The sequence below is a fragment of the Apus apus genome, chromosome 1 (assembly GCF_020740795.1).
Source record: "Apus apus isolate bApuApu2 chromosome 1, bApuApu2.pri.cur, whole genome shotgun sequence".
Taxonomy (NCBI): Eukaryota; Metazoa; Chordata; class Aves; order Apodiformes; family Apodidae; genus Apus; species Apus apus.
The window spans coordinates 166861018-166921965 of record NC_067282.1 but is presented as its reverse complement, the minus strand read 5'-3'; the positions used below and the strand labels follow the sequence as shown (position 1 = coordinate 166921965).

Below are 60948 nucleotides of genomic sequence, written 5' to 3'. Positions count from 1 at the left end.
GAAGTTTTTCCCTCCTAATTTTTTTCATGCTACTTTGTAGACAAGATTGCCCAAATCTGAACAGAGCTGTCTACTGCCATGGAAACAGAAAAGTATTCTCAAGAGATAAACACTGCATCTCCCCTGCTTGTGCTTCAGTTTTGCTCACTGAAGTCAGAGGTGCTGGCACAGATTTCTGCAACAATGTAAAGTGGCCCATTACCCTACCTGGTAGGGGAGAACCGACTGGGAAACCAGATCCCTTGCAGGTAGCATGGTCATCACATCGTACGTGGAGGCAAGGTGCTGGTCAGGTAGAGAAGTCTTGGCAGAATCAGCCTGACTAACTCTTAGTTAGTAGCCCATCTCAGTATAAGGAGAATAAAATTAGGATGTAAACTTGCAAGCTGATTTCTTAAGTTTCCACATGTCCTTAAACAAGTCAGTTTATATACTTAAGTGCAGAGTAAAACCATATTGGTCACACAGACCATGCCATGTCCATGCTAATTTTTTAAACATTTCAGCAATGTTTGATACCCCTGAGAGCTTTTCCCAGTACCCTCCTAACTTTTGCTTGTCAGTTTAGCTATGCTTATTTCCCTAAGCTTTTACATATTCAACAAGAGGAACACACATGCCTCTAAAGGTCTGGAAGACCCTGCTTTTTCTACAGAATAAGCAGACAGCCTAAAGACTGTAGCAGCACAACAGAGATGCCTAAGCAGCTGCCTAAACTTAAGCAGCACACTCATGCCAGTGACTAATCAAGACCTTGTCACATCCAACCATGGCTCTGCTTCTGGAGACTGGCTTGCTTTAACACCTGCTTCATCCCCCTACACCTTGAAAGCACACAGGGTAGAATGAGCTGAGAGTTTAATAAATCTTAAGATATTTTCACTTCAAAATCATAGCACACGAGTCGCATCGTGGGTACAAGCTTACTGCCAGCCTCTGGTGGGAATTGAGGGTGTCAGTTTTGTAACCTTCACCCTTCTACTTCATTTGCAATTCAGCAGTTGGCAGGACTGGCAGAGAGACAGAAGTCAATCTGCCATTGCTGAAGCAGGGAAAACTGTTTCAGTATGCAAGACAGCTACCAGCAAGGCATGCACGAGGAAGTCCCTTACTGCCACTTTGTTCCACTTGGCTTCTCATCTGCTTTTTCCCCAAGATGAAGGTTAACAACAACAATACACACAAAAGCAACAGCAAAATCTTTCCTATTATGTTTTTAGTAAATGTTGACCATTAAAATGGAAGAAGCACTGCCATATTGTGTAATAGCTATTTTTTAAAAACCTTTTGTAGTCAAGAAGTATCACATGGGAGATTCAAAGGACCCTTCTTAAAATAAATAAATAAACATATATATATATATTCGAAAGATCTTTTATTTGGGAGTTTCCTAAACATAGAAAATCCTCATAATAGTTTATACCTCTACCTATCTAGAGCTCTGCCTTCATATTTATGCTAACCAATGCAGAGACAAAGATTTGCTCTGACTTTTCAATAATCTTTTCATTCTAAAATGTTATTATTGTTATTTGTTAAGCAAGAAGCAACCTGAGATGTTCGTAGATACATGAAATATTAGCTGCTTGTATCATTAACAGAATATTCCCTCCCTTCCCTCCTCATCTCTTCTCTCTTTTATACCTTTTCCGACTCAGATTTTACATTTTCTAAGGCAAGGATTGTATCTCAAAGTAATCATGTGCACGGGGCCCAGCTCAGCCTGTGGCTCAGTTAGTTTTTAGGAGCTTCAAAGCTAGAAAACACATTAATGAAACAGTAACTGATGTATGTCCTAGCTCAAATATTTTCAGCATCAAAAGGAGAAGCACAGTGGAAATAAAAAAGGATGCTCTGAGAATGGAGCTGCCATCTTAAGTGTACCTTTAGGCTTCTTCCAATGCTGTGACTGAAGGATTGCTACCTTTCCTCTAGAAGAGGAAGCTCCAGCTTAAAATCAGGCAGTATAAAAATTCATGTGAATATTACACTAATCTTGGAAAAAAATGCCACTGCTTATCAGGTTCATTTACATTTTTTTAATAACTCCTTCGATTGGGCTTTTACTATTAATTTTGAAAATTGCTTAAGAGGTTCCATGCATGAGCTCACATCCTACAGACATGCAGCCTTTCCATGGGGCAAAACAGTTTCAAGAACACAGATGGACAAAAAGGCCTCTGGCCAGTCACCTCTCCCAGTGGAAAAGCATCACTGTGACCTGTTTTGGCAACAGGGCTGTCAGCTTCACAGTACAGAACTGACATAATGCTCTGCCAGTAGCACAAAGACTTGCCACCAGCCTCCATTTACTTTTTATTAAATTACTAAATTGCCATTTACCATGCCACTTTTTTGTTTGATGCATCTGAACATTTTCTATCAGGATAGATATTAGGAACGGGCAATTAAAAATCAGTCTAAACTGAGTATTACTATGTGGTTATTACTCTAGGTTACTTTCTTCAATGTCAGAACCATCTTTTCCCCCTGTAAGCTGCTCATATATGAGAGATATGAACACACCGTCTATATTAACTACAGCCCAGGAGCACAAGTCAATCTAACAAGTTATCCAAAAGTCTGTCTTTGAAGTAACAGTGCAAAGGAACAGTTTGAAGTCCATGATTATTCAGAACTAATATGGCTACTTTTTTTACCACTCCTTTCATTTTATTGAGAGAAAAATGCAATGAAGCCAAAAAGAAAAGAAGTTAGCAATCTTGATGCATTGCTCGCTAGTGTCTAAAGCAAACTTGTGGTCTGCTCCTTCAGGGTGAAAGGAAGTTCATAATTCTATGTATTATTCATTGTAGCTAATTCACTGGAAAGGAGGGAGAGGCACAGCCAAAATAATGCAGTAGTTACTTCGTGATGGGGCTGAAGAAAAATCTCACCTGGTAACAATGCTCTTTCACTATATTTACTAAACAAACCCTTCCAGTTCACTAGGGTGGAGGCCTAATATAAGTAAAAGGAAAAAAAAGAGAAAAAAAAAGAAAAAAAGAAAAAATGAAAAAAAAAAAGAAGACCAGGAAATAATAAAATTCCTGCATCTTGAACATTGTTCAAGAGAAGGGAGGTTTGGCTTGGGAATTGCAGTAGAGTATCTGTAGACTGCAGGTAGTCTTCCTGCAGTTCTGTGCGTGAGACAGGAGCAGTCATTAGCACACACATCTACATGTATTAAAGATACGTTTCAGTAAAGACAAAAGACTTTCCATCAAAAATAAACAATGATAAAATCTATTCTAATAAATATTTGCATACATTATTACATTACATGCCATTTATTAGTTGCATAATAAGACTGCCTGAAATGAGCTGCTGTTAAACATCTTACATTCCAGTTCAGTTTCTTGTGCCTAATGTAGGGCATCACAGTCAGCACAAGAAAAGCACCAACTGGCTCTTAAAGGAGAATAATGAGAATGAACTAAACACGTCCAGTTAATGTAATTTTCCTAAGCAGTCATATGTACCAGGCTTCAGATCAAAGAGGATGTAGTAATAAGATTCAAAGCTGTTGCACAAGGAAAGGATGGGATAGCAGAAACAGTAATCAGCTTAAACTGAAGCAAGAACGATTCAGGTTAATCAGTAGGGAACTTTTTCTAACATGAAGTGCAATGAAGCAATAGAACAGATTACCTAGGAATATGGAGGGGTCTCCATCCCAGGTGAGAAGAAGGCAGAAACACTACTTTTTTTTCCAGATAATACAGGATAACAGAGCAGATAACCTCATAAAACATCTTCCAGACTGTTTTCTTCTGACTGTACGTGAAGAGAGATAATTTCCTCTGACCTGTACTACTGGGTAGGTTTTTCTTCATGGCTGGTGTTCCAGAGGGAAAAGTCAAAATATACAAATAAACAAAACATACTAATAAGTAGTGATGTTATCATAGCTTCTGTTTGCTTTTATCTGCCCTGTCTCCTCTCCCCCAGGGATTTTTGTTGCTGGATGTTACTTCATCACAGAATCACATTTTTATTTATTTCAGAAAAGTCTTTAGGTTTATGGCTCTTACTGGAGAAGAAAGATGTTCCTGAAAGAAAAGAGTCTGCAGGCATTTCAAGATAAAATTAGAAAATAGAATTTAGAAATCATATAGTCTGAAAAAAAGGGCTAAGAATCGGAAAAGAAACACATGGACTGCATCAAAACAAGTGTGGCCAGCAGATCTGAAGTGACTCTGCCCTTCTACTCTGTCCTGGTGAGACCTCACCTGGAGCACTGCATCCATCTCTGGAGTCCCCAACAAAAGAAGGATGTGGACCTGTTGGAGTGTGTCTACAGGAGGGCAACAAAGATGATCAGAGGGCTGGAGCACCTCTCCTATGAAGACAGGCTGAGGGAGTTGGGGTTGTTCAGCCTAAAGAAGAGAAGACTCTGGAGGGACCTTATAGTGACCTTCCAATACCTGAAAAGGGTCTACAAGAAGACTGGGGAAGACCTGTTCACTGGGGCATGTAACAATAGGGCAAGGGGTAATGGTTTTAAGCTAGAAAAAGGTAGATTTAGGTTGGACATTAGGAAAGAGTTCTTTAATATGAGGTTGGTGGATCACTGGAAGAGGCTGCCTAGAGAGGTGGCGAAGACATTCAAGGGGCTCTGTGCAATCTCTTCTAGTTGGAGATGTCCCTGTTTATTGTACGGAGGTTGGTCTAGATGACCTTTAGAGGTCCCTTCCAACACAAGGCATTCTGTGATTCTACGATATGGAAAGATCATTATCCAGCACTGATAACTGATTTCCTTCTCACTGACTTGGTTTTAATAAATTAACAACACACTTTTCTGGGTGCTTATTTCCCTACAGTTATTTGAATCTATGCAACAATTATATTTAAAACAGATATTTCCCAAAAGCGTATTCAACCTATAGAAAGCAGACTACTGTAACCTAGTTACAAATGTGTTGCTGTGTCAGATACTTCCATAATGTTGGTTCTAAAGGGGAAAAAAAAAAAAAAGTTACACTGTAGCGTTGGTTCGACCTCTGTTATTGTTCCTTTTGCTCATGAAACACTGAGAAAGGAGAAGTCAAGAATGTCTAGTGGATGAAAACAACTTCAGTATTCACAGCTGAAACCTGTGGTTAATCACTAGCATCTACAAGGCAAATACTATTGTCAAAGGAAATTACTTCAGGGGAATAATTTACCAATGTGAGTGCAGTATTTAATTCATGCCAAGACAAATCGCAGGATCCCAGAATTAGTCATAGGAGTCATTAAGTATTCACTTACCTGACAGATGTTGTAAGGAAAGGGAATACAGCTTTAAGATAAATCTCCACAGTTGCTATTTTAGTTTCCACTAATTTTAACCTGTACTTCCCTATAACGGCCTGGAGTTTCCCACATAAAGTGTAAAACACTGTAAAACAAGTATCACCTGTGGCATGCTCTTCCCAGAGTGACTTTTGTGAGGGCCTTGGCCCGAACTCTTAAATAAGAACATGTATGGAATTACCAACAACCTCCTCAGAAATGGGATAGATAAAAAAGGACTCCAGAACAGCAGACTCTCTTCCAACAACCTTGGAAGAGAAATTTTGAACCTGAGTTAATCAGTTCCTGCTGGGTTTCATTCCCAGCTCACAACCAAACATGAAATGCAGCATAAAATAGAAGTACAGGGGAAAGGTGGGGAAGAGTCCCTAATTCCTTTTGCTTTCCTACTGGAAAGGAGCTCTTTGCCATTCCCTGCTTTTTGATCTCCCCCACTGCCCTGAGGTGTTTTAAGTCTTCCACCTAATCTGTCTTCATATCTTCTCCCTAGCTTGTCTCTGTCCAGCCTCTGCCCTCTCCATTCCACTTGCCTGCAGCAAGGCAGAACTAAGTAGCTGACATTTTAAAAAGTTAGTATGAAGAGCAGCTTTGCCATGAAAGGCATGATCTTGTCTTCTAGCTTGGCACGTTGGTAGGTAGCTACATGTCTGCAAGAAGTCTTCCCACAAGCCCGTTCCAACACGGGTTATGAAAGGAGGCCACCACTGCAGCAGTTATCAAAGAGTTATCCCAGCAGATGTCAGCACTGGGACCAAAGTGGGCACCTCCACCTCTCCCAGCCACAAAGTCCGTCCTTCTCACCAACGCTTGTGAGGGGCTGCCTGCTCACCTCAGCTGTCTAAAGGAGAACCTCTTAGGTCTCCGTATCCTTATTCCTGGTACTAGGAATGAGTTGGCCAAAGAGGTTCTTTCATACTACTCAAAAGGGCAGTTCAAAAGCAGCACCAAGTTTCTACAGGGAGAATCCTTATTAGCAAAGCATCTAAAGCAGCACAACTTCTAAACACCATTTTTTTCTGTATTTTTCAGAGTCTCTCAGGTTCCTCTTTTTGCTTCTTAAACTGAGAATGGGTATGACAGCAAAAGGTCAGAAGACATGAGATAAAAAAATACATAAGCCAGCAAAGGTCCTAAAATATTAAACATTTCATTAGAGTGCGGCCTGAAAAAATCAAACCACAAAAAGATGCCTATTACTTTCCTTATTTTGAAGATGCTTCTCTGTGGATACTGGACACACAAAATTCTGCTCGTAGCAAAAATTAATTCCATCCAAACTATAACACATGAACGAGGAGGAAACAAGCCAGAAAACAGGTACCCGGATACTATAAATTCCAGGCAAAACCAACAAATACTATAAATAAACATTAAGAAACACATAATAAGTTGTTTTGTTGTTTTTTTTTTTCCCCTGCAGGGTACTTCGCTATGATCAAAAAGGGGTACAACAAAAGTATAGAAGCCAAAAACCAAAATATTTCATAGGGTCCTCATGTAGATACTGTCTTGCCACATTTATTTCCTAAGTATCTTCCATTTCAGCTAAAATTTTGACAATTTCTCCATGGAAAAAATAGCCTAAATACATCTAGAAGGAAATTCCTGTTGCCTCTTTCATCACTGGAGATGTCTAATGATTACAAGAGTCCTTCTGACTCAGCTTCTCAAAGTGGTTAAGAACATGGAAAGCAAATACAAAATTATCTCCGTCTCTATATTGCTGAGTATGAAGGAGTGGAAGGATAAATTATGAAAGTAGTGTCCAGAAAAAATGCATGCAATTTACTATGTTCTCTTTTTCTGCCATAGAAACTTACCTGCTTTTTTTTTTTTTTTTTTTTCTATGGCCTTAAACAGACCAACATATAATCAATCAGTTTTAGGCTTTCTCTTTTACTACCTAGACATAGCATGCTTTAAAAAAAAACAAACACAAAAAAACAAGCAAAAAAAAAAAAAAAAAAGCCAAAAAAACCACCAAACCAACCAACCCCAACAAACCAAATAACCAAACCCCAAAACCCCCTCAAAACTAACATCCCCCAAGCCCCAAAATGGAAGAGCACCTTAATACAAACACACAGTGGAACATAAATTTTTTTTTTTTTTTGGTTTTATGGCTTCAAATTCCCACAACACTTGATGAGTTGGCAGTGACTCTCATGGAAGAGAAATGAGTTTGTGAGTGTGAATCAGTAAGGACACCTCCTCTCAGCAACAAATCGACCCCAGCTGAAGATGCCACATTTCCATTAGCTGACAAAGTGAAGCTACTGAAGTTTTGCCCACGTGCCTGTGTTTTGCTTTTTTAAAATGCTCTTAAACATTCCAACTAACATTGCCAGTGCATATTCATTTGATGAAGTGGTCATGGAGCTTGAGAATGAGGAGTTACATCACTTCATTCATTTGCACTTGTCTCCTGGGAGCGTGCGCATCTAATAGGACAAAATATGTTTGAAGCATAATGCACTTCTGAGATTCTCAATTACAGCAGGTTGTGAAGCCTTTTTAGTGGAAGTGTAAATCAGATTGGCATGAAGACAACTGGTTTTATTAAGCTGTGAGTTTCAGGAAATCAGCCAGCCCACTTCTCTGAGAAAAGCACTTTTAACTAAGAACATATCATAATTCAGAACACATGGGCAATTCTGAGAAAGGCAACCAAGTTTTGTCTGAAACACACTTAAAGGCAGCAAACCCCAGCGGACACCTCCAGAAAGTTTCAAACTACAAAGCATTGCTCAAAGAAAAGGATTCAGGTTCATGGAAAAGAGAAGAGCAAATTGGAATGCAAATAATCCGGGCATTGAGACCACTGTTAATGAAAAGAAGCTAGACATGACAGACTCTGGTTTGAATACAGTTTCTGTGTTTTTCTACTAACTGTAAGCATGGTAGGCCAGCCTGGGGTAGAAGTTGCTTTTAATTCTTTGTTACCGTCTTAAGCTTGGACAATGAAAAACAGAGCAGATGGAAAAATACTTTTGTGAACTCCATTAAAAACTCACCTGACATCATACCTGACATTTTGAGGCATCCACCGATGCATATTTGACCTCATAATTAATAGAAATTATATACCTACCATGTTTTACATAATTATCAGAGTACCTACTTGTCTCTTCAGAAAATTTCTGACCTTTAGAATTTATTGTAGATTACCCTGTTGAGAATCTGACTTCATATTAAGAAAAAAAAAACCAAAACATGACTATCAAAGCTATGGAAATAATGTTTTTATAACAGCACCTCATTTTAGTGGTAAGAGCAAAATAAAGAATGCTTACTTTCAGCAGACCTCTGCTGATAGCAGGTCCATTAAGGATACATCCACTTGTCATCTATTTTTCTCTTCTGTAGAATAATGTGAAATAATCTTCCTAAAAGCACTGCAAAAACATTGAAGACTTGCAAAAATAATTACGTCAATACCCCATTTCACATTCACATTTATGAAACTGAGCTACCATTTTTTCCACTCGTACAACTCTCCTAACTGAACAAGTCTAAACAGAATAAGTGACCCTTTGAAAAACTAATAAAAATGCCACTTGATATTTTTCACTTATTTGATCAGACACATTAACAAGCAGTTTCCTGTAAAACCAGCTGAAGTCGCCCTTCTCAGAATCACTAGTTCCAAGACCAGTAATTACAGAATCTTTCCAGCAAGAGAAATTCCAGCAGGAGCTGGGAGTAAGAAAATCGTAATGAGACACCTCAGAATTCCTGCTTAGAACAAGCATTGACAGTATTGCCTTTTCTCTGTAAATCAAGACATACAAACTTTTGCAGCCTCAAAAGAACCCCCCAAAATCCCACACCTGAGGATATAAAGTAGAAACTACGATTCTTGTTACACTTGAGGACAGGGTACAGACAATGACACCACAGTAACACAAAGTGCTATATCCAGAATAAACCAGTCTGCCACACAGGGATCAAAGACCCTCATGTCAGCACTGCCCTTAATTTCTTATGAAACACAAATTCTGTCTCAGAGGAAGGTTCTTATATATTAGACTTATATACAAAGTCAAAACCAGGCAGATAAGCACAGAGGAAAGAAGTATGTTTTTATTGCATATTCTAAGGAATGCAGTTCAACATACAGTTAATTTAGATGACAGACATATTGAAACTGAAGGCTTTCTCTCTATGTAATTAATAATAATACATTTTTTATTTCTTAACACAAATAATTTTACAGAATTAACAACATACATTATATTGAAAAGTGTATCTGGCTGAATATTTGAAATAGCAAGGAATATTTCAATTCATTATTTCATTTTTGTTGTGACAGAGGCGCTTTTTTTCTGGTTTTTATTTTCAAAGTAGATAGGAAATGCTGTCTATCAGTTTGAAGAAGGATATCATTGCTAAGGTTTAGTTAAAAAATCATAGCAACAGAAAATACAGAAATCAGATACTTAAATATAAATTATTTGTTTTGAAAACCACTTAGCAAAAGAAAGGAATGAGGAAGTGCATTATATAATATATGTGTGCTTAGTAAAACCTGTGTGATTCAATGTTCAGCTTCACATGCCTGATGAAAAAATCAGATCAGTCAAAATGGTCCACACAGGAGTTCAAAGGCTAATTGGTGTGAACACCTCTGTGCTTTCAGTACTGCAGACATCCTCACAATTGGAAAAGGATGACTTGCTCTCTTTGCAGGCTAAGTACCAGCATAAGAACCAAGAAATGAGACAAAGAATGTTATAAGAATAAACGTGTGGGGTTTTTTTATAAGAAGAAAACTCTGAAGAAAAGCTACAATTAATCTTTATACAAATCTAAATTCAAAGCTTTTCACAATGCATCATAAAACTAAACTGTATCTTGCATCTATTCTTGCATTTTAGTTTGTAATTCCCTCTTATTTTAAAATAGGCCACTTGATTCTAGTATCAAATTATGCCTTTGGGTATGGGGAACAGTCTTTATTATTTCCAAATAAAAGGAATTAACAGCATTTATATTTATAAAATAAATATTTTATATTTTAGCATGGCTCAACAGACACTAAGACAATTGCCATGTATGATTCTGAAAGCATCTACAATTTTCAGTCCCTGAAATTAGTTTAAGACACTATCAAGTGATGCACATCAAGACTAAATCTGCCCTTATTTGGCTCCCTCTTTGTTTAGAAAATGTCTCTTCTTTTTTGTTGTCTTCCACTCTAAATTCCCCAAGGATTCCTCAAGATATTAACAAAATCATCATCATCCATGATTCCAATACTTAATCCTTCATAGTAATCTTCAAACTCAGAATAGGACACTTCATTGGGATTGCTGCAGGACTCTCCTAGTGTTTCTAGAAAGGATGATTTAATTTCTTCTTCTGTAGCTTTGCCTATGAAAGTATATTTTTCCATTAAATACATTTACAAGAACAGTGAATATATAGTATTTCATATATTTCAGGCAAGAAACTTCTAAATTTTAGCTTGAAAATATTTTTTCTTGAAGAAATTCATTGTTCTAAGTTCAAAATGAGTCAATGGCTCACTTAATACCAGCTACAGGAATCATTCTACTTTAATAGCACACGATAGCATTAAATATCAACTGAAGTATGAAGCCACAGTGAATTTCAACAACTATGAGATCAGGAACATTTTTTTAGTTCAAATGACTGCAAAAACTGAATATCCATTAGTAAACCAAAATTTTGCTCATTCAGAAGTTACCTTGTAATAAAGTGTCTGTTTAATGTAATACAAGTTCCAAGTTCTAAGAAAACCTTAAGACGCAAGTTTGCATTCAAAAAGTGCTCTGCAATTCACAGGTTTGTTTTAGCAACTTAATAAAGTTTATACTAAAGGTGATTTCATAGCATTGAGAACTAAATATTGAAAAAATATACCATTGTAGCACTGGAAAAAATTGCATGTGTAACAACATCTCTGTACCACCATGTATCTTCATGTGTTACCATTAAAATCACTGGGAATACAAAAGTCATATAGTTCATAGGTGAAACAGAAAGGGTCAGAACACTAGGGAGACTTTCCTAATGACCAGTTTGGTACACGAAGATGCCATTTTAGAAACTGACATACAAGTATTCAAACTTTTATTACTCTTCCAACAGCAGAGTTGAAACATTTTTGAGAATCCTGAAAAAAATAATGAAGATACCAACAGTTCCCCTGTAGGGGATGACAATCCTGTCCCAGAAATAAACGGATAATTTATTCATAAGGAACTTCAAGTGTTGAGTACATTCCATCTCAGCCAGTAACCTTGCATATTTTGATGGAAAACAGTAATAGGAAAATGAGAGTATCCTCCTCAGTGAAAACTACTATTATCCTATGTGTCACGGATAACTTGCACACCAAAGCTGAGAACTAACTACTTAAATGTAGTGCTACACAGGTAGGAAAAATAACTACTCTGCATATATGCAGTATCTCTAGCTTGATAAAATGCAAGTATTAAAATTGTGTATATGAACTCCATTACTATTTATAGTCATGTTCCAGTTAGACACACCATAGGTCATCAGAGGAAAAAAAGTTCTCTGCAACAGCTCGTCTAAGCCAATATGAGAACGGTTTCCATTTGTAACTAGTTTCTGGATCTGGCATCTCTGCTAATAAGATTACTTCAATAATTACAGATTTATTTATATTTTTATTCATGTGAATTACCTGCCAATACTAGAGGATGTTTCTTTGCACAGTAACATTTCCTGATATCTACCATAGGCACACTCCCAGTTTTGTTGAAATCTAGTTTCATATAAGCCTAAAAAGGGGAAAAAAAAAATCATATAAACATATATGGGAAAAAACCAAATAAACAGTGGAAAGATATAAAGATTAAATATCCTTAACTACCTAGCGCATATTTTTAGATCTTGTGCAATGGATTATGTCAATTTACCTATTTTATGTTATCCACCAGATACTAGAAAATTATTCTAGACTATGGAATTTCATTATTATTTTATCTCAACAGCTTCCACATCAAATGTGGTCCCCTCACCAACTCAAAAAAATGTTGAGTCTCCTCTCTAAAATTTCTAGCTCATCCTTAGAATTGGAAGTTGAGCTGCTTTCCTTCTGCCTCCTCCAACAACTAAGATTCCTGTGTCATTCTGACAGGCCTCAACACAGCCTCTTCAGCACTGCTAATAGCTTCATTTCCATTTCAGCTTACTGAAATACACACACTTGATACGTAAGGCTAGAAGAGTCAGATCCTCCAGGATTAAAAGTATGAAATTGTGTCCAATTTTTCTTGATCTAGGTATCCAGTCACTACTCTATTGGCTGTTTTTTAATCAATGTTTCATACTGCAAACAGCTCCACATTACATTACAGACATACAAATAAAGGCATTTGAAATACAGGAAGTCTCATAAATGTAAGGCAGGTCTCAAAGGAAGCAAGTATTATTGCCTGTATTTCAGACACTGAGGTAAAAAAAAAGTCTGCCAATAGATAGAGTGATCTGCCAAAACAAGGAATCAGATTTCTGAAAGAGATAGTTTAAGGGTGCTAGACACTTTATATACTGAACTGAATGGTAAGAATAGCACTCATGTGCAAGAATTCAAAATAATAAAGGAATTAATTGTAGAGTTCAAAATCAATTAATTCAACAATGGAGCAGCAAACAGTATTCTATTTTATATTTACTTCAACAAACTGATCTGAAAGTTTAAAAAGTCAATTATTAGATGCACAATTCAAGGAAAACAAACCAAAACCAAAACAAAACAAATAGTAAAATAACAACAACCAGAACACACAATCATGGAATGGTTTGGGTTGGAAGGGACCTTAAAGATCACCTAGTTCCAAACCCCCTGCACAGGCAGGGGCACCTCCTGCTAGATCAGATTACTCAAAGCCCCATCCAACCTAGTCTCGAACACTTCCAAGGAAGAGGCATCTACGACTGCCCTGGGCAACCTGTTTCCATGTCTCACCACCCTCATAGCGAAGAATTTCTTCCTAATGTCTAACATAAATCTACTCTCTGTTTAAAGTCATTAACCCTTAAACCATGCCCTTAAACATGACAGATACCTAAGCCCAAATTTAGACCACAAAATATCTACAGCTAGAATATCTGCAACAAAACTTACTTTTCTTACAAATGCTTTCCGATATTCATTCATTTCTCCAAATACAGCACGAGTAAATTCTCCATAGTTGACTTTATCACTCTTGCTATCATCAAGAATAACCCACAAAGATTCAAAGTCCTGCAATTTAAAAATATTTTATTATTCACTATGTCTTAGAATGAAGCACTTGCTGTAATAGGAAATTACAGTATTCTCACAAAAAAAACCACAAAACCAAACAAGTTCCAAATAAAAAATTACTCCAAGATTCATCAAAATAATGTGAGCTCATCATTAGTCACTAAATGACCATAATTCACATTATTTGCAGTTTTGATACCTGTGGGCTATTTTTAGAACATAATATATAAGAACCAAGAAAAAAAGATAAATCAATAGCATCATATACATTATTTTTAACAGCTAAAAAAAAAAAAAAAGAAAAAAGATTACTGCAATCCCACTTGCTTCTTCATTAGGCAAAAAGATTTTAAAGTTTATTATTATTTTTTCTTACTTTTAAGAATTTCACATAGGACTGAATGTAGAAGGAGGATAAAAGCTTGCAAAAAATAGCTATTAAGCTCCAGATTTAAGCAAAGAAAAGAAGTGTTTTCACAAATTAAAGTAAGATAATACCCATGATTACAGCTTCAGCTAGACTTACCTCTTCAGGTATTTCTAAATGAAATATTTTGAGAGCTTCTTTAAAGTCTGCCTGAGAGAGAAAACCACTTCTGTTTTTGTCTACATGTCGGAAATACTTTCCTAAGCCAGTTATAACCCGAACTCCTCTTTTCCTCAGTGGCTCTCTAAGTATACCTGAAAATTTAAGAGAAATAAAAGGCACAATGTTTACCTGAAGTTGGCCACGTGCTATGGAGTTGATATAAAAGTAAACCACAACTACTTACAATACTGCTGGTTAAAATAACACATCCACACATCCAGACTCCCTTATCTTTAATGAGTTGTCATGGTTCCTTGTCTCTCTCCTGCCTGGCTTGCCAATAAATGTTGTGGTTTGGGCCCAACACGACAACAAAAGAACAGCCTCATGGCCACTCACTCATCTTCCCCACACACACACACACTCTGCGATGAGGAGGACAAAGCTTGTGGATTGAGACAAAGGACAAGGAGAGTTCTTCACCAATTAAGGTCCCATGCAAAACAGACTCAACTTGGGGAAAAAATAATAATAATTTCACACTAATCAAACACACACAGGACACAGACAACACACAGAGCAGGGCTTGCATATGTTACCCCACCCCTCCCTTCTTCCTGGGCCCAAATCACTTTGTTCCCAGTTTCTCTCCCTCCTTCCCCCCAGCGGCACAGGGGGACAGGGGATGGGGTTTAGAGTCAGTTCACAGGCTGCTGGTTCTTGCTGCGTCATCCTCCTCGGGAAGAAGGATTCCTTACAGTTCTCCCCTGCTTCCCCGTGGGGTCCCTCCCATGGGAGAGAGTCCTCCACGAACCTCTCCTTCATGAGTCCTTCCCATGAGGTCTGGAGCTGCTCCAGCCTGGGCTTCCCACAGAGTCACGGGCTGCTTCGGGAACAAACTCCCCTGGCGCCAGGGTCTTCCAAAGCTGCGCAATCAGAGTCCACTGGCAGCAAATCCTCTGGCCACAAAATCCAAGTCCACTGACCAAGTTCACCCCTCCTGGCACCTTCAGGGAATGTTCCACCACGTTCCTCCATGAGTGCAGGGGGACAGCTGCCATCTTGCCATGGGTTGCAGGGAAACTCCTGCTAGAGCACCTTCTTCTCCTTCTTCCTCACCAACCACCAGCACTGCTCTTCTCCTCCAGCACAGCTCTTCTGCCCGCCCCGCAAGTCCTTCTTTGCTCAGGTGTTGTATCAGTTCTTTCATATGATATTCGCTGAGGCACATCTATTGTCCCTCTAATGGCTCCTTGGCTGGGTTTGGAGCAGGAGGAGCTTCTCAGCTTCTTAGGGGAGCCACTCCTATGGCCCTTCCCCCACTACCAAAAAACCCACCAAACCAAACCAGAACATGAGTGAATGTCACTTCAAAATGGAACCATGAGTTATTTAACATGTGAGTATTATTCCTATAAAGCACCAGCCAACATCTAAAACAATTTTTAAAGAGATCACAGCAGGAAAGGAAGAACGGATATCACCCTTTATGTGCTCAGATTATAAAACTGTACTTCTGTTAGAAGTGATAACATACCATGATTCAACATACAAAGCAATGTAGGAACACTACTGTGATAATGCCAAACATTCCATTATAGGACACACAGTTCCTCCTTCATTGTACAAACATATTTAATATGTCTGGAAACAAGAACAAATGTAAAGTAATTCTGCAAAATAATTCCAAAAGATAGAGAATGATTTCTATGGTAAAAATTACAGCCTTATCAAAATCTCTAGGTGGCAGGTTTACTTTAGGGTTGTCTGAGTTCCTCAGCATACTCTGTGAACGGAAATGATCTGCTATTAACATATCTTCAGATTACCTGTATATACAATTACACAGCAAATAGGGGAGGACAAAGACAAAAGTTTTTTCCATTAAAGTTCAAATGCAGACACATGCTGAAAGATGTCTTGAAGTATATACACATAGCCTTCTTCCAAGCCACACCAGCAAACCTTAGATGTAGTCAGGTAATAGAGCAATGAATTTTTGAGTCTATTATGCTATGGAAAACATGAAATAGCTAGAAGATTTTAAAACATTCCACATTTTTTATTCTAACACTTTTTATAAACAATGTCCAAGCAGATTTTAGTGACCAGAGTGCCTACTTAAAACAGGTTAAGCTAATGAGAGTAAACAATGGAGATTCAACACGATGGAAGCTGTTGAGTTCAACCATTTTTGCTGACCACAGATTACAAATAGAACACACAGCACTGCATAAACATCTTTCCATAATTTTAAACATAAAGCTATGCCTTTGTCCTAAAGACTGTAGGCAGGAACACGGTAAAATTTTAGTCCAGAATGTACGACTCAATTGCACTCACATATTTTAATAAACATAATATTAAAGACTATCAAAAACCAGCTGTGAATAGAAACAATGGCCCAAAGAAGAATCTAGCACAAAATTAACTGAAGAAATGAGATTGTCTTTGTGCATTTTGCCAATAACTCTTTTTAATTTAATGCCAGTTTAGCACAGGATCAGTGTTATGCTTCAGCATTTTTTTCACAGATTATGTCAACACAGGGATTAACATTTCAATTGCATTCATAATTATTCTGTACTGTCTCCATGATCTTTAGCCAGCCTGTGTATTTAAAGAAAGTGAAAGCAGAAAATATCCTTATTAATTATTTATTCTGGTATCAGATTCTAATAAATATTCTGATATCAGATTCTAATAAATATTCTGATAAATATATTTTGTTTAATTTAATTTACAATATTACTATTGTTCGTTGCATTGAGCTGTAAAGACAGAGATACAGAAATTAAAAATTAATGCCTTCTGGTAGACACGAACCTTGAATCTTCCTGAAAACTTCGCATTCATCAACCACTTGCTTGGAAGGCTCTTGCTTGAATTCCACAGAAGTTCTAAAATAAGAAAAATTCATCTTGGTTGGTAAAATGACATGTAATATAACTGAACTCAAAACAGCTGTAGTAAATTAAAAAAAAAAATTGAAGGCTATATTTGATCCTTATACTACCCTTATAAGCATGGTATCCAATTCCTAGAGTTTGAAATGGCACACATAAAAATCTTTGCTGAGCACCTGCAAACATGCAGAAATTCCTTTCTGAATACATTCCATTAGCAGCTCCTCTTCTAATTCATGAATCATGGATAATTCCTCCTGTGTAAAATCTCCAGAAATTTATTTCTACAGTCCTAATCTTCAGTTTCGGACACTGGAAGACTTTGTAAGCAACTCCATTTAGTTATCAATAGGAAAATAACATGAAGTAGCTAACAATCTCTCCTCAGAACAGAATTAGCAAGGTTGTAGACCAAAATGTGCATCAGCATATCTTAGGTATGATGTAGGAATTACGGTTAAATTCTGTGTTTTGTCTGACAAGTGTTTCCCTTCTGAGAAGGGCATCCCAGAAACCCCCACCAGAAATTATTACAGAGGTTGATAAAAAAATACTGTGGAAGAACCTATTGGGGAAAAAAAGAAGTCAAATAATCATTTCAGTCAGACTAGGAAGGCAAATGCAAAAGAGCTACTGTCAGCTTTGAGCTGCTTGCTCAGCAGTACTTTGCCAGGGGGTACTCCTCCTTATGCTTTCTGAGGCCCAAGACTTACCTCTCTGCTGACTATTAAGACTTTTCATCTCCACTTAGGGTACCTCCCATTATGAAGCCCCTAAAAGCTTCTCTATATCAAACCACCTAAACTGGAAAGTCAGCAACCACATACAGAGGACAGTTTACTCTCTCTAAAACACATGTAAACAAAAAAAGATTCAAAAGATTCATGGCTTGTGGCAGCAGGGCATAGCTGCTCCTCACAACATTAAGATTTTGTGGCCTGGACCTGAGCAGGATTCTCCATGAATGCAGTAATGGGGTAAGAAGACTCAAGAGTTTTGCAACAGAGAATACAGAGTTCAACAACATCCCCATTCAGAAGAAAAAGACTTCACAATCTGAAATTTAGTTACTAATGGAATAAACACAGAGGGAGTATAAAAAAGAAACAATTTGTTCCACCACAGGTAGCAGAAAATTCAAAATTGTAACTCAGTGAGCTTGTCTTCATTCTGGAGCCTTCAGATATAACACTGGATCAACTCCAAATTTCACAGGTATAAGATTAGCAACAAGTGAAAGAAAAAGCTGTTTACCAGAATGATAGACTTCTGGGATGTAAAATGTGTTACATAAACTATCTGAAATTAAAATATATTGTATTTTATTTCATGGAAATGTTGCAGAGAGAGAACAATTAGCACTAATCATCAAACAACTCTTTTTTTACATTTGAATTACATTTGAATTTATTGATTTATGTACTATTAGCTCACTATGACTCCTTTGCAAAGCTTTCAGTGTAATGGGACCTTAAAGTGAACACTACCATTAACTGAGAACAAGCTTCATGTGTTTTAAGCACTTGGAGAAAGAAAAATAATAGTCAGTTAAGTTGTTCTAACAAAAGTAGTCTTTTTATAGTGAATGTATTTAACTGAGATTCTGTTATTGCTGTTTCTAGTCGAGAAGGGATTGAAACATCTTATACAAGAGGAGAGGGTGGAAGAGCTGGGATTGTTTAGCGTGGAGAAAACTTGGGAGAACCTTGTCAGTGTGTATAAATCATAGAATGATTTGGGCTGGAAGGATCACCTAGTTCTAACAAGGTGCACAGGCAGGGACACCTCTCGCTAGACCAGATTACTTAAAGTCCCATCCAGCCTAGTCTTGAACACTTCCAAGGAGGAGGCACCCACAACTGCCCTGGGCAACCTGTTCCCATGTCTCACCACCCTCATAGTGAAGAATTTCTTCCTAATATTTAACCTAAATCTACCCCCTTCCAGTTTAATTTCCACTCATCCTATCACAATATGCCCTTGTAATAGTCCCTCCCCAGCTTTTCTGTAGGCCTCTTCAGATACTGGAAGACAGCTATGAGGTTCCCCCAGGGCCTTCTCTTCTCCAGGCTGAACAACCCCAACTCTCTCAGCCTGTCTTCATAGGGAAGAGGTGCTCCAGCCCTCAGATCATATTTGTGGCCCTTCTCTGGACTTGCTCCAATAGCACCATGTCCTTCTTATGTTGGGGGCTCCAGAACTCAACACCATACTCTAGGTGGGGTCTCATGAGAGCAGAGGGGGAGAATCACCTCCCACAACCTGCTGGCAACACTTTTTTTCATGCAGTTTGACACATACCTTACAGGAAAGAGTAAAGAAGATTGAGACAGGCTCTGCTTGGTGCAGCCCAGTGACAGGCCAGCAGACAATGGACACAAACTGAAACACAGGAGGTTCCCTCTGAAAATCAGAAAACACCTTTGTATTGTGAGGGTGACTCAACACTGGAAAAGGCTGCCCACAGAGTTTTCAGTCTCCATCCTTGCAGATAATTAAAAATCCAACTGGACATAGCCATGAGCAACCTGCTGCAGTAAAACCTGCTCTGAGTAAGGGGGTTGGACTAGAGACCCTCTTGAGGTGCCTTCTATGATGCCATGACTTTATGAAAATGTGTACCTTGTAGCATCTGCTGTCAGCTAACACTCCTCACGAAAATTTGAGTAGTCAAGTTCTGGCTGTATTACCAACACTGTTTAGTAACTTCCACGTTCAGGCAACACAGCAGTGCAATAACTGTTATATCAAGATTTTACTTGTACTAAGAACCAGTATACTCACAATAAAAGCCAGAAACCTCACAGAAAGATGATTCATTCCCTAGACAGTTTACTTCTGTACAGATATTAAGATGAGAAGATTGGCTACAAAAATAACACATACTCAAAGCCTAACCATCTGAAAAAGTTCTAAGAAATTCCCATCTTCCAATCCTTCCCCTGCCTATGTTCAAACACACTTACACTATCATGACTGATATCAACTTTTAATCTAAGCTTCACAGAAGTTTCAATGATAATGTTAACCACAAAAAAAATCCCATTTTTTTCCCAAATGTAGTATTTTAGTTCATCTCTTTAAAAAGGTTTCAGCATGACTTGTAGATAAGAAATCTGACTTGAAACAAAGCAACAGATAGTTTGATAATTAATTCTTTTTTTAAAACTACTCCTTATCACTCTGGAAAGTTACTGAATTATAGAACATCCACTAACAACTATTACTAATTTCTCCTAACAACAGCTTAAATACAGATTTTAATTTTCTTAAGCAATGTAAGTAATAGGATATTAGAAGCTCTTACTAAAAAAAAATCTTTTTTGCTTAAGGAAGGAAAGATAAGTTGAAAAACAGTTAGCTGCACTTACTTCAGAAAATCCATAGCTGCTTCATCAATAGTAATCACACGAAGAGTAAGAATTGGGTTCTGCTTAACACTTTCTGGAAGGCTATGATCAACACTTCGGAAAGTCAGGTTAGCTCCCTGTTGGTAAAGCATTCAATGATTTACAGATAGGTCATGTATTTCATAAAATATGTTCTGCAAGGCTTTCAGGCGGTATGATTGTTTAAAAGCCTTGGTATGAAATGATGAAAAGGTGAACCTAGTTCAGTTAGGTCAGTTAACCTTTTTAACAGAGCCTTTCTAGTACTAAATGAAAACAGCTGCAGGCTCCAAGATGACACATTATTCTCTACATAGAGGTTTGTCTATTAAGAGGGGCTACTGTTGCCTAATCTACAGCTGAAGAATATGAGACTACAGATTGTTGTTTCCTCAGCCAAGCTCTACTTTTCTATTTTTCTTTCCCTTCAATCTTTATGGGGTCTAAAACTCACTGTACTACAGGAAAGAGTCTCACAAGGTGCCACTTCGATACTATGAGAGCAAAGTTCTTTCAGGCTGGGAGAAACCCCCTACAGTTATTTTCAACCACCTAAATCACACTTGAGATGAACAAACAACTAAAAAGTAGCCTTCCCAAAGTTCAAATAATTTCTGCAATGCTTAACTATAAAGTTATTATTTAAATTAATGTCACTAATGAATATTGAATAACAACATGTTAATATTTTACAGTAATATAGAGTATTGGCCAGTATAGTCTCTTATGAGTATTACAAATTTCCCTTTCCTCCAAGCTGGGAATAGAGGACATATGTCATGTATCTTCCAAAGTTCATAGAATCACAGAATCATAGAATATTAGGGGTTGGAAGGGACCTCTGGAGACCATTGAGTCCAACCCCCCTGCCAGAGCAGAACCAAAGTTAAAGATGTTTTTTTGGTTTGGTAGAAGAGGGAAGGGGAGAGAAAGAAAAGGAGCAAACTAAAAGTAAAGAATGCTGAGAATAATAACTAAAAAAAGCACTAGGTCTAACTGCAATAACCCTGCAGACTTGGGTTATAAAGCTTCCAAAACTCAAACTAGGAAAGAGACAAAGACACTGTTATTGTGCAAATGTCTCGGTCATTTGGATTTCGTAGGAGACATTTTTGCAGATATGGAGATTCACAGGTATGACATCATTCCAAAGAGCTATCAAACATGGTACCAGTACATTTTCTGGATGGCTTTAAGATGCATCTTTATTCAGAACACATTTCCATCTGCAGGTTGAAATGATACACATGAGAATTAAGGAAAAAGAAAAAAAAAAGAAGCAAAAAGCAAAAAAACAAACTCTAAAAACATAGCTGCAACATCCATAGCACAGAGAAAGTAATCTGTTTCATCCTGGAAACACTTACATGGTAGTCACATGTAAACAGTTAGGACTAGGCAGTTAATTAGAAAAAAACTAAAAACTAATGCTGTCTTATTTTATTTTCAATATTTTATCCAAATATGCTTTTTGCTCTAAGCTCAGGATTTGAAGGAGAATGTAAAGAACTCACTGAAAACAACCTGCACTTGAAAAATTACTCAAATATTTATAAAGCAGAAACACTTAACCCAGTACAGAAGTGCAGAAGATGCAATATGATTTGTAGTCACTCGCCAGATTTGCTGGTAGATGAAGTCTACCATTGCTTCAAAAGCTCTCCCTAAACAGCTAGTGGTAAACACTTTCAAACTTTAGGTTAAGTCAAATTAACCTGTAATTTCATCATGTTAAAAAAAATATTAAATCATTGTCTCGGGTCAAAAATGGCATCAGACCTTGCAAAAGTTACTAGTTTTTAACAAGTACTTTGCTCTACTTCATCTTCAGGACCCTCCTTCCCGAGTTGATAATTTTGTCTACAAAAATGTTTACAATGTCTGCAGCCTTGTGCCCTCTAGTGGGAAAATTCCAAACTACAGCCTCATCTGAAGACAAAAGGGGACTCTCTTAAACGTGGAATTGCAAAATAATAACCCAGACTCCTGAAAAAATTTAACTGGAAAAAAACGTTACTGAAGGGAAAGACTTTTGATGCTCACTGAAAGCCAGATCACAGTTTGCAACTCGAATATCTAAACAGTACTTCCAAATCACCAACAAAATTGCCTTAACTTCAGCAGAATACTTACAATGTAGAAGTCACTAAGATCATAAGCTTTTCCCTTCTTTTGTCCACGTTGATGTTGATAAACTCCCTTCTGAATAAAAGGCAAAGCATTTTTTCTGTGAAATAATTCAAAACTGATGTTAAACTGTTTAAGTTTAATTAAGTTTCTTAGATACAGTAGAGATGTTTCAAAAATCTTTTTTTAAAAGTGACTTATCCTACCTATTTTTTCCAAACTGTCGAAACTCGTACACAGTAAGGGATCTGTCACATGCAAAGAAAAATCCAAGCAACTCTCTACAAGCATCATGACCATTTCTAGAAGGAAAATTGAAAAGCATCTTTATGGGTTTGTATCTATATAAATCCCATTCAACCCAAACCTAAGTAACATTTATATTCCAGAATATGCATTTTATTTCCAATGTTGTACATTGTACAATCTTTTTCTTTGAAAGAGGTATCTGACTGCTTTCTCTAAACAGCTTTCAAATTCAACTCTGGACTTGGACGCTTATTTTAATGCAACATTCCATTCTCCATAGAGTTGAAAACACCTTGCAAGGCTTCATATTTTAGTATACCAATGTAATTTTCACACATCAGCTAAAGGATTACTTACACCAGGATTACTGCATTCATTATTGTCTATGAAGCTCTGATATATGAAGCTCTGTGGCTGAATCCTCAGCTATGTCTAACAAGTATACAGCTCACTGCTTCAGAAAAGCACCACTTACAAATCTGAAGAATACAGTTATGTCACTGTTACTCAATTCAGAAGCTTCAAAGATGCCTTAAACCTGCAAGTTTAATAAGTAAGGAGCTACAAACGAGACACAAAGCCATTCTTTCCACCCACAATGGTTGCTACATACTAAGACAAAGCTAAAATAATTTTTAATCTACTGAGGTGCAATAGCTAAGAGCACTATTTTACACAGCCCCTGTGCTAATTGTCCTGCACAGAGCTATGGGTATGATGGTAACATAATGTTACTCACACATCCTAACACTGTACAACGAGACTGGCTGTACAGCCACTACCCATCAGCCATGTCAAAAGTTGTATTATACATGTATGTATATATATACCCAAACAGCACATACTGTTACTAAACAGTGCATTTAAGTATTTCAAGAGGGTAAGGATCATCATTCATAAATTCATGGAACTGAAAAGCTTCACAAACTTTGTGACTACCTGGTTATTATCCTACTATCAAAGCGTAGCTTGTTAGAGAGCATGTTCTCAGTTAATCCTGATTTGGTCCTTATTCTGTGAAAATAATGCAGCATGTTAATGATACCTAGATGCTCACAGAGAAATGTTACATAAAAATCAAGTGTTTTGAAGCAGCAAAAAATGTGAAATACGGTATCCTTGGCAACTGGCTGAGGAGATGAGCTCTTTTAGTTGAACTGGAAATCAACTCAGACTTGTAATGTGGAAGGTGCTCTATAATTACACAATATGAGAATACTTTCACAGAGAGCATAGATATGAATGGGACATCTTGTTTACATATACTGATACAAAGAATTAAACCTCTGTTACTTCTCATACTTCCATAAAACAATGAGTTTTCTTGCAGAAGCACCCAGGTAGGGGCTTTTTTACAAACCCAGATATTTTTATTGGCCATATTACTAGATCAAGAAATTGAGATTTGCCCATGTGCTGGATTTAAGAGATTGAGATTGGTTTTGTTGCCTTTTTTTTAAGAATACTAGGATATTTATTGAGAAAGAATTCAGAGCAGAATGTTAAAATATCCTAAGCAGAAATGTTTGCCTACATGTTTAGAAAGATTAAGAGAACAAAATTTGGACCTGCAGATTAATTTATTTTTATGGATCACAGTGTTTTCTCAGTTTTTCTTAAGCCCTTGGAGTTACTATTTCAATACTCACAGGCCAGGAATGACATCGAAATGCCAATATATTTAATTATTGCTGCAGAAATCAAAACATGAAATAAAAGTATGATTATATTGTGAAGATCTACAATAGCATTTACAGATGCATATTTATGCAATTTTATACACCTAAGGACAGGAATCTCTAAAAGGATATGACAAAATGGCAAAGCTTTCAACGGCTCAGAAAAGGCTGACAAATCCCTGTGATGAACAGTATCACTGTAAACTTAAGAATGTTCTCCTAGGTTCTACCAATCATACAAATTGATCATTATAGACAGAGAATCCACATAAAAATCCACACAGGCAATTATAAGCATGTGGAGGCTACAAAAAAGGCCTCACATGAAGTTGGTGGATACAAGCCAGAAATAAAACATCTGGAAGGGCAAACACGCTTCAAAGAGCTCAAAATAATAAAAAATACAGAAGAAAATGTACTTCTAAAAAAATGAGTGCTAGAGAAAACTTACTTTGTTTCATGCAGTGTTCTTTTCCTAAAACGCATTGGTGCTGTCCCAAGTCCCCAAAGTCCTTGAGCTTCCTTGTGAACATCAGCACGTGTGGACTGCTCTGGGTCACTTATAACAGCTCTGACCAGGAAGAGCATGGAGAAAAATGTCTGACTATTATAGGTTTGAATTTCAGAACTTACATTTTCTTACTCAGGAAAGAAAACATTCAAGATTAACACAGCAATAAAATCTTGGCATTTTGCATTAAGCTTGAATAAATTTGTGGGCTTTTCTTGTATTTGTTTTTACAAATTCTGAAGTCTGTTACTCAAAATCAAATATATGCAATAATATTCTGGCACTACTATGTAGTAACTTTACAAGTATATATTTGTATTATATGTGAGTATATACAACTTATGTATTTCATATATGTATACATAAAATAAATCTTAGGATTATGAAGGGTCTGGGTTTGGTTTCTTTTCCCCATTTTTCTCCTTTCCACTGATGGAGTATTTACAGAATTCAGTGACAGCAGTTACCAGTACTGGTCACTAGTACTAGTGACAGCATCCAACAGAAACACTGGCACTTCCTCTCCCAAAGCACTAGCTACACAACCCATAGGATCTCAAAGTACCATCAAGCAGACATGAAATAGATGAATTGGTTTCTGAACATTTTTATATTCCCTGTATCAGTTTAAAAAGTAAACAACAGGCTCTTTAAAAATACATGAGATTTTTTTTTATGTTATTGAAATGGTTCATAGTCAGAAGGAAAAAATAATTTTGCATGGCTTATACAGTTTTATAAACAGATCCATCTTTGCACACACCAGTTACACTGATTTAACGGCAAGATTTGCTCTACACACAAAAAAAACCCAAACGATCAAAACACCTTTGTGTTTCCTTTAACAGATTTTTATAGATTTTTAATAGATTTTTTTCATGAAATGGTTTTGAACTAATCTTCCCTGATTAACATCCTGCTCTCTGATACCAATTTGTTTGGCAGTACTGGCAGTTATATTTGGAACATAAAGAGCAAGATTTTTTTTTAAATCACAAGTTTATTCTGATGCAGCTGCAGCACTACTGAATATTGCCTTGACATTGTCAACAGGAGGGTTCAGAGTAGAAGAAGGAATACATACATGGAAAATTAAGACAAAGCAACAGAAGGCAGGTAAGCACAGAATGAACATCCATGATGCAAGATGCACAAACCTGTATGTTCAATCAAAAATCAGCAGAACTGAAACACTTCAACACAACCAGCACATTTTTAAAGATAATCTCTGTAATGATCTGCTTTACCTACGTATTTGTAGAGATACGTCATGGCATGAGCATTTCTTTGAAAACTGGGGATTTCTGCACTCAGTATTTTGCTATTTTTAATCCTGTACAATGACACTCAAAATTTAACATTGTTTCACATCAACCTGGTTTCCTTCAGGCAACTTCCTAGATTTCTCAGCTTTTAAATAGTGTAAAAGCATTAGCCGTGTAGGTCATTTAACTGCCATTGGAATGGAAACAAAAGTAAAATTAAAATGGTAAAGTGCAATCTCAAAGCCTTAAGATGTGTCGGGAGATGACATCAGTACAGATGACTACAGAGATTGTAAACCAAGCACAGAAAGCAACATTCTGTAGAGCTACCAACAGTGTAAGGTAACACGGAACTACATTAAACTGGCTTGCACAATCCTAGATTGTCATAACCATACAATTTGGATAGAACCCTACATTACTAAAGCATGCTTAAAAATGAGAACAAGTTTATAGGAATAATAATAAGAAGGAAAGATGTTTTTACTATACTCATTTTGTAAGTTGTTTTTTTTTCCTGCAACATATAATGGGATCTTTCTACATAGAAGCAATGGTTTCTTGGAGCTAAAGGGCTAGCTATGGAGTTAGAAAAGCCTTCCTGTAAACCTTGATCAACTTGATTAATCATTGTGCCTTTTCTCCCTACCTGCCCAACACTGGTTGTGTCAGTATTAACAAAGTAATATTAATACAGCTAAGATTCTTAGAAAATACAATAAATACTGAGTAAGTGTAATTTGTAACAGCAGGCATCCATATATTTTGTTGAGGTGCAAGAGGATTATTCCTGAGAAGCAGTCTGTTGTAAAGCCCTTGCATTGGGTCCAAGTATAAGATTTAAAAATATTCTCATTAAAAAAGTGAACTTACATTAAGCACTTTAAACTGATTTTTTAAGTTACATCAAAAAGACTTTTCATTTAAAGAATTTTTGCAAATAATAACACTACATAGGACTGCAAAAGACTTTGAATGAGATTATAAAAACACCTCTCAGGTAAGAAAAGCCACAGACTCAAAGATCTAAATTATTCTACAGGCAAACTGAATTTTTACACTGTAAATCCACTTACCTAGATAATTGATCCACCATCACTTGTTCTACTACAGCCTGTTTTCTCCTCTCTGCAGCATCATCCTCCTGCAATTAAAAAACTGACTGAAAGCAGATGAAACAGATAACACCAGACACTTCAAATAATAAGCTACCCTTCAAGCTAGCATTCAGAGGTCACAATCTTACCAATGTCAAAATTAATAACTTCATTTCCCCATCTTTTTAAAGTTTTATTTGCATACCAAATACACAAATAACACACTCTAATTGTCTAAGCTTCTTAGTTGTCCATAAACACAATTCTAGTATTTCTGCTGACAGACAGCATCCTTATCTCTGTATTGCTTCCAATCAGTTCTGTAAGTACAAGAGAGCCTGAGGAAACTCATGTTATTCCAGGTTTCATGGTTGACACAGATTCCAACTCAGAGAATGAAACTTTACCTCCAGCAATATTTAGTCAAAAAAATTCTCTTAAGACTTAGTCTCAACACATAATTTTTTATTTGCTGCATGCCACAATAATTTTCTGCTGAGACAGGCTAATCTGAAAAACTTTTCAGGAAAGATCATCCTAAGGGGGAAAGGGATTTAACACAATCTTATTATTATTTTTATTAGAATAAGACTGAACCATAACCTTGTGCCATTCACTGTAAAGTTCTCAGGCACTGATCATCATTTGTGCTACAGAAAGAGAAACCAAAGCACAAGATGACACCCCAGGGCAGCATGGAGGTCATTGACAACAACCAGGCCCCAGCATCTCTATTTGTTTTATCTTCCAGATTTCTGAATTTTTTCACTGCTCCTAAATTTGCCTTTCTAAAAAATAAAATAAAATGAGAAAACAGAAATTATTTTTACTGAGGGGACTTATGCAATGTTTTTGAAAATTCTGTAGGAACTCTGACACTGAAAAATTAAGATATTTTTCTGATTTATTACTTTTTCCACACAATTTTGTGTGCAAACTAAATTCTAGATAGATCAAACCTTCCCTCGGCTGAAGAAGATCCAAAAGTTGGCTCCCAGATACCAAGTAACTGTAGGGGATAATCCCTAATTCCACAGATTTTATTGGTATAATTCTCAGCCCTGAAGTAAATACTGATTGGCACTAGCAAAAAAAAAGACAAACCAAAAAACCCAAATAAATAATGTAACACTAGACCAGCTAGTGTTTATTCCAAACTAATTTGAAGCCTTAAAAGATTCCTAAATTATAGGAGATGGGAAGATTTTAGCTTGCTTTAATTTTTCTTTTTTGCACCAATCAGAACAGCCTGGTGCTTTATTCTGAGTTACTGAACCTTTGTCCATTGTCACAACAGATGTATTAAAAAGCATTATGGAAAGAAAGATGCAGCAATAACACAGAGCAACGTTTTTTACAACTCAACATATTCCACAGACCTTGGTTTATAGAGCCAAAACACGTAAAATGCTGAAAAGAACATGATTTTTAGAAAATAAACCTTACACCTTGAATTTCAATTGGAGGGTAGGTTATTAAAGGTACTCCTCAACGGAACATCTTCCATTCAGCTCTAGACAAAAGCTCTACTATGAATTTACAAAATTGCTGAGGCAAACATCGAACTTGTAGCAGCTCTCATTGTTTAGAAAGTAGTAACTCTTGTTCACAAAATATTATTACTCAGAGAAAAAAACCTTTTGCCAAAAAAATCTGATTTTATTATGTAGCATCTATGGGCAATCACACATACTGCAGTCTGTCTTGAATAAGGGAACTTTCACCCCAAACTACAGAAAAATTAAGATAAATCCTACTTTAAAAATAGAGTTTCCACTAATGATTACAGTAAAAGGGATTTTTAACATTGTGTATTCCTAAGTTAATTTTTAAAGCACCTTGAAATCAAATGACAACAACTGAGGCGACATATACCCAATGCAATTAATAGCTATGCAGTTACTACTTCTGATTTTTTCTGATTATTCCTAAAACTATCAGAAGCTTAAACCTGAGAGAACCTAAGAGATGTTCCTAGAATTAGACAGACAGCCTGTGCACCTTTGAGTTCTAAACAGTAACAAAAAGCTTCCAAAGGTCCCTGTGACACCTGGCTCAGACACCTGCTGGCCTCCTTTCAAAGTATGCCAGCTGCAGAGTGCCTGTTACTTCGTAGTCCTCCACTGCTCCCTTTCTCAGTGAAACAGGAGTTTATTTGATTCAGCATTAAGTAGTTACTCCAATAATACTTCAAAACTGTTTCCTTTGTCTTCACCATGTCATATAGATTTTTAAATTTATTAAAAAAATAACAAGCAGGATGTTCTTCAAGTTCTTCATAAAAGATCTTTCTGAAAATATTTTCTTATCATGAAAATGAATAGTGAACTCAGTAGTCTAACATCCACTTTGGCAAACTAAAAATCAAATAAATGTTTGCAATGATCCAATATTCAGTGCAGTGTTGAGCAATCAAAATTAAAACTGCTATTTCCTTTTACAATCTAATAACATTTCTCATGGCTTTAGACTTATGTGGGGAAGAAAAGAACAGTTTCCCACAGCTTAGTACTCCATAAGACGGATAATCTTCAGAGGTTCTTTCCAACCCTGACCACTTTGTGACTCTGTGAGAAGCTTAGCGAGCTTGGGTTTGTTTAGTTTGCAGAAGCAGCAGCTATGAGGCATTCTCAAAACATCCTACAACCAAAGGGAAGTTACAAAGAATACAGAACTAAACTTTTTTTGCCAACAGTGTAACAGGAGGCGAAGGTTACACACTGTGCCTTGGGAGGCTTGGTATGGATAACAGGAAGAACTTCTTCACGAGGAGAGCAATGTACCACAGCAAGATGTTGCCTAGAGATGCTGTAGAAGCTCCATCCTTGGAGCTTGAAGACTCAGCCAAAGCCATGGCTGACCCAATCTAATACCAGCAGTACAGCCCATAGAGCTTACAAAGCCAGTTCTCATCACACATTCCATTTCAGGAGTTAATGAGGGAGGAGAACCTGCTTACTCTAGAAACAAGTCAGAGTTAATGGTATCACGGAATCCATGGATCATGGAATACATGCTTGGGTACAAACTACAGACCAGAAGAAATGTAACACCATACCCAGGTTCACTCAAGTCACTAGTTAATCTTAAAATATGTATACATTTGTATTTATTATGCTAAATTTGCATTCTTATTTATATACATTACTGCATAAAATACAAGAATTGTAGACAAGATTGAAAAATGCTCACTGGTTTACTCAGTTCAACTCCCATTGAAACGAAAGCTTAAACTCTCATGACTTCAAGGGGTGCAATTACATACTAGGATCAAATCACCAAAGGCCTTACTTACCCTGAACATCTGGGAAGCCATTCTGCAAGTCTAGACAGTTAACAGCATAATAACAGCCAAAATACTTACAGCTTCTGATTTCCTTATACTGTGCTGGGGCTTGCTTGTGTAATGTTGCTGCAGGAGAGCTTTCTTATCAAGAGCTGTAAGATCATCACCATGTTCATCCTACACAAAAATATGTTCCTTTCATAAATAAAATTTAATAAATTTTAGTAAAAAGAAGCAAACAGAAACCCCACACAACAATTTCAAATATTTTTTTCCTTTCTTCCGTATTTTTCAAAGCATCTGCTTTCTCAAAAGTACTGTGTTCCTACAAGCTTTGTGAAATAGCAGCAGCAAGCCAAAGAAGGCAGACTTTCAGTACCTCTCAGAAGAAGCCAAGAGCTCATCCTTTCTCTCTTCTTCTCAAGAACAGCCAAAACAAAGCAGCACATTTGTCATTATACACATATCTCAACATTTACCATTGCAGAGATGCTGCTTTTTGACCAGCAAAGAAGTTAAATACAGTCTAGGAAAGCCGAAGCACACTGCCCAACTAAGTCAAATAGACTTGTAGATCAGTCTGACTGTACTACAGAAATATCCCCAACATGGAGGATATGAAGAAAACTGACAAAGCAGACAGTATTTATCAAAATCAGGATGGAGGGAACATGAGAAACAAATCAAAAGTGTAGGCTTTGTTAGCTGTGCTCCTCTAGGAACAGCTCCTTTTCAGAGAAAAAAAGTTATTACAAGTTCTGTTAATCAAATAAAATAAAAGGTACCTTGAAATCTAAAGAGATTTTGATTTATTAATTTAATCAAGTAGTGATAATGTCTAACATAGAAAATTGCTCTGCTAGACATTACATTAAAACTTGTCATAAGAACTGAAACACACAGCTTCTAGTGCTTAGAAAGTATCTTTCTGGAAACAAAAATCACAAGAATAAGCCAATCCTGCTGCTTCTCTCTCAGTATACTTTTGCCACCTATTTCTTCAGTTTCAGATTAACTTGGCTGTTCCTGTAAATACCCTTTTGATGGGCTTGTAGTACAGCATATAAAGGAGTAACTCTTTGGAAAAAAAACCCAAAGTAGTATTACTACAAATCTCCAGAACTGAAATCTTAATTGCTACCAAAAATAAACCTAAATTTAACAAAATTACAGAATTAATTGTTTTTTTCATTCAACTCTTTTACTCACAGAATGTTTACTTACAGATACTTTCAGGTTCTCCAAGTTTTATCTGAGCACTAGAAGCACGACTATAAGAGGAGAAAGCCCCTTTAAAACTATCATCAATATGTGTAAAACAGTTACAACAATATGTGAAACATAATCTTTGTTTTACTTAAGAACTTCCCTTTTCATTCTACCAAACAATACACAAGTAAAATCACTAAACTCATTGGTATTCATAGCAAACCTTTTCCTCTGAAATGCAATGAGCACAATATGTTCTCTCAACACCTGCATACTTAACTTTTCATTAACATTCTTAAATGCTCATCTACCCTCAGCACAGTCCAGAATTTGACCAGTCCTCACAGCTGTTGTTTATTTTTTTCCCCATTCCCTTTCACCTACAATGATGTATCTTGCTCTGTGCAGCCACCCTTCTCCACTACCTTTTCTAGAGCAAGAGGAAAGCTGGTTTTTTTCACCCCTTTGTTTTCCAGTTTCATTCCACTGATCTTCCCTTGTTTGCATCTTAGTTTTAATTTCAAAACACAAAAGAACCCTGGCAGAATTAATGCAACTTGCAGTCCAACTCCACAGTACAACTGTACAAGATCTTATACAATGTATACTCAAGAAGAACAGATAGTATCTTTCATTTTTTTAACTCCATATTGTCTTACTTTTTCAGTGATAATATTTCTCTAATGTACGGATTTCATCACAGAATCATAGACTCACGGAATCATAGAATGGTTTGGGTCAGAAAGGACCTTAAGATCATCTAGTTCCAACCCTCTGCATGGGCAGGGACACCTCCCACTACACCAGGTTGCTCAAAGCACCATCCAGCCTGGCCTTGAACACTTCTGGGGGGGTGGGGGTAGCATCTGCACCTCCCTGGGCAACCTGTCCCACCACCCTTAGACTAAAGAATTTCTTCCTAATGTCTAAACTAAACCTACCCTTGTCCTATCACTACACACCTTTGCAAAAAGTCCCTTGCCAACTTTCCTGTGACCCCTTCAGGTACTGGAAGGCTACTATAAAGTCTCCCTGTAGTCTTTCTTCTTCAGGCTCAACAGCCCCAGCTCTCTCAGCCTGTCTTCATAGCAGAGGTGCTCCAGCCCTCGGATCATCTTTGTGGCCCTCCTCTGGACTCATTCCAAGAGCTCCATGTCCTTCCTGTGCTGAGAACTCCAGAACTGGACACAGTACTCCAGGTGAAGAGTGGAGGGGCAGAATCACGTCCCTCGACCTGCTGGCCATGCTTCTTTTGATGGAGCCCAGGACATGGTTGGCTTTCTGGGCTGCAAGGGCATATTGCTGGCTTCTCATCAACCAATACACTCAGGTCTTTCTCCTCACAGCTGTTCTCAATCTTTCTCCACCCAACCTGTATTTGTGCTTGGGATTGCCCCAATCAGGGTGCCAGTACATCTTTCACTCATTTTATTAAGTCCTATATACAGTCATAATTAAATAGAATAATAATTAAAATACTTCTATATTTAAAAATGAAAAAGCTATATATATTTGGGAATAACACTTTACCTAGACCTTCCTGCTGTCTCTCATCTTCTTAGGCTGCAAACTCTTCCCTATCAATCATGCTAATTTTCATCCTCAGGCTAAAGATGCACTATGAGGGCCTCTGTTACATTTCTTAGCACACTTAGCTTCTCAGAGCACCTCATTTTCTCACTCTGGAACAAATGAAACAAGCCTCCTTTTTTTTTTTCATTTCCTACTCAATATTAGATGTTGAAATTACACTGTTTTATTTCTTTATAATAAAAACATGAAATAAATTAATTAAACACACATGCAAATCTCTCCAAATACTGTAATGAAGTACCAATGTCTGTTGCCATATCAAAGCGCAGTTACTTCTTTGCCAGCTACCTTTATTGAAGCTGCTGGACACTTGAGGTGTTCTTTTTTCTTTTCTTCAATTCTCCGAGAATATTTCTGATATTCCTCCTTCATATCTGCTTCATACTGAAGATATTTCATTTTATATCTGTCTCTTGGGGATGGCAGATTTTCTGGTATTGTCTTCTGCTCCAAAACAGAACTCTAAAGCAAAAAGTAATCAATATAAAAGCTCCTGGATGATCCACTGAATGAGAACAGCATTATTATGATTCACATCCAGCATAACTTCAGAAACTTCTTGGCACTGTGTTTCACATAAAAAAAATGCAAATATGACTGCATATGCCACTCAGATTTTCACTGAGTTCCTCACATTCTGCCATTTTTTAATGTAAAAAGTATACAGCCAAATGATTCTACATCACTTTCATCACTTTTAAAGAGAAAAGCCAAGATTCAGTGGTTCCTCCTTATAAGATAATGTTACAGGTCAATAAAATGTAAATTCTAACATTTTATTTTGGATGGCTGAAATAGGCTGATGATTTTTTCAATCAAAATTTCCAATATTCTTGGATGGCAGATCAGTATTAGTACTGGGACTTCCTTCCCTAGAATCACATCAGCTGAAAAGGCTGTGAAGCCAGCTAAGTACCTTCCTAACTTAACATTTGTTTCAGTGCTCTACACATTAGAGGCTGGACCAGTAGAAATAGCAGCAATGATCAAAGGCCAAGACTCCATTTGTCTTTCTCTCCCTGAATAACCAACTTACTCAATGTTTAAGTGATAGTCCTTCAACTCTAACAAAAATAAGATGGTCTTATCTAGCATCTCTACTCGACCCAACTCATCTTGTGACAGCAGTGTGACAGTCTTGTTTCAGAAAACCATTTCTCAAAAACCCAAAAGATTTATATTCTTGAAAGGCAGCTTCCTCTGTCAAAAGAGGATCCACCTCCCTTCACTGATTAATTCCTGAATGATAAGACTATATTTAATTTATTCTTCCAAAAGTGACCTATTTGGGGAAGATTTACTTACAGTCTGTTATTGAAGAAGCTGGAATGTATCTTGCTAAAAGAATGCTCAGTCAGGGCCCCAGAAGCAAGCAATGCAGAAATAAAGGCCACTCAGAGGAATACATTAAAATATTTTAGAACTGCTGGGAAATCTTCTCCACAAAAAAGGAGGGAAATAAAAAAATAAGTCAGCCAAGAAGAGAAGGAGAGCAGAAGATGGTAAGTGAACAGAAGACACATTCTGGCACATACAGCACTTCAGTATTTAAGACCTAATGAAGGCAGAAGGGAAGCAACAAGAGATAAAATAAAGCAGAGAAGAAATTGAGAAAGACCCAGAAAAACAGACAAAGCCACATCAACCTGCTGTTAGACTTCCTGCAGCTAGACAGAATTATATATATGAACCTTATATTTAAAAAAAAATAAATGCTAAAGCAAGCAGTAAAACTATAGGCATCTAGAACTAAAAAGAGTATAGCAACTCAAGTACGTTTGCATTGCACTACAGAGGAAAATAACCTATCTGTAGTTACATGTTTGCAGCTGTATCCTAAGAAGTGCATAAATATCTATGTTGGGCACACAGGTATCCTGAGAAGTAGTACATTCTTAGTCTGCTACTTAAAAAACCTAAAGCCACTTAACCATTTCAGTTTTTATTTAAATGCAAAAAAAAAAAAATCCAGTTTAGAAACCATTTAGTTATCTAGGGAAACACTTAAAATTACAGTCTTGGCAGATTCACCTTGAGTTCCAGCCAACTTGGAGTCATGCCATACAAGTTGCTACATTATTTGTTTCAAGGGGTACAGGATGTATATAAATTAACTAGTAATTATTTTTCCTCTAGCTACACTTCTGTTTTAAAAACACTTATTAGAGTAAGTAAGTTAAATATTTTTGAAATTATGTATTTTCCAGTTTTTCCATACGGAGACTACATTGATAATTTAGGGTGTTTCCTGTACTTTAACCAAATAAAAATGTACTACTAGTAGTAAGATTTTTGCTATGACTATGTATGATACACGATTATGGTGGGAAATAATGATGTAGGCATAATTGTTCCTGAATTAGTTTAAAACTCTAGATATTGCTCAAATATACAGGGACTACAAACAGAAGACTCTCTTTAATTATCACATTTGAAACACTCAGAATACTGATAGAATGACAGCAGATTAAAACGTTGCTCCAATAAACTAGTTCTTGTCATACAAAAGAACTTAAAACATACTACATTTTCAGACCATATACTGGACTACTCTTCTACTGAATTGTTAATGTTATTTTGTCACTGTGTATTTTTTCAGCTACTTTACCTCTGTTTTCTTCTGACATGATTTTCTAGACACCTGTTTAAACTAAAGGACAAGAGAAATTAAACATGTGTCAATGACCAAATAAAAAATGACCACATCCATTTTTTCAAATTTAATTTAGATGTAAGAGTTCAAAGGGAAACTTTTCCTGTATTCAGGGAACTTTAATAAATTATTAATTAAATTAATTCTTAATTAAGAAAACATGGTTTTTTTTAATGCTCTGGAGGTTCTTTGTGCTTTGCCAAGAATATTTTGGACCAATAGGGCTTGGAGGTTTAAGTTTCACCAAAAATCTAACTTGTTTAACCAAAGTTATAACTTGTATAATCAAGCTAATTATGTTTCTTTAAATTGCTGCCGAAAGGGGATATTTTAAAGATACTTTTAGTGACAGACTGACCTGTTGAGTCTGTTGATGCTGTGCATTTGGTGTTTGTAATGACGTTCTCCAACCTGAAGATGATTCTAGTGGGCATGTATGAGGATAACTTCTACTGTATGGTATATAAGAGTCTCCATCCTAAAATTACAGAACGAAGCCCAAAGGACAAGTAATTGTAATTGCTTTCTATTCAGAGAGATATTTTTATAAACTCCTGCAACATATGCATTCTAAAAACTCTTCAAGATAGAATTAATTTATAACTACCTCTCCATCAGAATCTCTCAGCCTTCCTAGATCCAGGCATGGCACCCTGCAGGAAGTTAAAACAATTTTAAAAGTAATATGTTATCTTATTTTTCAATGACAATAAAAGCAAACTGCCTATTAGTTTTTGTTATTATTAGCTCCTTCTCAAAAATTTGCCTGCTGTAACAGCTTCACTACAACTGGAGATGGTCTACTTGGCAAATCCGCATTAGTCCCTTCTGCTTCAGCTCAGAAACTGGCCACCAAGCTTTTCCCCAGGTGCAGTGTACCCTGGCAGCTGAAAAGGGCCCCTGCAAGGCCCTTATTTACTCCCAGCACAGCCAGCTTGGCTTCTCTTCACTCCTCAACAGGAGCTGCTGTAACAACATAATGAATCAGGGATTCTTTATTCCTGTCTTCTACAGCAATTGTGTGTCAACACCCCTCTATAATCAGCCAACAAAGAGGGAAGCAATGGTTCCTTGAGATCCAAACCTCTGTACTTTTTTAAGAGATTAACACAGTGGAAGCCAACTATATTTCAATATTTATTCTGCTTAGAGAAATGAAAACCCCTCCAACATATCAAAGCATCTCTGTGCCTTCTGATTTTACTCCAGGTATAAACCACAAATACATAATTTTTATATTTTATCACCAAAATTTCCAAACATTCCTACTATAACACGATTACTTCTTGGAATAAGAGAGCTCCTTAATTTCCACTACACAGAAATTGAAGCTCTTTGACTTCGCTATGAACAATCCAAGGTCACGGTCACTCATACTTGTAAAACAATGTAGAAAGATACATTGGCTGTAAGGCACTCCACTAAATAAACTAAAAAAATCCCAAACTATCAAACATGGTCCTTGGAATCAGATGTTGCTCATCTGTCAAAGTCACTGTAAGGTTTTAAACATTATAACCAGTGCACAAAATTTTCCATGGTTTGTAAAAACCCATCACAACAGTTACTATGTAATTTTTACTGTAATAGCTGAAAAGAAGGTCAATAGTTAAAAATGTTTTTCTGATTTTGTAGACTATTATATTAAAAAAAAAATCAAAGAAGATTAGGTATAAATATGAAAGCTCTGAGTGCAGTTATTCTGTGAAGCTCAACCAAATGTAAATCAACTTAATTCCAATGTAAATAGCGCATCAAATATTCTAATCTAAATATAAATCATAGAAAACAAACTAGGAAGATAAATTTCATGGAACACTGAGTTGCATATCAATACAAATGCAAATGCATTTTTATTAATGCACAATTCACCATATAGATCAAAAACAGAAGCTGACTTACTCTGGTGGGCGAGAACCATGAGTAGCCTGTCTGTCTGGTCTCCAGCCCTAAAAGAACAAGATGTTATCACATACCTACAGGGATCAGGCTTAAAATACACAGTTCTCTCTTTCAACCTTAACTGGAAGATTAGAAATCAATGCCTGAAAGTATCTGTTCAACAGATGCTACTGAGATGCTACTAACAAAAGGACAAAACAAAAACTTTACCTTGCAAGTTGATTCTTACAGATCATGAGACTAAAAGACTGAATATTCATCACGACAGAAAGATTTCCAGCCATTAAGAATTCAGAAGCCAGGTAGTATCCACAACAGCTATGAATAACACATTAAAAATAATTCATGTTCCTTAGGCTTAATACAATCAGTGCTCACAAAGTTTTAGGTCACATCGTCCTTGTTGGTTGGGAAGCAAACCCCCAAGCAACCCTTAAACCAAACATATAATACCAACAGCCAGCTGGCTCACAAGGAGCTAGCTCAGCCCCCAAAGCAGCACTGATATCTGGTGTAACTGCATCATCTTGGCTTTAGTATAGCAGCACATGAGGAGGAGTAGGCAGCTTCTGTACTCACACTGTTTATTTTGCATGGTTGTGTACCACACAGATCTCCAAACTCAATGGAGCAAGAACATGGCAAGAAGATTCAAGCCAAAGCTCCATCTACTCCACACTATGGCTTTCTGAAAATAGCCAACAGCAAATCCCTAGGGAAGACTGACTAGGGCAAGCACACAGTAACAATTCTCCCAACTGGCCTCTCAGTCTGGGGAAAAAAACAACAGGGATGCTCAGGGATGTTCTTTCTGTACCAGTGCCAACATCTTTGTTTTCACACTCTTCAGCTCAGATATTTAAGCATCACAGTCTGAACTGAGCAGAAGCTCACTTTCCAGGTGCCCTAACACCTTCCACACTTTGAAAGGAGTCACCAAAGTGTAACTCCTTTCTTGTCACACACTCTTGTAGCCTACTCCTGAAAAAGAAGTTCACAGTTCAGCAACACTACCTACCCTCCAGTGCTTTCAGAAAAGAGTATTCGGGTTTAAAAAAATAAAGGTTCTCTCCATTAAGCTCGCACGTAATAAACACCACCACCTTGTGGTCAAATATGTAAAAACCGTTAAGAGCTCTAGCAAAGTTTACTCATATTCCTAAAACTAAATGCAATGCATTAAAACACAAGCATACTATTTTTTCTGTACCATTTCAACTGTGACAAGATAAACAACATACCACATTCTAGATATTAAAGTCTTCATATAATTCATTTTCCAGAAGTCATTTAATCAGGAAGAAAGCAAACAATAATCATCCTGAAGACTGTCCACATTTATGGGGTAAAGCACATATTTTAATCTATGATTTATTTTTGCAAGCTACCAAGAATCAGATGTACTGTAGAGTTTAAATTTGGAAACTGAGGGGCACGAGAAAGGAAAAAAATAGGGATGAGAATTTAGACAAAAATTGTCTTTTTTTCTTTTACAACTCAAATGCCCCAAACGCTCTTGTTCTATACAGGTAATTCATTTTCAATGTGGTATCTTTACAAAATTTCTTTTTTCATTCCAAATCAAACAAGAAAGGAAAAGAGCAACTTGGCAGTCAAACTCTAAGAATTCCTAATGTGGTCATTCAATCAATAAGGAAGTTAAATGGGTGCTTGGCGGCTGAGAGGAGATTCCCAATTAACTTCATGAGCATGAAATACGCAGTATCTTTGAGAAAAACCAACTGCTATTAAAAATATTAATATTTATCTTAGAAATAAGCCCTTAGAATCCAAGATCATATTTGTACTAATCAGGCATTTGAAAGTTAGCCTGAAAGGTTCTGCTACAGTGATCTTGTGAGGGTCACAAACCTAACACATCAAAACATAGACTATTAGGAATACCTGGAAAACAAAACTCCTGGTCATACTGAATGCAGAGCACTGAGGTTCACTTTACATATCCCCCTGAAAGCATTCCTTTTGAAATCATGTTTTTGGGGGTTGTTTCACCTTATTGTTGTCTTGAAAAAAAGCACAGGTACACCTGTTACCAGTTTCACTAACAGCCTGAGACATCACACAAAAGCCTTTCTCCCCGAGTTCTTCACATCCCAGCTAAGTGCTTTGAACATCAGTTGTTTTAGGACAGCTGTTTTCATTGGAAATTCTCTCCTTCCATTTGAAAAGCTTTCATACTAAACTACCACTTTCTGACAAAAAACATTTGTTTCCTTCTCTAGAAAACATATTATAATCTCAAACAAAAACCCTCTGAAGCATAATTAAATTACTTGTGAAAACATCAAACTAAGAAAGGAAAACAACCACAAGCCTTCCATCAACATACCTGATGTTTCTTTCCCATCAATGACTGCTGAGTCTGTCTTTGAGGGGATGCGACAACTCCTTTAACTTCCAAATCCATGCAAATTCAATGACAGCCTTCAGAATAAACTGAAAACCAGAAAAAAACCCAAAACTATTATGTATTTTTATGTAAGTACTTCTGCAAATAAACATTATTGCATTAGAAAGAATGTGTCTATGACCAATAATTTGGGCATTGTCTTCAGCAATCTATGAAATGTTGCTGTGTTCCCTTTTTCACCACTTAATTTCAGTCTTTCCTTACTAGGAACCAGGTTCTTCTTCCAATTTATGTCTTTGCCTCCAGTTTTGCTCCCTCCTTCCTTTACACTTCTCTCGATGCCTTCTCACATTACTGATTTGCTACCCCCTGATAACATCCAGCCTTTTTTACTCTTCACTTACAGTTGCTGCCTTGCTCCTAGCTGCACCATGTCCTGGGACTAAGTGTTTTCAGGATGACCTAAGTGCCCACCTGGCATGCAGCCAGCCTCCCAGAGCTCCAGAGTGACATGTTATCAGTATGCTAGCTCCTGCTCTGCTGAGTTCTCCTTCCACCCAGCCAGTTGTGAACAAAACACCTATCATTTATTTCCCAGAAATCTGATGCTCCCTTTTCAACTTACCATCCACCAAAGCTGACACTGTTTCTACCTACAGAGCAGGATTTAACTCCCCAGTATTCTTTCCTTTACCAAGCAGGAGAGAAGTGGGGCCTATTCAGAGATGTCCACACAGCTGCTCGCCAACCAGCCACTCCTCCTGACATTCCCCCTTTCCCAGAGCACTTAAAATGCCTTCCCACAACCTCGAGGCCCTTACTGAAATACAGCAGCCTTCCAACTGAAAATATATGGTAGAAAGAGTTGTTGCATTTAACCGGTAACACGTCAAAATGACTTTATTGCAAACAACAGTTATTTAAAGGGCAAAATAAATACCTGAACAGGGCTTACAGGAAAGCTGGAGGAGGACTTCTTGCAAGGGTATGCAGTGACAGGACGAGGGGTAACTATTTTAAGCTGAAAAGAGGTTAGCTTTAGAGTAGATGTTAGGAAGAAATTCTTTAATGTGAGGATGGTGAGACACTGGCACAGGCTGCCCAGGGAAATTCTGGCTGCCCCCTCCCTGGAAGTGCTCAAGGCCAGGCTGGATGGGACTCTGAGCAACCTGGTCTAGTGGGAGGTGTCCCTGCCCATGCAGGAGCGTCAGAACTTGATGATCTTTAAGGCCCCTTCCAACCCAAACCATCCTGTGACTCTATGAAACAAACACTGTGTGTGGGCCGAGGCAGCTTCACGGAAACGATGTATTTTTCCGCGAGCGCTCTGGGGCAGGGCCCAGGAGCGGCCCGGGGCTCCAGCAGGGCACCCCTCCGGCCGGGTCCCGGAGGGGTCTCACCGGAGGGGTCTCACCGGAGGGGTCTCACCGGAGGGGTCTCACCGGAGGGGTCTGCCTGACGGGGCGCGACGGGCCGCGCACGGCAGACGGAGAGGGCCCGCCCCCCTGCGTCTCCATGGTTACCGCGGCCCCCGCTGCTGCCCCCGCGGTCACGGCTGCGGCCCCCGCGTCCCGCCGCGGCCCCCGCGTCCCGCCGCGGCCCGAGGGCCAGGAGCGGCCCCTGCCCGCCCGCCCCTGCCCGCCGCCGCGTCCCGCCGCCCCACCTCGGGCACCGCCCGCCTCGGCGCCTTGCCCGATACAGCAGGGCGGAGGGGCCAATCTCAGCCAGGCTTCGCACGAGTGTTTGGCGAGATACCGCCTCCGCTGAGCGGGAAGCCGAATTCCCTGCGCCTCCGGAGGAAATACGCTCTGTGAGATGCCTGCGCTTGGGACACAACAAGCCCACGCAATGCCACAGGCGCGGGGAGGAGTGGCTGGAAAGCTGCCTGGTGACAAAGAACTCGCGGGTATTGGCTGGCAGCCGGCTGAGCCTGAGCCAGCAGTGTGCCCAGGCGGCCAGGAGGGCCAGCGGCAGCCTGGCTGGGGCCAGCAACCGTGTGGCCAGCGGGAACGGCAAAGGGGTTGTTTCCCTGTCCTCGGTACTGGTGGGGCTGCAACCCGGGACTGTGTTTGGTTCTAGGCCTTTCAGAAGGACATCGAGGTACTGGAGCAAGTCCAGAGAAGAGCAATGAAGCTGGTGAAGAGTCTAGAGCACAGCTCTTAGGAGGACCAGCCAAGTGAGCTGGGCTTGTTTAGTCTGGAGAAAACGAGGCTCAGGGGAGACCTTAGTGCTCTCTACAACTCCATGAAAGGAGGTTGCCGTGAGGTGGGTGTCAGTCTCTTCTCCCAAGTAACAAGTGATAGGACAAGAGGAAATGGCCTCAGGGTGTGCCAGGGGAGGTTTAGATTGGAAATTAGGATAAATTTCTTCACCAAAATGGTTGTTAGGCATTGGAACAGGCTGCCCAGTAGTTAAGTAAGTCATCATCCCCTGGAGGTGTTTAGAAGACCTGTAGATGTTGTGTGGTGGTCAAGCAGTGGACTTGGCAGTGCTAGGTTAATGGCTGGACTTGATCTTGAACATCTTTTCCAGCCCAAACAATTTTATTATTCTGATTCTACTCCAGGTGCAGCTGCACACCTGAACATCCCTCCCTGTGCTCACCTGCAAGCCTGTCACCAGAATGGTCAGGGCTGCTCCCCAGGCTGGCTGGACACGGCAGCTGCTACCCGGCCCCTGCAGACAGCTGACAGCAAAGCTGGGCACAGCCATTACCTGTGCTGGTCACTGGGGCTTTGCACAGGTTTGTGTTGTCAACTAATCCATGCAGCTGACATCAGAGACTTAGAAATAGCAGCAAAAGGGCTCACGGTGAATGCTTGTAGCCGCGGGTAAGCAATACAGCAGTTACCCTAAAGTAGCTCAAAGCCATGTGGACAAAGGCTTCAAGCAGCAGGAGCACCCAGAGACTAGTCAACAGGAAAGCTACAGCACTGGTGATTCAAATGCTACCTAAGGCAGCAAAATCCTGTGGGTAAGGTCACCGGCAACAGCAGCTGTGCCTGGAAGGCAGCAACATGAACCTGCAGCCACACCAGCCCTCAGCAGGTCTTGCAACAGAGCCACAAACAGCAACTGCCATGGCAGCACAGCATATTTGGTTGGTATTCCTGCATCCTCTCTGATCAAATGCTTTGAAATTAGTTTCAGATCACTTTAATTAACCTTATTAGTCATCTCAGAGTATAGCCTCTATGCAATTACATTTTTTTTTAAGCATTTCCAGTTGTCCCAAATTATCAGACTTAAGTAAGTTATTTTTAATTATCAGATCATGTCCAAGTACCAGTTCAGATTCATCTATTCTGGCTTGGGGAAAAAGCTGTCACTTCTTGAGAAACCCTCGCTTTTTGGCCAATCAGTTTTCCAAAGTCAGGCAAAATCTCACCTATTGCAAAACTACTAGTACACTGACACTAAGGATGTCTTTCTGGATGCTGCTACTTCCAAGCCTGCGTGATGCATTTTTAGAACCGAAGACACACCGTATTTCTATACAAAAATGAAGAATTAATTCCGTTTCAGGGACACTGAAATAGTTTTGGTCCCTTTTACTATAGTGCATTTAATCCATAAAAATAAATCCATGTGTTAAGAGTAACACGTTATTGCAGAATAAAGATGGCTGTTCAGGTATTATAGCTAGTCTGCTTAAAAGCTAGGCGATTATAAAACAGGAAAATAAACTGCTGTGTACTGTCAAAACTACCTCTAATGTAATTCCTGTCATTAAAGGGTGGCAGTTCCTTAGGCATGTGTATTAAGTGAACAAAAATTAGTAGAAAATAAATGTATGGACAAAAATTATTCTGGCATAGGAAAAAAAGGCTTTTCTTAGCACTGACTTTAAAAAGCTACTATCAAGCTGTCATAATGTTTTGAAAAAAGAACAGCCCCCCAGCTCTTCAATGATACACAGCAATACATCTGTTAATACTGATGTAAGAATAAGTGTATTACAATTAATCTAGAGGCAAGATCCCATTATGTTAAATATGAATCAGGAATATAGTACTAAAGGATATCACAGCTGCTGAGTTTAACCCGTGACAGGTGGGGAATAAGTTAAGTGATCCAGTGTAATGCATTAAGGTTTAAATTGACATACAAAATTATACATTCTTCCTCTGTGGGTGAATTTCTCTCTTCTCCAAATAAAGAAACTGGACTATGAATGCATCTCTGAGACTTAACCCAAACTGCTTCTCATTCCCCCTCTACAGAAGTGTTCCACAAAGAACTAAATCGATCACTGCATGCTCTTTTAATGAACTCAACAAAGTCACACTTCAAATGGCACTATGCTTACTAGTTACAAAACATGTATGAAACACCTTAATAGTCTTAATTAAAAGATATTCTAATATTTTAGTGAAACATCAGATATAATTACAGTGCATTATATACAGAGTACAGAAATATTTTTATAGGAAAAAATAAATAGGAAGAAAATATGTAAACATCCTGAGTGAAATTCTGCTGCCACAAGAGTCAGTTACAGAACCATCATAGATAGAAGCAAGGGCAGTATTTCACCCCTCTTTTTAAAGCATATAGCAGTGCACATAACCTCATTCAACAGTTTAAAGTGCATACAACATTATGAAAAAAATCATAAGGTTTTGAAAGCTTTACATATGCAGATTTCATTCATATCTACTACGTCTCCTCAATCCTGTCTCTTCTGATTCATTGGCATCTTTGGTTATAATTTCTTGGTCTTCTACAACATCTGGCTCAAACTGATGCATTTCACATTCACCACATAACTCATCCTCCTCTATTTTGTAATCATTATCAACATCCTCAAGCAAAACTTTGTTACTGTCATCTTCTCTGTCATCCATTTCTTTCTCTTGAGAATGTTCAGCAAATGACTGAATGAGATCTTCAAGTTTCTCATTACAAATGTGGCTGGCATCTTACAATTCACAAAAAAAAAAAAAAAAAAAAAAAAAGGTTACATTACTAGAGAGGCTCCAAACTGCAGGGTCATTTTAGAAGAAAAATATTTATATTTTATTTGTTTCCTCTCTTTCTTAACTAATGCAAATTTCTAGTGAACCATTCAAGATTTCTCTTGGACTACTATGCACTCCTTGGAAGAATCCAGCTGAAACTAATACGCAATTTGCTGTTTAGTGTATCATGCAAGCATTACCCACAGCCTCAGAGGTCTGTGTCTGGGAATACTCAGACTTAAGTTAGTCCAAGACTAACAGACTGCTCAGGAACTTATATTCAGGAAGCTTGTCTTAAAAAAGGAGATTGTGACTGTGTGGTCTTAGTTCAATGTCTTTTAGCACCTGTTCTTAAAAACAAATTATGATGTATCAAAAATGTAAGGTTAGATACACCTCAAACAGGAAGAATGGTTTTCCTCCAGAATAAAATTAATTCCACACATACTATCTAAGATGCAGGAGCTGAGCATTTTATACTAACATCTGTTTATTCTTGCAAAATATAAACTACTGAATTACCAGTCTTGCTGGAAATCAAAGTACCTTTCATTTTGTTTTCCGATTTATCTAATCCACTTTCTTTCATCAGTCGTCTAATTGATTGGAGCTGTGTCATTATTTCATCTTTCTGCTCACAAGCTAAAGCATTAACACTAGAAAAAAGGACAGATGTCAGCAGCTGAAAGATTACCTGGGAAGTGAGTGCTTGATAATAACGTACAAGATTGTAGTATTTTGCCTTCTAATTATATGAAAAGGAAAAAAATACTTTCTGCTACCAGATATGTAATTCCAATTAGGACTTTCAAATGCTACTTAGCTTAAGCATTTTTTCAGTATTAGTCTCCTCAGTCAATATTGAGGTTTAATTTGTTAAGCAACAGAAATGTGATCCTAAGTCTGAGCTTTTGCAGGCATGTTTGGTAAACAGGAGACAGGAGATGTCTGTATAAAAGATCACAAATTGCAGAAAAGGTGTTACCTGCAAAAGGGCTACATAAACAGTAATTAAAGAAGGTTCCTAAACATTGTTCTCTACCTACATATAAGGAACATTTTAAGAGCTCTTCATTAACGTATTTGAGAAATTCAATTTATGGAAAACACTTAACTGAGAGGGGTTAGAAACACTCACCAGTTTGACAGCGGATCCAACTGAGTCAATAAAGAATTTAACATTTTCTCTGTTTGTGCTAGATGCTGCTCCAGTTCTAAAAGCTGATGCTCTACAAAAGTAAAAAAAAAAAAAAAGGGAAGCAGGGAAAGGAGAGGGCAGAAAAGAGAGAACACTGTAAGAAGTGTACTTACAATACCAAAAGGTTATTATTTTATAATTTTAGTTAGGCAGATTAGAAAACAGGAAGGTTTTTTTCTATATAAAATACTGGAATATGAAAAGGGAGTGGTAGGTTAAGAATGGAATCCTTACTATGTGTGACTTAAAAGTCGTTCTTATACAATGAGTTGTCTCCAAGAGTGCCCAAACAGAGGGACGCACTGGTAGAAACTGAGCAAGAATGTGGCCCTTGCCTTCCCAGCCTTAAAAATGATGCAGTTCCAAGACTTTCTGAGATAAAAGCAGTGTGTTTATACTTAATATACTGTCACAAATTTTCCCACTCACACCTCCCAAATACATTCAACACAATGAACTAGAGTTGAGAGGAGTAACTCCTCCTAAAATGCTATTAAACTTTGAAGAAAGAGGAACACGACATGCAAGGATGGTGAGGAGGTAGTGCAGCAAATCATTGCAGAACCTGATTACAGATCTGGTGTACAGACACCAAGAGGCTGACAGTTATTTAATTAAATAAGAATGTGTCTATACAAGGGGGAAAAAAATAGGAAACAGCTTAACTTTAATGTGACATAGCTTTTTCTCCAAAGAAAAGCCTGCTTCTTGGCACATGCAGAATAGACTGAATCAGTCAGTCAGGAGTACTCTGTACCATTAAGATAATGTTTTTGACAGGTCTCTAATTTGACCCAGAAATTCAGCAGTCTCTATAATTGTTTAACCATACTGTTTCACTATCAATACAGCTCAATTCTAAAGCAGTTCGTCATATTCTTTTTAAATACCTTATTAATTCTAAAGAGTATTACAACCTACTTAAACATTCTGTTGTACTACTCTAATGAAGAAAGCTGAATAGGTCTTCAGTGAGAGAACCATCAGACATTAAAAGGCAGAGAACCATACTATATTACTGTAGCTGTTTCAAATAATATTACCATGTGGAGTTTTTCAACAAACCTCTAACAAGTGTTTCAAATGTACAGAATAAAAAAGTGTTTTTTTGTAGGTTCCTAACTGCACATAAGTAACTTAAAAGATTGTTCTCATTTCACTAGACTGCATCAACAAAAATCTGTAGCTTGTTCCTGCATTAAATACACATTTCTGGTAAACACAAGCATTTTGAATGGGCATCTTACCTGTTTCCTTTGCCTTGTCTTCTGTACTTTTTTCCTTTTTAGAGAGACTTTCTTCATGTGACTTCATCTATAATAAATACAATTGTGTTCAAAGACTACATCACTATTTGTATATTAAAAGTCAAAATGCATTCAGAAATTTACTGAAATTAAATAGCAACCACAAAAATGTGCTCCATTAATTAATTTTTTTTCTGCCATGCCTCCTTCTTATATTAAACTGACACTTCCAATTTTAAGTTCCAATGTAACTGACAAAAGTTGTAACAGAAAGCAGTTGCTATTTCAACTCTAATTTTCAATAAATAACAGAAGAAACTTTCCACGTTACCAGACCCAGTCTCCTACCATTAACTAGAAGGTAAAACTTATTTCTTAAAAGTAATAAAAATACTACTAGAAAAATATTTACATTTCAGTCCCACAAGCACAAGTGTAAAGATCTGTAACACCCAAAGTACTGGTTTTATGATATTTAAATCGTATTTATAACCTAATTAGATTTATTTTTAAAACCAAACTGCTCAGCCGCTGTGTTCATCATGCTACGCTGTTGTATTTTTCTCACATCAGAGATGATATGAAACTGACTACAGAAATGAAGATGCTGTCTCTGGTCCTGTTCAGTTTGGGTTTTTTAAAAATAAAGGCAGGCTACAACATTCCGTATACACTCTCAGAATCAACCAAATCCAACTTACTATGTGTTCTCCTCTCTGGTGGAGAAAATGGTAGAAAAGCTATCACATTTCCTGGATAAAAGCCTATGCTGCAGCTGCATGACCAAATGAGAAGTCCAAATAAAAGGTCTAGACTATTCACTATTCCATCTGTTAATCTAAGACTGTTACTCTGCAGGAGATGTTCATTTCCTTCCCATCTCATTGTGAAGAATGAAAACGAAGTGAAATACTGATGAGGCTTACAGCCTCAGGTAACAGCACTGTTTAGATTCTCATATTCTTACTTGAGATCGAGGTAGGGGATGAGTGTAAGATCCTCCCTTCTTTAAGTGTCTAAGAAGCGACAAGTCAGAAGCCTTAATAAAGAAGAATCAGATATGCTATAATTTTAACTTTGGAGCTCACATTCAAAGTCAAACCAAGCAAGAAATCACTTCTGAACAACCATATACATGGGCTCAGAACTGGGAAAAAATAAAGCCTAACCAGTGACATTTCCCCTCTAATTTCAATAATTTAATGTTTTTCTTACTTCTTACCTTAAGAAATTTGTATGCTGCAAACACACCCACTCCAAGAGCATACAAGGGCATGAGGGTGAATGCTAACTCTCTACCATTTCCTCTTGTTCTCTCACTCTTAATCTCTTTTTCCATTGCATTTTTCATCTGCTGAAAAGTCTGGTAAGTATTGCTATCAGAATTTCCTGGATTCAGGTGAACTTGATGAACTGTCTGAGGACTACCTTAAAAAATTGAGAGAAAGAATACAAAGTTAAAAAGGAAATCAAGAATCCAATTAGTTTCACAACTGGAATTAAATGGTTTTCTTCTTGTATGATCTCTTTGTTCATCATTCTTTTAAGATGGTGTGGTCAGTTCTGCATGCAAATAGTCATAAAAAAAAAAATTAAAAACCACTCTTTCATGAACAGAATGAAAGCTAAATGTAGGTAGCACACTCTCAAACTAAGTTTCTGTGTTTCTTTAAGATACAACTTTCTTCCTTCACAGAAACACTGTCAAATCTACAGCCAACCACAGAAAGGCAGATGTAACAAGAAACAACTGAAATCTTGAAATTAAAGCATACTCAAGAAAAACTACTGATAATGTGAGAAAAGTTACAAATTAGTATTATTTCCTCTGTAACAAAGAAAGAAGTAGAAAATTAACTGTTTAGTCCCAGGAGAAAAAAAAAAAAAAGTTTGGTTGAAATACGCATTATGAATTAAAATTGCCACTTTCATTATTTTGACAGTAAATTCAGTATTCTGTGGATATTCCCACAGGCTTAGAAGTGCTGTACCACTGCAGATCAAGTATTTAGCAGGAAAAGATTACACAACAGCAAAAAGAGACATCCTAGAAGTCTGAAGTACTTTTGCATATAATTTGCCTGCCAGAACAGGGAGCAGATTAAAGAACAGCCAGTGTCATTGCTTGACTTACAAATTAGGTTATTTGGTAGTTAAATCTGGGGTTCATGGGATGTGCACAGAGAAACAGTGCTACCAGCTAAAGAATGCCAATGCCTGCAGAGACAGACAACAGGTGATGGGGTAGGGGGTGTGAAGCTTTACACTGATGTCTCAACCAACTGCCTAGACTTAAACTTTCAAATACCTTGAACATTTAGTTTGTTATCATATCAGAAATTAGCATAGGAAAAACAAGGTTCACATTCTATAAAAACTCCCTAACAAAACACCATTTTGCAAGTAACTTGTCACTTAGTACTGAAACAGTGGCATTTTCAAAATGTACAGTAACATAACTTGAGTAAGAGACAGTCAAAATCAGGTTTCACTCCCAGCGAAACAACTGTGTGGCTACAGCTTCTTTCAGCTACCTGAGAAAAAGGAATCTAATTCTGCTGAGAGGGTACTTTGCAATAAGAAATCTCAAACAGTGTTTCAGAATTTAAAATGAGTAAGCCAGAAGTTTTTCAGACTTCCAGGTATGACCCTGACTGTAGTGATGTTTACTATCAGCTCTGTAGTCAAGTCTTGCCAGACATTACTGACAGTTCTGCATGTAACTGGTTTGCAACACCTGCATTTGGAGTAGACCTCTTATCTGTATGTTTGCTCACAGAAATTGAAACAAAACTGGACAGTTAAACAAAAAATTAAACATCCTAGCTGAAACAGGCAGATCTCAAGCTACTTTAACCATTTAATGCGGTTCAGGCAGACATTCTCCTTTCAGCACAAGCAGGTTTAGACTTATTAAAACAGCACTAACTAATCTGGAAATCGTTCTTACCTCACATATAGTTTTCCTTGTTTCAGAATGTTTCCCACAGATTACTAGTCTTAAATTTGCACTCACTGTTTTTTCCTTACTTTTAGTTCTATTTGAGCTTATTTTAAGTAAGAAGATTTACTAATGGTACAGATGAAAATATTTCCCTGGGTCATCCAAATAAGACTGTGGCCAGGTGATGTAATTCTGTCCGTAACAGAGTCCAATGTCCTGCACCAAGTTTATCACAGAGAAGGACTAGTAAAGTGAGGGACACCTGGCCAAACCGGAGAAAAGAAACCAGACAGGTTAGAACAGCAGATCTGCCTGAAATTTATTTTACAGTGCTGGTCCAATAAATCAGTAGAACCAGAGGCATGTGAAATGCTGGTTTTTAAAGGTATGATTTCAAACACTTTCTTGGTCTTAGAAATGTACTCCTGAGGAAAAGCACAGACATAATTTGGAAGAATACAGCAACAATCTATATGTTAGTTTACAATGCCTTGGAATGCACCATCACTGAATCACAGAGCAACTTCAAGAAAGCAGGCTTTTTGCTATTTTACAAAACAGAAGTGGACCTTTGGACCTTGAGCTAAATCCTCAGCTGATGTACACTGGTGTAGCTTCACATACATTCACACCACTCAAACTTTAACAAACAGTAAGCTCTCCAGCGCATTCAGTGTTCTAAACAAGCATCTTGGACTCTTTCCAAAACACTACCTGACAAATCTCATAAAATTCTTCACTAATGTTTACTAACTTGAACACTTGGCTTCCCCCTTGCAACTCTAACATTCCCAGTACTTTTTCTCCTCTCTCTGACACCTCACAGCCACTCACTCATCTGTGAGTAACTAACTTAATGGCTGGACTTAAAGGCCTTTTCCAAACAAAACGTTTCTATGATTCTAACTTTGCCCCTGCAGTCTGTACCCTAAGGCTAAGATACGCCTTCAGAAACAGGGTGTTCCCTGCACTGAAAACCGATTTTCTTAATACGACACACACAAAAATCGAAACAATCATGAACCAGAAAAGCAGAGCACAAAAGACGAGAGGCAGCGAATTAAGAGGGAGCTCAGAACACACGCGCCAGCTCGGAGCCGCCCGCCCAGGCCTCCCCCTCCCTCACAGGCCATGTAAACACCCGGCGCCCCACGCCAGAGGAGCCGAGCCGAGGCACAGCCCCATTCCTGGGGCTCCCCTCCAGCGCGGCTAGGCAGGGCCCGGCTCCCAGCAGCTCCCGCACAGAACGGCGGCGCGGCCCCGGGCACCGCCACGGCCCCTCACCTCTGCGGTGCTGACGGGGATCGTAATGGCCGGGGATGGCCTTGCCGCCCCGCGGAGACCGGCCAGCCCGCCTGTCTCCTCCTCCCCCGCCTCCGAGCATCCTGGGCATGACGACGAAGACGCAGAGCACCAGCACCACCGAGACCACCACCTGCTGCAGCACCGACAGCGCCATGGCCGCCGCTGCGGGACCGGGAGCCGCCGCCCGGCGCCGAGGAGCGGCGCCCCCCCCTCCGGGCGGCACAGCGCCCCCTGGCGGGCTCCGGGCGCGGCGCCGCGGCGGGCGGTTTCTGGCGGGGAAGGTTCTGGAAGGCGCCGAGGGAGGGCGGGGGCGGCGGCCGAGGCCGCTCAGGCAGGGCCCCGCCAGCGACGTCCCGAAAGCTGAGGCCATGAGGGTGTGGGCGGTCGTGCTGGCCTTGTGGCCAGTGCTGGGGCCTGCAGCTGCACTGTCGCCCGCCTTACCAAGCATCACGGATAAGACCTTCATCGAGGACTGTGTGCGAATCCACAACGACCTCCGTACCAAAGTCCAGCCACCTGCCAGCAACATGCACTACATGGTAGGGACAGAAGGATTCTAGAGCCCCAGGAGGGGTGATGGGACAGTGGGCCAGGGGTCTCTCAGTGATCCATGGGCGACAAGAATGGCATTTCTGGTTTGTGTTCAAATATCATGTTTATTGGAAAAGAAAGTCTGTTGAGAGTTGAGTCGGTTGTAGACAGGTGAGAACAGAAAAAAACAGTCATGCAGTAATAGGACGTAGTGGCACCAGCCAGCTGAAGATGTGTACATTTCACCTCAAGGAGTTCCTTCTTAAGCAGGATCACTCCTCCAGCAGTAGAACTGATCCAAAAGAGTTAGGCTTTCCATTGAAAGTGGGGATACAAACTGGAATAGCAGGGGTGAAGGGGGTTTCTGGTGCCAAGGAAGAATCTTTGCTTGCCATAACCAAATAAAATTGCTCTCGAAAATTTTTGCTGGGAAGCGTTAAACAAAACCGAAGAAGATACTGAAAAAGTGGATGTTTAAGCCTCCAGAAGAGGAAAATTTTGTGAGCAATGAGCAGCTAAAGGATGAGTATCTTGGTACTTGGTATGAGTAGCTTGGGAGCATGTGCATACTTGGGTACTGATGGCAAGGAATGGCATTTGCTTGGATGGGTTTGAAGCCAGAATGGCAGATAAGGGGATATAACCTTGGAAGTGAGGAAGCTTTCCTACTCAAGAGTAGGAAAACATGGGGGAAATACTAATAAAGCTATATGTGTAGAAATACGCTTAGAAAAAACTGAAGGCCTTAGAAAACATTACTGGCAGCCAGTGGATAAGATCTGCATTGACACTGAAATAAACAAACAGCAATAAAGGTAGTAACACCCACGATCTTTTATTTAAGACATAAAACTAATTACACAAAAAACTTGCTGAAAAACAGTCATGACTGGAAGACAAATACCAAAGATCACTCATGTTCAGGAATCAGAAGTTGTGTTTTACTGGCCAAACACTGGCATGTTTATCTCATGAAGCCATCTTTGTAAAATACTCTGATGTGTAGGATGAGTAAGATCTGTTTCCAGAGGCTCTCTTAAAAATACTTTTAAGTATTTATGCATCAGAATCTATAGTTGCTGTGCATTTTTACTTTGAATTATTTTAATGTACCTAATAGATAAAGAAATCCTTAATAACCTGTTCAACAACCTGTTTATGTTCAATTAACGTGACAGTAATTTCTAACCTGAAAATAAAAGTACATTTCAAACATTTCTTCAGTTGCTAGCAAGTGCCATTACAAAGTTAATTTTCCACAATGAAGGGAGGAAAGAGAATTTATCTCATGAAATCAGTTAATATTTTTGTACTGTAACAGGAAAATAATAAAACACAAGTACTTGCTTAAATAAGGAAAAGCATTTATTTTGGAACGGCAAGATATTATATATATCCGTACTTTATTGCCAGCCTGGTTTTATCTGATTAAGATTTAGTTGTAACTTAATATTGCACAACTATTTCACCTTTCATGTTTTGCAGACTTGGGATGCAGCATTGGCAAGGACTGCCAGGGCATGGTCAAAGAGATGCCTTTTTAAACATAACATATACTTAGGAGAGATTCATCAGTGCCATCCTAATTTCACATCTATTGGAGAGAATATCTGGACTGGGGGTTATCAAATATTCACTGTTGATAGTGCCATTAAGTCCTGGTATAATGAGGTTAAATTCTATACTTATGCAGACCAGAAGTGTACCAAGGTTTGTGGTCATTACACTCAGGTAAGAGTTACCTTTGGTAAAATGTCCTGTATAGTGCCTGCCAGATGAATCAGTAGGGGCTGTAAATAATACAGAGTTGTATATATGTAGTGAATGACAGTTTACTGTGTTTTGTAATCCCAAGCAGTAGCTGTACTGACAGTTCACTTCTTGCTGCACTAGTTCACTTCTTTGTCTTGTGTAATTTTGCATAACAATAATCCATTCTTCTTGTCCACAATACTGGCCTCTCTTGAGAGCCTCACTCCTCATTTAATTATATCAGTACTACACAAATTTTATTAAAAAAATTATTTCAGATTCTCTAGCTGTAGAGACACACAGTTCTGAATTCTGTAAGTTTGGAGATGCTGTTCAAAGTAATCACAGTAATTGCAGAATGCCTGGGGTATTCCTTCTTAGTAGTGTTAACTGAAGAGAAAATCCAGCTGAAGTAAATCTTGTAAAAGTCTTGTAAAAAAAGAAGGGAAAAAAAGAGCATCAGCAACAAAAGAGGCAGTTTATGATATATTTCTGATTCCTCAGTGGTAATTCTGACAAACTTAGTTCTGCTGAGAAAGTAAAGCTTTTCATTGAACACTTAATATTTTAAACTTACTTATTTATTCTTGTGTTTAAAAAATAAGCTTTGCAGTATAATTAGTTTAATCTATGAGCAAACACATAATATTTCACTGATTTAAAACAGACAATAATTTTAATGTGAAGTAGATCTTATCTAATAAAATAACTCTCAATTTCTTACCTTAGTATTCAAAGATGCTTAGACTGCTTTCTGTGCAAATTGCAGATGAAAATAGTGAGCAGTATGCTTACAGTGAAACTGTTAACAGGACACAGCAGTAGCTGCAAGGTTCTTTTTGAGTAGACTTATGATTGTGAAATGAAAATAATTCAAGTTGCCAGAATAATTTCTGTTTGGGGTTTTTTTGCACCTCTTTTTATGACTTTTCTTTCTCATTTCCCCTCAATTGTTAATTCTTGTTCGCTGGTCCTGGTTCTTCCTGTAACAAACTCAAAAGCAAGGCTGAAGGATTTAAGTTTTGCAGTTTCTTGAGCGCTAAATCTTTAGAAGATTAGAACTAGGCAATAACTTAGGAAAGTTGTGTTTATTGTTTTGTTTTTTTTTCCTCTGGCACAATAAAAAATGCTAAGTAGCAAGTAACTTCTAGCATTTTACAATTTGCTGTTCAACCTTGCTGTCTACATAGAATTCCGGAAGTTTTTGCACATTTCTCTTCAAGCAATGTTCACTTCTAAACTTTTTTCCCCTGATTAATATCATATGCTCCTTCCTTAGGTAATCATAGTTAAATTGTATCAAACTGTTTATACATTTCAGGTGGAATTCCAAAGGAAACTAATCACTGGAAAAAACAAGTACACTACATGGGTTAAACACCAATGAACATGTGAAAGTACAAATGTCATCAAAATTGATAATCAAAAAAACATCATGGTCTTGAAGGCTGAGACACAAAATTGAAAATGGGTAAAATTTACAAATCATAAATATATAGGCTGTATCTGGTAAGAGAATCACAACAGAGAAATTTCAAAATAGTGGAAATCTCAAAAAAAAAAAAAAGTGAAGCTGTTTCATAAAGGCCCCTGAAATGCTTAGTCCTTAATCCGGGATTCAGGGAACACCAGATTAAACATTAAGATCCTTTCTGAAGAAAGGTTATGTCTCCTGAACATAACTACTTTTTGCAGTTATAATTGAAGAGACAAAACTTTTGGGGGATGTTCAAATCAGTTTGTCGGTCTAAGGCTTGTACTTTTCATATTGGGGAGATATTGAGAGTGTCTTTAACTTTTCCAGAAATTGAATGTATAATCATCCAGATGTTCTAGGTATACACATAAACAGCTTTACCTGATTCAGTACAGTTCAGTCAGTCATATGCAGAAAATATAGGAAGACTCTCAAAAAAAAAACCAGATGATACTCAAACTGTTAGGTGATGGCAAACCATCTTCTCTGAAGTCTGGCGGATAACATGGATGAATCTGAAAATGTGCAGTGCTAGAGCATTCCAACTCTAAGTTTACAGTAGTAATCAGCCAGGCCACTTCCAGCACAAAGGGGAAGCTCCTCTTGCAGGCCTGAGTTACAAATGTTGAAATTAAAGGGGCTGTTGGGTAGTTGCCACTAATTTCCCTTTTGTTCCTTGGAATTTACCCCATGATGATAAAGTCAGCAACTTACTGAAATTGTTCTGTAGAAGATTCTGGGAACTTTCAATTTATTTTGAAGGGTGAATATCTAGAAGGTAATCTTAAAATACTCACCTACCATCAAGGTTTTTAAATTAATAAACACGTAAGATTTTTATAAAATGAAAATAATATGTGGGCTCGCTGAAAATACTGGAAATTTTCTAGGTATTAATTAGACTTGGTAACTGTGGAGTGTAGTTTTTAATTTATTTTAACATTGTGGGGTTTTTAGGTTGTTTGGGACAATTCCTATAAAGTTGGCTGTGCTGTTACTTTTTGTAAGGCAGTTGGAGGAGCACGAAATGTAGCACATTTTGTTTGCAACTATGCACCAAGGTAAGTTACTGGTTTACATTTTTAAAAAAATAAAATTAAAACAATTGTAATGACATTTAGCTGTAAGTAAATTGGCTTCATTACTTATTGTTAGTCTTGTAAATGCAATCAGAGAAAACAGTGATTGTCTAATTCAGTTATTGAGAGGAGCCATGAGCGTTAGACTCTACTTGCTTAGCTTTTTAATCTGTTAACTTTACTGATAAATCTCATTCTGTGCCAATCTTAAGTAAACAAATCCCAAACTTAGCTCTTCGTTTTTCATATGAAACATCTGAGAAAGTAGCCACAGGCAACTGTTGTAAAAGCTGGAATTAACTCTGGCAGTTTAGTACATTTTTAAAATGCACTTTAGCTTTCTACACTGTATTTTTTTTATTATTTAGAAATTGTAGAAATGATAGCAAGTTGTTAGATCAGTTTCTGTCAGTTTTCCTTTCTATGTAACTAAGTAAAATAAAATTACATTATTATTCCTTGCCCATTTTAATAGCTGTGTTCATACCAAATGTTCTTTAAGCATTAGCAAACAGTAAATGATCAATGCAAGAAAAAGAGAACTACAACATGTGATTTCCCTCTCAAATTGATATTCTGAAAAAAACATGCTTGCCAGCCAGTTCTGTTTCTTAAGCAGGAGGAATTTGAAAACACAGAGGCAGATAGTTGTAAAACAATATATTTTGTCTCATAGTGATGCACAGTCTGTAATCAAGCACATGCATATACAGTCTGATTGTCATTTTTGAAACAGATACAGCTTGTGACCTTGCTTGACAATTCTTTTTTTCTTTTTCTTCTAGCAAACCTGGCCACTATTGGGGTGTTCAGTTATCCTGAACTAAAAATTTCATTCACCTCTGTCCATCTCTTTCCTTGTACCCTGAAACTGAACTTGTACTTGAATTGTTATTTTGAAACTTTCTAGGGTATGGAACTTCATTGTTCTCTTTTTGAAATGTGAATTGAAATATTTCCAGTTGCCAATTTAGTATAATGACTAACAGTAATTAAAGCCTTGTCACTTAAGTCTTTTCTAACTGTAAAACCATACCATGTTGGTTTGCTGTGCTGTTCTGCACACCCTGAAGAATTGATAGCTAAGCTGAGTAGCTGCCTAAGACAAAGTCTGACGTGCCATTGTTCTTCTGTCCCCTGCTTGATACCACAGGCACTGATCTTTATGTCACCACAGAAGCAGGTGGAGTTAGAACAGACAGACCATCTTCTAACAGTCTTTTCCTTTCCTAAACTGTCTGGAAAAATAGGTAAACCTTTACCTTGCTCCCCATCATCACCACACTCCAGATACTGGAACAGTCTTTTCCAACTTGACATTCATTACTTCTTGAGGTTTGCACTGTTAGTGCTCAGTTACCCTGCTAGATAGCAGTTTCTTTTCTGAGTTGAGGATGCAGCAATTTAAGGACCACCTTGCCAAAATTACTTTATTCAGTGTAGCAGTTTTACAGTGTAATCCTTCTGTAGAACCTTTTTGAAGGTCTGTTGCTGAGACCATCCATGTCCGGGGTGCCCAGAGAATCCTTCCATCCTTCCCCCTGTTTAAAGAGATGTGTACACTACTTTGGAACATGACCTGTCCTGTCACCATTCTCATACCCAAAGTTAGCTGCAATTTCCTTGCTACCAGACTGTTCTTCTCATCTCTTCTACCTGCCTTCCTCTTCATCTATTACGTCAAAGAAACCTTTGGCTGTAAGAGAAGCCTCAAGATGGTACTTAGTATTCTGTTTGAAGGGTAGCAGAGTCTTAGAAATGCCACTGAAAGGCTGAGAGAGAATGCTCTCTCAACTTCACTTGGTGCCTCTCAGTTCTTTTATTGTAAGAAAAAAACTACAATTTGTGATACTTCTGTGCTTTTGGGAATACAGATAACATTACCATTTCGTTATTGTACCTTTCCATGAGTATGACCTTCCAGATCTCCACTAACTCTTTAGGAAGATAGGTGACATCCAGTCCCCAATAGGTGGCCATATCTGCTATTTTTAGGACTCAGTTTCTACTGAAGAAGCTGTAGGAGTTAGAATATGAAAGAACCGTGGTGTCTAGTCAGTAAAGTGGTAAGTGAAAATTACTGCAGGTAAATAAGAGGTGATACATGGGGAAAAAGGCAATCACCTGTGAAATGATGGAAAATACCAGCTCAGTACTCACCAGCTGTCATGAAAATGAAATGAAATGTAGTAATGTTTAATTAAATTATGTGTTTACTCTCAAAGTGTGAAACATAAAACACACTAATATAACTTTTTGTGGAGATAGCCTTTTAGTTTCTGTGGCCTAAATCAGCAAGACAATTTAGATTAAAGCTTATATATTTTATTCCATGTTAGCAGTGTAGTCTTCAGGAGCGACATGAAGTTCCTTGTGTGAGTGACTCCGTTTCTCCCTCCAGAAGTTAACTTATGCCTTTTCTTCCCATTCCTTAAGCCGTTTCAATGAGGCACCACTCTGCAACCTAGGTGTTAAGCAATCTGTAATTAGAATAGATAAGGAGATAGATTTACTTACTTGTAATAAAAAGATAAGGTCTCTCAGAGAAAAAAGGCAAGGCCTTTCATCTCTCTGGATCTGTGGCTGAGTTCTAGGAGTCCTCTCAATGAGGATTTCACAGTGGATAATGAACTGTGTGAAGTAATACTGTAATTACCGCTTACAGTGGAAGCCTTTGATACCAAGAAAGACTTGCTGAATAGTAGCTCAGCCAACATCTGTAGCTTCTTTGTATTGCATTCTTGCAACTGAGACATGCTCAGTCACCAAGTGAGTCTGCTTTCACAACCTTATGGGGCATTGTACTCTTGCCAGAGCTTCTATAAGCAATGCTTTGTTCTTCAGTCTTTCTTGTTCAGGATTCGGAGAGCCTTTTTGAGGTATCCATGTAAACTATTTGTTTGGAAACACTCATGCTGTGAATGTATATATGGAAAATCACCTAAAAGATATGTTCCTTAACCTGTAACTTTCTATTTTTGAGATATTTATATCTACATATATGTATTAACAACTCTCTTTCCTGTTCTTTTCTGACAAGTTCAAAACTTAGGTTCAATTCTTGGGATCAAAAGATCCCCATTCAATTTTGTTACTGCCTGAACTGCAAGTCAGGGCATGTGGTTGCAATATGCCAGTGCAGATACGGCTGGGATAAACTCGGGGCTTTGGTATACCTGTGGGCAAATATATAAAAAAAGACATTTTGAAGAAGAATAGCAAGTAAGTTGCAGGTAATCTTTTGGGGTGTTCTTCTCCCTCCATCTTGTACAACAATATTAATACCAACCCTTACATCTATATGTCTGGTGGGTAGCTCTTGTTGATAAATACAGATTATATAAAGGATGTAAATACAGAATTAGAATCCTGAAAAAAATTATCACAGGTTGCAGTGCAAATTTGAAGAGTGCCCTCTATGGAGGTGAGTTGAGTGACCAACAAACCCAACTCTAATAGCCAACAGACCCTTGAGAGAACTAAATCTGCCCCTGTCCCAGGATTAGACTGTGAAACAGAACTTTGCTTCATCTTTTTGAAAGTATGCAGCATAGACTGGATAATGTGTTTCCCATTACCTACTAGTAATAGGCAGGCAGGATGATGGTAACTGCACTATCATTTTCAGCAGTTACATGTATAAGAAGCCTTTTGGAGAATGTGCAGTGGTGAGTACTGCGGGGTGATCTTTATATTTAAACACTTCGACTCCACTTGGATGAGGCACTTAAGTGTGAAAAAATCCCACTGTCTTCACTATAACTGCATACTGTCTCTTAGACATTTACGTTGTGTGGAATGAAGGTCTTGGTTCTCAAGGAAAGTAGGTCACAAGATATCTTTTTTTGCTAAATAGTTTATGTTAAGCTTTTGGGGAGTGTGTCAGCATTAATATTTTCCACTCCAAAATCCTCATTTTTCCTCAGTTAAAACCAAGCTCCATCCAGAACATTGTTTTAGTAGTTCATATCCTAATCTAAAATTTTAATAAAAACCTTGAGTATTTTCCCATAAGAAAAATAATAGCTTTTTAAGATTCTTTTCTTTCACAGGGACAGAACAATTAAAAAGAAGGAAGATTATTCCGACATTTTTAATGAATTGTCAATAATTTATTGTATTTTCAGTATATTTCAACAAAT

The 60948-nt window shown here is 37.9% G+C and overlaps 3 protein-coding genes across 11 annotated transcripts in view; 1 reads left to right on the top strand and 2 right to left on the bottom strand.

Moving 5' to 3' along the window:
• Positions 1-9368: 9368 nt before the first annotated feature.
• CAPS2 (calcyphosine 2) lies at positions 9369-42143 on the bottom strand. Of its 9 annotated transcripts, XM_051631735.1 has the most exons (21): positions 41976-42143; positions 41253-41333; positions 40292-40398; positions 37942-37988; positions 36647-36692; positions 36398-36517; positions 35995-36036; positions 33675-33848; positions 30663-30761; positions 27278-27345; positions 24877-24996; positions 23686-23760; positions 22704-22799; positions 22504-22597; positions 20353-20468; positions 19283-19384; positions 16902-16975; positions 14073-14227; positions 13424-13543; positions 11978-12074; positions 9369-10674 (listed from the first exon to the last, which is right to left on the bottom strand). In XM_051631735.1, exons 3-21 carry the CDS (start codon positions 40367-40369, stop codon positions 10499-10501), a joined length of 1899 nt encoding a protein of 632 aa, XP_051487695.1. In that variant the 5' UTR covers positions 40370-40398; positions 41253-41333; positions 41976-42143; the 3' UTR covers positions 9369-10498. The 9 variants fall into 9 exon arrangements, with proteins under 9 accessions (XP_051487695.1, XP_051487702.1, XP_051487733.1 ...); XM_051631742.1 differs by lacking the exon at positions 41253-41333; XM_051631773.1 differs by lacking the exons at positions 19283-19384; positions 41976-42143 and having other exon boundaries at positions 41253-41614.
• Positions 42144-44557: 2414 nt separating this feature from the next.
• Positions 44558-52177, bottom strand: CCDC107 (coiled-coil domain containing 107). Its single transcript, XM_051643874.1, has 6 exons — positions 51947-52177; positions 48941-49146; positions 47719-47785; positions 46412-46502; positions 45820-45929; positions 44558-45233 (listed from the first exon to the last, which is right to left on the bottom strand). Exons 1-6 carry the CDS (start codon positions 52119-52121, stop codon positions 44959-44961), a joined length of 924 nt encoding a protein of 307 aa, XP_051499834.1. The 5' UTR covers positions 52122-52177; the 3' UTR covers positions 44558-44958.
• A 158-nt stretch (positions 52178-52335) lies between these two features.
• The window catches only part of LOC127388321 (glioma pathogenesis-related protein 1-like), a 10475-nt gene continuing 1862 nt past the window's right edge, over positions 52336-60948 (top strand). The window contains exons 1-3 of the mRNA XM_051627697.1: positions 52336-52506; positions 53984-54229; positions 56685-56788. Coding sequence (XP_051483657.1) covers positions 52336-52506; positions 53984-54229; positions 56685-56788 — 521 coding nt within the window. The remainder of the gene's footprint in view (positions 52507-53983; positions 54230-56684; positions 56789-60948) is intronic.

What these genes read in the sequence shown, in the direction of transcription:
- CCDC107 (XM_051643874.1), bottom strand. Translation starts at nt 52,121, where the DNA reads ATGGCGCTGTCGGTGCTGCAGCAGGTGGTGGTCTCGGTGGTGCTGGTG. An exon ending in TCCCCGTCAGCACCGCAGAG is followed by an intron (nt 49,147 to 51,946) that starts GTGAGGGGCCGT and finishes CAATTTTTTAAG; the next exon opens with GTAGTCCTCAGACAGTTCAT. An exon ending in TTGGATCCGCTGTCAAACTG is followed by an intron (nt 45,930 to 46,411) that starts GTGAGTGTTTCT and finishes CCTTTTTTCTAG; the next exon opens with TGTTAATGCTTTAGCTTGTG.
- CAPS2 (XM_051631735.1), bottom strand. Translation starts at nt 40,369, where the DNA reads ATGGATTTGGAAGTTAAAGGAGTTGTCGCATCCCCTCAAAGACAGACT. An exon ending in ATCTTAGTGACTTCTACATT is followed by an intron (nt 20,469 to 22,503) that starts GTAAGTATTCTG and finishes CTTTACCAACAG; the next exon opens with GGAGCTAACCTGACTTTCCG. An exon ending in ATTTAGAAATACCTGAAGAG is followed by an intron (nt 13,544 to 14,072) that starts GTAAGTCTAGCT and finishes TTTAAATTGCAG; the next exon opens with GACTTTGAATCTTTGTGGGT.